We start from the raw sequence: 72,089 nt of genomic DNA, 5'->3' as shown, positions 1-72,089 counted from the left end.
AGCTAGCCAAATTGTTGAACTGTAGATTCAGTAAGAGATCCTGTCTCCATATATAAAGCAGAGAATGATTGAGGGAGATATCCTATATCAATCTCTGGTCTCCACATCTACTCCTCAAGAAGACATATGCAAGTACACATACAAGTACATGTGTCTACATGCATTCATATACCACACACACATACACACACAAGCAAAAAATGAAAAATAATAATACAAAAAGGCACTTTTAACCCAGAGGTAGGCCTTTTTTGTTTGCTTTTAATTATTAGTTATCATATATATATATATATATATATATATATATATATATATATATATATATATATATTCTTCCTGGCGAACATTTCTCTTGGGCTTCTAATGACATTTAAGCAATAGCCTGGGGTCTTAATTAATTCTCTTAATATGGTTCCTTTTATAATGTTTCCTCTGCTGCCATTGTCCCAGTTTGCTGCAGTGGGCTGAGTTATAGTCCTTTTTAAAAGTTGAGTAAGTGTATAACAGTGTTTTCTTTTCATTTTTGCCAGAATGTGGAACTAGATTGTGTTGAAACCACTATTGCCTAGTGGTTTCTCTGAAAATGTTTTCTACATAAATTGTTATCAGACAATAGATGCCAAATCCATGACCTCTGCAGGGCTATCCCTTGCACATGAGCCTCTTGCCTGATCAGACAATGCTTTATCTACCACTTGTCTTCCTAGCTTGGTCTGTGATTTGCTTGTTTGTGTTTAAGATCTTCTTGGTCTCCATGAGCTTTGGCTTTTGCCACAGACCCCCAACTTAACAGTGATATTTTCATAGGAAAAATAGCACTGTACTTTGGTGGCCCTGCCAGAATTGTCTGGAGTCCTGTGGCTTCTGTTCTTCCCCATGGATACCTTCTCTGGTCAGAGTCCTCTTCTCTCCCACTTCTGTAACCAGACAGCTCTCTACTCATTGTTGATAAGTGATTGCTTGTCCAACCCTCACTATCCCTCCCCCAGGACTGGAACCCCTGTTTTCTAGTTTGCACATCTAAGCAGTACTAGGTATGGCGGCTTCTCTTTGCCCAAGCCCTATTCTGAGAGTTGTCTAATTATTTTTCTTACCATTACGCTAAAGCTCACATGCATTCACACTGATCACACCTACCCTGATGCTTATTTGAAGACAATTTGCTCCTTTCATCATAGGAATCCCCTACCCTCTGAGTTTAGGTCAAGTCTTCCCTATCTCCAGGAGTTCTATCTTTCCCAAAGAGAACATCATCCATTATGTAATTGTCAGGGACTTCTGTCAAAGATCCTACTTTTTGGTAAGTACCATCTCTGATGATATCCCAACAGGGATTCTTCCTTTGCCTTTTTATTTTAAGACTTATTTATTTATTTATTTATTTATTTATTTATTTATTTATTTATTTATTTTGGAGGCAGAGTCTTATGTAGCCCAAGCTATCCTCTAATTTACTGTGCAGCCAAGGGTGATCTTAGACTTTTAATCTTCCTGCCTCCAGTGGTTAAAGTGCTTAAGATTGTAGGCATTTGCTACCATGCCCAATTTATGCTCTACTGGGGATCAAACCCATGGCTTCATGAATGCTAGACAGACCCTTTGTCAGTTGAACTGAATTCCCAACTCCTTGTTCTGTTGTTGTTTGTTTGCTGGCTTGAGACAAGTTCTACACACACACACACACACACACACACACACACACACATGTATATGTGTATTAGGCTGGCTTTATATTCATGATCTTCCTGCTTCCACCTCCCGAGTGCCAGGGCAGCAGGCGTGTGTCACCAGTCTGGGTAACATGAGGCCTTTCGTAATCTTAGATGGCAGTTTCTGCAATCGCATGCATGCTTCCATGAGCAGGAGGGGAGGACACTAACAAACATCCCTGAAATTGCACATTTCACTTACTGACCACTGACCAAAACACCATTGTAGCTACACCTCCATTGCGAAGAAGGCTCAGGAGTGCAGCCCCGGATTTCAGTAGGCAGAAATAGTGCAGCCCACTATCATCTGAAGCATCTGCTGTGGAGAAAACAGAGAAGACGGAACCCCGGAGAAGAAGCAGCCACCTCCTACTTACACCTCAGTTTCAAAGGACTCCCTGGCTCTCTCCTTCTATGGCTGTGTCTGTGCACCCACAACTGGTGAATGGTTTAGTTCTAAAGGCTTGGCTTTGGGAATATGATGGCAGAGATCCTGAAAGTAATTCTTTCAAACAGGATCTTACCCGTGTCCCCGTGAGCTCTGTTCTTCCTCTACAACACCTGTCATCTTGTTCTGGCGGCAACTTTTTTTTTTCTCTTCAGAAAGCTGGATGCTCTGGCAAGAGAGAAATGACATTTGATGGAGCAAAGGCTGAAGCCTCACTGCCAGGCAAACGCTTTGTTTCTATCTGCTGCCAATGGCCCACCTCCAATCTGGGGTCTCCAGATCACTTTGAAAGGCTACAGCTCTTCCTCCTGTGCTCTCAGTCACGGGTGGGGCACCCCCTCTCACCTTTCCCTGTTCTTCCTGGCAGATATTCAAGTCTATACTTACTGCACATCCAGACATTTCTCCTAAATTCTGCATGCTTTGCTTTTTGTGAAATTTCTAAAGACATCTTCCCTGGTACAGTGGGAGGAGGGTCTACATTTCTTTGCAATCTTGGCATTCACTGAAGCTTTCTTACTTGCTAAGGAAGTTACTGTAAGCTCCCCACCCCCAACATACACACACACTCCAAAAAAGGAAAGCAAACACAAAGAAAAAGCCTCAGGTGAAAGGTTCACACAGTACCTCAAAAATCAGTTAGCTGCCTTGCATAAGCTGCGGTTATTCGGAAATCATTTTAAGCTTAAGTGCTGATCGCCTTCCCTAGCACAGTATGTTTTGATTGCATAGAGCCCTGTTCTGCAACTCTGTTTAAGATGAAGACATGACCTGGCAACTATATAACATTTTGATGTGTGTGCTCCACCCCCTCGACCTTGTAAATTTCAAAGTTATATGAAACGAAAGCCAACAAGAATATGAACCCTAATTTTAACCATGTGTCTTAGAACTAGAAATTAAAGAGGAATATTCCACATATGACTAACCCAGTAATAAATTCCACAAAAATCAAATATGAAAAAGTGCACCATGAGCTTCGTGGATTTCCCCTGTCTATCTTCAGTGCCACCGCTGCCGCTCTCCTGGTCCCCAACGTCCCTTTCAGCCCGCGCTTGTGCTTTCTTCTCTATTCATAAGCATTGTTCCTTTCTCTGTGGTCTCTTGGATTTGCCCCCCGGGTCTCAGCTTCAGCTGTCACTTCCCAGAGCCAAGTCCCTGTAGTATCTTATAAATTACTGCAGTGGCCTCTCTACCGGACTCCTCACTTTCCATCTACTCCCACCCCTGACTCCTGCCAGACTCATCTTGGCTTTCATTGTCCCTTTCCTCATCTGCATTTATGATTACCTTGAATCTGGGCTTCTTATCCTGTGCAATAGTTTGCATGTGTCCCCACAAGTTCTCGTATTGGGCTCTTGATTGCTGCTGTGATGAGAAGTAGAACGCTACCCAGAATGTTTGGGTTGTGGGGATACTCGTCCATGCAGGACTGGCTAGGTGACATTATCGTTGATTCATTATGGTCTCACTCACTTTCCTTCTGCCACTTTCACCATGAAGAGAAGCAGAACAAAGCCAGAACTGGATTTCACACACTGCAGCTCAGACTCTGGAACTGTGAGCCGATATATTGCAGTTTGTTATAAATGCTCTCATCTGTGATATTCTGTTACAGCAGCATCAATAGAGAAAATGCCCCAATAACAGGCTTTTCTTGTTAGATCCGATTCCTCAATTCTCTTTTGTGGAGTGCTCCACTACTCACTATCTATCTATCTATCTATCTATCTATCTATCTATCTATCTATCTATCATCTATCTAACAACATTTACTGTATTGAAACTCATAGTGTAAAGAACAGAAAGAAATCAGGCTGTGTCCTGGTTTCTTTCTGTTCTTTACACCATGACTTTCAAAACAGTAAATGTATATTTATCATGTATTACCATTTTCACAGCATGCCCTCCTTGAAAAGAATCCTTTCCTCTTCCCCTACTCCAGGGGATTTTTACCTGGTCCTTTCTTCCAGTCCACACTGCAGTCATGCCATCAGATGTAATATTTCTCACTATGATCCACTTACAAAACAACTTGAAGTGAACTGGACAATATTTTGAGGCTGTCATATACATATTCTACTTGTGCACACTGTCTCTCCTCAAGTGTTTTATCTGTTTTCTGTTTTTCAGTGTTTAAATCTGGATGTTAGTTATTTGGTTACTTATTTAATCTTTGTGGGTGGGGGCCAGGATGTATAAGCAGCCAGCAATGATGGCGCGCGCCTTTGATCCCAGTATTCAGAAGGTAGAGGCAGGTGGATCTCTGAGTTCAAGGTCAGCCTGGTCTACATATAGAGTTCCAGGACAGCCAGGGCTACACAGAGAAATAAACAAGGGAAAAGAAGCAATGAAATAAAAATTATAGGATACACAATTCATTTTTTCATGTGTTTTGTTTAACAAGTCTCCTCTCCTTCCTCAGACAGTCTCTTGTAGTGAAGACTGGGTGCAAATGCCAGTCTTCTAAGATTATAGGCTGTGCCATCATGTCTGGCAACTTCCCTCATTATTTTTTTATTAGAATGAGACTGGAATTTAGTTTTTTTCATTTATTTGTGTGTGTGTGTGTGTGTGTGTGTTTAGTCAGTTTCAAAGTCAGTTCCATATTGTTGAATCTGGGAATTAAACTCAGGTTATCTAAATTAGTAGCAAACACTTTAATACCCACCAAACCATTTTACAGGCCAGATTTTTTTTATTTTATTCACATATTCCATATTACTCTTAAATAAACCCTTTTTTTTCTCATCTTGTGACTTTGTAACATCCACTGATAGAGACCAGAGAGTCAACCCAAGGTGAATGTAACTAAGGTAAAGTAAGAGACAATAATTACCCTTGAGAGATTTAATTCTCAGTAAGTCTGAAAATGAGCAGACCCATTCACTCCTTTAAGACCAACATAAGGTATATTTAACTATGTTCCAACTTTGAATTATTCATAAGTAATTCATATGGATTGTTTCCTAAGCGACTGGACAAGACCATTTACTATCAACCCCCAAAGGGGTAAGTCTGAGGACAGAGTTGGTTTTAAACACAGGAGCCACCAACAGGAGCTTAATCTGCCACCTGGAAGGCTCATGTAGAGACATGGAATTCAGAAGCGCCGGCAGTCGCTAGAGGTAATGAGTACTATGCTCATGTTATTAATAGAATAACTGCTGAAAGGTGAGATGGCTCATGAGGGACCTCAGGGTGATTCTGTGGAGGTTTCAGGCTCACAGGCTCTGACAGGGCCTTCCCTGTCTGCTAAGTTTGGTCCATCTACCTTGTTAAGTCTCAAATACCTGAAAGGAGGTGGTCTGACTTGTTCAGATGGCAACCACCTGGTGCGAGCTGTGGATCATAAAATGGGGTAGCAGAGACTTGGAAGATGGTCTGCAGCCCCACCCCCACCTCTCTACCTCCACCCACTTTGTACTTTAGTTGGAGTCACGTGACTAATTCTTTCTGGTCTGGGTGGAGACAGAGATATCTTCCACTTCTGGGACTGCTAGCAAAATCTCCATGAATCCACTCCTTTGACTGTGTAAAAAGTCTCAGTGGACAGCCTGAAGGCCGGCTGTTATAGCCACAGATGGAAAGGCAATGGGTCCCCATTACTGAGAGACTGGGATTCCAATCCCAGCACCAGAAAGTGAAACCAATTATAACATAGTTCCACGATTTAGGCCTCTGCATTTTGCGTTAGATTTGCTACCAGTTATCCTGGCTAAGAAAAACAGTTGGTGTCTTTAATTCTTCCTAAGGTTTACAATAATTTTACTAGAAATAAAGAAATTTAGTTTTTCTCATTAATTCATCTATTTATTCACTTTGTATTCCAATATCCGACCCCCCTCTTCTCCCAGTCCCTCCCCCTCACAGCTTCTACCCACATTCTTCCCTCTCCTTTACCTCTGGGAAGGAGAATGCTCCCCCTGGGTATCCCCCCACCCTGGCACATCAAGTCTCTGCAGGACCAGGCACATCCTTTCCCACTGAGGCCAGGCAAGGCCACTGATGCCAGACAAGGGATCCACAGACAGGAAACAGATTCAGGGACAGCCCCTCCCCCTTCCTCCCCCTCCAGTTGTTGGGGGATCAAATGAAGACCAGCCTACACATCTGCTGCACATGTATGAGGGGCCTAAGTATAGCCTATGATAGCTCTCTGGTTGGTGGTTCAGTCTTTGGGATCCCCCAAGGGTCCAGGTTAGTTGACTAGGTTGGTCTAGAGATATTGTTTTTAAAGCTACTGCTTTTAAACATTTATTTATTTATTTATTTATTTATTTATTTATTTATTTACCTTTTCACCTTCATCCCACTCACGCCCCCCCTTCTGGTCACCCCTCCCACAATCCTTCCCTCATCTTTCCCTCCCCTTCTCCTCTGAGCATGTGGGGTGGGGGCTGGGTATTCCTTCTACCCTGGCACCTCAAGTCCCTGTGAGGCTAGGTGCTTCTTCCCCCACTGAGGCCAGACAAGGCAGTCTACCTGGAAGAACATATTCCACATACAGGCAACATCTTTGAGGACAGCCCTCACTTCAGTTGTTTGGGACCTACATGCTCTCATACCTGTCAGGTATGTGAGAGGCCTAGGTCTAGCCTGTGTATGTTTTTGGTTGGTGGTTCAGACTCTGAGGGCCTGGAGAGTGCTGGTTAGTTGACTCCTTTGGGCTTCCTGTTGAGTTCCCATTCCCTTCCAGCTGCAAGCCTTCCTCCTCTTCTTCAGTAAGAGTCCCTGAGCTCCACCCACCGTTTGGCTGTGGGTGTCTGCGTCTGTCTGAGTCAGCTGCTAGGTGGAGCCTCTCAGAGGACAGCATTAAAGCTACCAAATTTAATTCAGTTTAATAAATAATTGAAATATGTTCACCAATGTTTAAGCAGTCTTATTAATGAATACCATGCCAATATTCAAATAGTGTAATTGAATTATGGTTTAAATTAGATCAAAGCTGTATGGGTTTGGGTCTAAGTGAAAAGACTTTTCAGATGAATTGAGTACAAGGAGCATGGAAAAGAATAAAGACGCATTTGCTAATTACACAATATTGATTTAATACCTGTTATGCACCAGGCACTCTGCTGGTTACTGGAGATAGAACAGTAATAAAGCAGTTCAAGTCCTTGCTTCTAAGCCCATCTCCTCTAAAGGGAGATGGATGGTAAATAAACAATGTATCAATCAAGTGGCCATAGAGCTTTGAAGTAAAGAGAAATGGGAGGGAGTAAAGAAGGGTATGGACGGCTAGACGAAGATGAAACAACCAAGGAGTCCCCTTTGATGGGGTGGTGTCTGAACAAGAAGAAGAGGAAGTGAGTAACCCTGAAGTGGGGACCAGGGCACTCCTGGAAGAGGAAATAGTGAGTACGGAGGCAGGAACTGGAAGCGCGTGTGCCTGGTGTGTTGAAGATGCAGGATGGTTTTGAAGAAGGGTGGAGGCATGTTTGGGAGTGGAGGGGTAAGAGAGGAAGTGGGAGGGGATGCGGTCAGGAAGGGGTTGGTGGGAGTCAAGTACAGACTGACAGCAAGATTTGGATTTCATTTCAAGGTAGGGAGCTTTGGGGAAAGTTTGAGTAAAGCCAGAAAACTAGTGTGTTAGGTACTTTTCTATTGCTGTGATAAAACACCACATACAGGGCATGATAGAAGATAGAGTTGATTTGGGTTAATATTTCCATTAGGGTTAGAGAACAGCCTGCAGCAGGTAGCAGTCATGATGGCTAGAGCTGCAAACTGAGAGGAGTTGAGAGCTCATATCTTGAACCACAGCATGAATGGGGAGTGATCTGGGAATGGCATGGGGTTTGAAACCCCAAATTCTGCTCCAGACTTTCAAGACCACACCCCCTAAACCCACCCAACTAGTACCACCAACCAGGGACCAAGTTTTTGGACCTGTGAGTCCATGGGAAATATTTTCATTCTAATCATCACAATCAGCAAGAAAGTGACCTTTTTGATAAGACAGGATGTTTCGGAATTACTAAGAAACAAGAGACAAAAGAAGACTCAGGAGGAGAAACCTGGATTTTGTTGCGGGCACATCAGAGCAGAGAGTAGACATTTGATACTGGAACTGGGGAAAGCAGTTACTTGAAAATTGTAAATGAGTTAATTTGTAAATTGTAATGAGTAAATGTGTAAATTTGAAGTTGTGACTTATTAAGTGGCTTATTAAGCAGATGGCTTAGGCAGCAAGACAATAGACAGATAAGGGAAAGGAACCGAGGCCACCTAGAGTCCTGTACTGTGACAAGGAGCCTGGAGAGAAAGGAGATTGAGAAAGAATGGCTCCCAGGACAGGGGAATGTCAGACAAAGTACAGGTGACAGCAGTTAAGGCAAGAAAGTATCAAGTCAGAGAAGAGTCGCATCTGTGCTACCAAGAACCCAGAGGAACAGGGATGTAGACATGACTGTGGATTTGACACAACAGTTACTGGTAAGTGTGACAAGGCAGGCATGTGTGGCACTCTGAGTGAGTGTGGGAGATGAAGAAATAACACGGGACCAGAAGAATTCTATCAGGGCAGACTTGGTCTGGCACATGGTCATGCAAGGTTGAACAGTAATTATTTACTGTTGTGCTTTTATTTATTTGTTTGTTTGTTTGTTTATGTAGCACTGGGGGATTGAATCCATAGCTCCAGGTATATGAAACAAGTGAATGACTTACACCCCAGACTGTACCCCCAAAGGAGGCTCTTTGTAATGCTTTATAAGGAGAATGCATTTTTCATGCAGTTTTCTGGTTTATGTTGAGTACATAGAACAGTTATTCAGCTAAGCTTAGCTCTGGGGGAGAGACAGACAGAGACAGACAGATACACAGAGACACAAAGACAGAGTGAGAGACAGATGCACAGAACCATACAGATAGATAGATAGATAATAGATAGAGAACAGAGAGAGACACAGAGATAGACAGAAAGACACATAAACAGAGGAAGAGTAGGAGATAGATGATAGATAGGTAATAGATGGAGGGAGGGATGAAAGGAGAGAGAGAGAGAGAGAGAGAGAGAGAGAGAGAGAGAGAGAGAGAGAGAGAGAGAATGCATCTGACTTCAGGGGAGTTTGTGGTGCCTTGTCTTCAGACCCAGCAGGCTAGAGAGCTGGCTGACAATCTGTTAGGCATCAGGGATTTTTATCTCCAGATGGGTGCCCCATTTTTCTTCTCGATAACCTCTTCCTAATGAAGAGCCGGGGATGGAAGATCCATTTACAAATGGTGAATCATTAGAAACAGATTGGAGGCCAGGAAGGCTCTCCCAGCAGCACAGCCTCACTTCTGAGGTATGCACTCACTTTTCTGCACAAATGGGCCAGGGAGCAGATCTGTCGGCAGGAAGGCCACTCATTACACGCATCCACTCCCACACCGTGGCCTCTCACTGCAAGTTGGGAAGCCTGAGGGCAAAAGGACAAACACTCCTTAAAGACCAGCGCCTGAGCCGGGGCCACCCCTCTGCTCTGTTCCTCCCACTTCCCAGTGACTGGAGACTGAAAGTGGCCTTGATTGCAGCCTGCAGCTGCTAAGCTGTACTGCATCTGCCCTCACAGCTGTCTCACCCACCTCTCGGCCTCTTCCTGACTGTCCTCAGTAAAGACAGACCTCATAGTCTTCTCAGTTCTCCCAGTTCTTGCAGTTTCTTCTCAGGCCGTTTGGAAGTGAATCTATGACATACAGACCTATAACTGACTGCACAGAGGCAGGCTGTTTTCTTAGTTACAGGGAAGGCAGAGCAGGCAGGAACTTCCAATGGGAAGGTGGGCTCAGGACTGAGCTGAAATGGAGGATTTATTGTCAGACATGCCTTCTGCCTTCCGAGTACCAGCTTTTCATCTCTCTGATGTTTCCGCTCTGTACCCAATTCCATCCCAGTCTCTTCCTTCACCTGCTCTTTTTATATGACACATGACCTTCTGTTTCCCTTCTCCTCCATGGAGTTGATTTCTGCTGTAATAACACAATGCCAGACTGGAGGAGTCATAGAGAAGGGGGTTTATTTTGACCCATGGTTCTGAGGGGCAAGGTCTGTGAGCTGCATCTGGTGACAGCCTTGCCATTGGCAGTGCCCCTAATGGGTTACGAAGAACACACGTGTAGATCTTCTTCCCATTTGTGCTGGCTGGTTTTGTGTGTCAACTTGACACAGGCTGGAGTTATTACAGAGAAAGGAGCTTCAGTTGGGGAAGTGCCTCCATGAGATCCAGCTCTGGGGCATTTTCTCAATTAGTGATCAAGGGGGGAGGGACCCTCGTGGATGGTACCATCTCTGGGCTGGTATTCTTGGGTTCTATAAGAGAGAGAGCAGGGGAAGCAAGCCAATAAGAAATATCCCTCCATGGCCTCTGCATCAGCTCCTTCTTCCTGACCTGCTTGAGTTCCAGTCCTGACTCCTTCTGGTGATCAATAGCAATGTGGAAGTGTAAGCTGAATAAACCCTTTCCTCCCCAGCTTGCTTCTTGGTCATGATGTTTGTGCAGGAATAGAAACCCTAACTAAGACACCATCCCACCAGGATTCAATTATGGAGCTATAGGCTAGAGATTGTGTTTAGGGTGTGGGGGGGTTGTTACTTAATGTGTAAAATACTTGCCATGTAGATATGAGAACCTGAATTCAAATGCCCAGGATTCACATAGTCAGTCATGCCAGCAGCATGTATCTGTAACCCTCCTACAGTGAGATGAGGGGCTGGTGGGAAGTGGGAGCCAGGAAACTCCCTGGAATCTAATGGACTGAATAATATGACATATATAATGGTCAACAACAAAGAGTTTGTCTCAGACAAGGTAGAAGTTGAGGACCAACACCCAGGGCTGTCCTCTGACCTCCACATATGTAACATGACATGTGAACACCCATGCACATGCATGACAACACCTGACAACCTAACTTTGGTCTCTAAGATTCCAACATGGTAGGAGAGAGCACAATCCAGCAATTTGGTCTGTGACCTTCACATGTAGACTACATAAACACATATATACCACATAAACACACATTCACCACACACACAGATACACAGATATCACACACACAAACATGCTCACACCACATATCACACACAAATCCCACACAGACATATACACACCACACATCACATACACACAAACACCACACACACCATACACATATACCACACAGACATATGCACACCACATACCACATACATACCACATACACCACACACACACCACACACATATACCACACAGACATACACATCCACACACACAGACACACATACCATACATACCACATACCATACATACCACACACATCACACACATACACCACACACACCATATACACCACACACATCACACACACATTGTACATACATCATACATACATCACACACACCATACACACATCACATACACAACACACACATACATCACACACACCACACACACATACTACATGACACAGCACACACACCATACATTCCACACCCCCATCACACACACATATACACACACCACACACACATCATACATACATCACACACACAACACACACATAACATACACAAAACACACATATATCACACACACCATACACACATACTTTAAGACACACACCACAAACACACACCATACATACAACAACCCCATCACACACACACATCATACATACATCATACATACACCATACATACACACACACACATCTCCTGCACAGTATCTCAGTTAGAATCATGCTTCCCTCCTTACTACCTTGTCTTTAGGCTTGGCTCCAGCATGAATTTCAGAGAGGACAAACATGATTTAAGTCATAGAAGCCAAGCATGATAGTATACTTATATAATCTCAGCACTTTGGAGGCTGAGGCAGGAGAATTACAAGTCTGAGGTCAGTGTCTCAGATAAAGAAAAAAAGCAAAGAAATCCCAAGGAGTAGTTCCCCAACATCCACATCTGAGGGACAGTCCTTGACTGTGGCTATCTCATACCCCTCTTTCTCTGTATTCAGCTGTCTCTACACCACTATTAAACAATATCTACTGAAAAAATGAACACATTTGTCATTTAACTCATAGATTTACTTGTGGTTCGAATAAAATATAAATGCAAAAGAGGAGAAAATTTCAACCAAAGCAAAGCATGAATAGTGTCAAATTCTATTGTATACTTATTTATCAGAGGGTATAAACACATCTTCATTATTAAAAAATACTTTAAGATGTTAGAGATTTATTGAAGTTATGAAGATATCACATTATCATACAGAGAAGGATTTAGAGGATCGTGTTGTCTAGCAGTGGCCACAGTACTGTACATTTGACAGCAGTCAAAATGATGCTTTATATGCTGCGTGAATTGTATTTTGAGTCTATGTTAATAGTATTATTACGATATAATATGGTGTAGCTTGCCATGTTCTCTTTCTTGTTTTGAAGAACTTACACAAATAAAATGACATCATATTTATAATGCTAAGGCCCTCAGGGTTCTGTCCCAGAGACCTATCCCTGGCACAAGATGGCAGCTACCATGGTTTGGATATGACCTATCTCCCAGTGAGTCATACATTAGAATGAGGCCTGGTCCTTTCCATGAGGTATGGCAGTATCCAAGTCTAGGCATCATCGCTAAGGCAGGGGGCCTGCTGGGGGGATTCTTAGGTTGATTAAATCATGTCATAGGAAGGGACTGTGGGACCCCTGGCTCTCTGGTTCCTGTTTGACCATGCCATCTGTTGTCATCATCCACACTAGGACCCTCACTGGAGCTGGCACAAGTCCTTTGCACCTTCAGCCTTCAAAACTGCAAGTCAAATAACCTCCCTTTATATTGTGGGTGTGCCCCTACTATTTTGCTATAATAGAGAAATGTAGACTAGTGTCCTATTGGTGGTCTAAGACAGAGTTTAAGTGTAACTTTGGTCATCTGAGTTTCCAACAGTAAGAAATAGGGTCCACAGAGCACAGTCACCCTCCCAGCACTGCCTATCCTCCTTCACACTTCCCACCAATTATAATATACTTGGATTTAAATAATCTACTTTGGTTTACAGAGTCAGTTCCTAGTATTGTTGTGAGAATTACATGGATCAGCCAGAGAAGCTCTTAGACGATATACACATTCCCTTTCTTCCCCCAACGTTTCTAACCCGCTGAACTCCACTGAATATCAAGGAGGGGAACTCATATTAATGCCTGCTGAGTGATTTGAATCTAATATGATGATTTACTAGACAGTCTTACAATCCAGAAATGAAATAATATAAAGATTCTGGAAAGTTGTTATTATTGTGCCAATGTCATAAATAAATTGTGAAGAAAGAAGGAGAAGGGGGAAGAGGAGGAGGAGAGAGAGGAAGAAGACAAAGAGGAAGAAGAGGAGGAAAAGGAAGAGGAAGAGGAAGAGGAAGAAGAAGAGGAAGAGGAAGGAGAGGAGGGAGAGGGGGAGGAGGAGAGGAGAAGGAGGAGGAGGAGGAAGAAGAAGAGGAGGAAGAGGAGGAAGAGGAGGAAGAGGAGGAAGAGGAGGAGGAGTAGGAGGAGGAGGAGGATTCTCCCAAACATCATTTCAAAATTACTGGTGGTTGAAACTTGACTTGCAATTTGCATCAGGACACATCAGGAATTGTTTACAGCCCTGTTGGCTCCCACTGGATTCTCCTCTACTAACTTCTGTGTGCTGGGGTTTGGCCAACTTGGTTTAATTAATTAATCTTCTAGTGAAACCAAAGCCTATTTAGAACATTTCCTTCTGAAACATCATCACTTCAGGTCCACTAGCATGTCACTGTTTTTGGTCATCATTATTCGTTTTGTTGTGCTTGGCGGTAATCCTGGAAATACAATTTACTTTATGCTAAAAGCAAGTCTAAGAAAAACCTGCAATTCCACTGCCGAGTGAAATATGGCACCCACCCCTCACACTGTGTTCTCAGGTTTGGAGATACATCAAGCCAGAAATGATGTAGTCTTTCAAACTTGAGGGCTCAAGTGTGGGAGGTACAGAACTTTCATCACTGAAAATTTGTCTCTAAAAGTTTTTCAGAATCAACCTTTCTGAGAAGAGAGAAGTGTGACTAGATTCTCTGGGACACACAAAAAGCATTTATTTATTGTTAATTAATTTATTTAAGACAGGGTCTTCTTACTGTGTAGCCCCAGCTAGCCTAGAACCCAGAGAAATTCGTCTGCCTCTGCCTTCTAGTACTGGGATTGAAGTCATGTACCACCAAGCTCTTGTTTTGTTTTTGGAGTGCCCAAACTGGGTACTGCCTAACTGGCTTCCTGACACAGAGAAAAGCCAAATTGTGTCTAACTGTAACCTGGAGGCACTGTTTGGTTAGTTTGTAACTGAAGTCCTATGAAGTGTCTTTTACAATGAGTTTCAGAGTTCATTAAACAATTGCTTATAACTGGGCTTACTGACACATGGATTTAGGAGATTGAGGCAGGAGGATTGCTATAAGTTCTAGGCCAGCCTTAGCTACATAGATAGTTTAAGAATATTCTGAGATAATGAGACTCTGTTTCAAAAGATAAAGACAAAAAGCCACACAAAAGGGAAAATGCTAAAGCGGCAACAGGTGAGTCTTCAACATTAGTTCCTGATTCTAGTTCCTCATCCAAAGGAATTAGAATGCTTTAGATTAAGAATGAGATGTTTAATAGATCTAAGAGAGTTGTGGCTTCCCTGCCTAGGCCTTTCCTTCAAGATTTTAGCAAGCAAAATTGCTTGGAGAACATCATTAGAAAATCTTTTCCTGGGCTGACAAGATGATTGGTAAAGGTGATTGCCGCCAAGCCTAGTGACCTAAATTCCATCTCCAGGAGCTACAGGGTGGAAGGAAATCATTGACTTCCACAAATTGTCTTCTAACCTCTGATCACGCATGTGGCACCCCAATATATAAATAAATGTAATGAAAAGATTTAAAAAAAATCTTCTATTCATATTCCTTGAGCTTATCTTATTTCTAAATAGAACTATGTATGCATCTACGATTTAAAGTGGAACTGACTATGTGTGTGTGGCGAGTGGGGAGTAATGTGAAATGTCTTCAACTGCTATTGAGCAGCTTCTCAAGCTCTGTCTCTGTGCCTGAGCCACCTCCGATTGTGTGGGCCCATCATACACTGCCTGTGCTGCCTTCAAGTCTGATTAATCTGGACTCCTTGAACAGGCATGGCCCTGGATGACTAATTTCAGAAATAACGAATGATCCATTCTAGGAGGTCGTAAAGACTGTAAAAGCAGTGAACCAATTCTACTGAGTTCTCTTTTGGCCTCCCTGCCCTCCTGCGCTCTCACAGCTCCCAAGCTGGAAACACAACAAGTGGAGGGGTTGGGGGTGGGAGTTTGTGAAATCCCTGTGTTACATAAACAATCATCTTGTTAGGCTTGAGGTTACTGCTGCTAGGCCTGTCACAGTAGCTGAGTCCTGAGGAGGTCCTGGGTCAGGGCCTCCTTCTTCTCAGCCTACAAGACCACATTTTCTTCAGCAAACACCTTTCACCTCTGGTAACAGAAATCCTGCCTGAAGGTTCTATATTAGAAAGTAAAACAAAACCATCATCCAAAGACTCTCCTTTCTTTGGCTCCCACAGGTAAGCACCCCTCCAAGGTACTGTTGTTGCTAGTGAGACTGTCTCTTCTGAAAGGATGCAGAACACACCAGAGTCTATCACAAGCACACACACACACACACACACACACACAGCTTTTTTCCTTAGGTCCAAAGGCTCAGTCGAACCATGACCCTATACGAGGCATTTGCCTGGAAACTTCCTTGGACCCCTGTGATCCTGAAGCGTAAGCTCCAATCCTTTATCTCCTCAGGCATCTGAGTCTCTCCTCCAAAGAAGCTCAGTTCATTTGTCCTTGATGGATTCTGTTTTCCTTCTCTGGGCTTCTGTGGCTGTCCATAACTTTCTCTTTGTCTTCAAACATTTTGGGGTTACCCCGTGGTCAAGGTCTTGGCAAACACATTCACACTGACATGTAAACTGCTGTTAAAAGTCGTTTCTCTCCTGAAGAGTAATTTGGTTTGGCCAGGACTTTCACGTTTTCTAAGGTGAGATTTCAGGTCAGTGAGCCAGGTGCCACCCAGCCCCTTCAAGGGTAGCAAACTTGGTAATGGGAGCTCCTGCTGCTGGCTGTAGGAGGGCTGGTCCCAAGGTTGAATCTTTGTCTTTCTTCCATAATTAAAGCAGAAATTCCCAGGGACTCCTCTGGAAAGCTTTCAGAACAAGCAATAGCCTTGCTTGTCCCTAGGAATGTTTGGAAAGGGTGAGAATATCATGTCTGTGCTAAGCGGTTCCTTATTTTACTATCTCCTCCAGCTTATGTGATTGGCACCTCTTAGGTTTGAAGGATTCTTGAGTTTGCCCTGCCAAGACCTCAGCAAAACATCCAGCTTCCCACATATAGGTTAGTTCCTGCTGACAGAACCCTTTTAGTCTCGTCAGCCCTCAGCTTGTCTAAATCCGAAGTGTTTTCAGATATTCAGGCGCTGACCTCCGGGTAAACGGAGAATTGTTACCACGCGGTGGAATTCCTCCAGCTTGGAGCGCACTACCACGAACACATCACTACGAAATGAGATCACTGGGGCTGATGTCAGGGTAGGCAGCACCATCTCCCAACCAAAGGCTTCCCTTCCCTGGTCTTGCTAACTGGACTTACAAGGGAGGTACTACACCTCTCAGAACAAGCCCCACCCTGCCGGAAACAGTAGGCAAGCAAGCTCTGCATTCTCATCTCCCTACCCCTGCCCTGCCCTGCCAGAAAAGTCAGGGTGAGACTGTACCAGCTTCTCTTATAGTCTCAGTTGAAAATTCACTGTAAATTTTTATGATCTATGGTGTGTGTGTGTGTGTGTGTGTGTGTGTGTGCATGTATGTTTCTGTGTATAAACACAAGTCAGTGTATATTGAGCTGTATATTTGTCTATTTTCTTGACTATACTGAGCAACTTCGGAACAATAGCTTTTTGTCTCCCCAGGGCTGACATTTTGAGGGCCCTCTAAAAAACAAAAAAACAAAACAAAAAACAAGAACAACAAAACAGGCCCACCCAAACAAACCATGAAGTAGAAAAACAAATAAAGACTTATTTCTAACAATTATTTTGACAAATTAAAACCTCTTTTATTTCTGAAATGTTTCTTTCTATAGTTCCTAAAACATTATTTAAAGATAATTTTTCTTGGTATATATTAGTATTTGCCTACATGTGTGTGTGCAGAAGCCAGAAGAGGGATCAGATCACCAGAACTAGAGTCGCTGGCGGTCTGCGAGCCACCACGGTGCTGGGAACCCATCCGAGGCCCTCTGAGAGAACAGCAAGCAAGTCAACAGCTGAGTTATATCTCTGGCCTCTTCTCTAAATGCTCAGAACAATACTGTTTATATTGCAACACTAAGGAACCTCAGAAGCACTTGTGAAGTGAGTGTAGCTACGACAAAGGGTGGAATATTGGATCGGTTTTCATTATACAGTTGCTGACATGGTCAGTTCTCTGATGTGCCAGCTGTCTAATCCTTGCATTCTGGTAAAACCATGACTTGGATCTGAGGTAGTGGACAATGGCAGAAACAGGGTCATGTTACTGTGAGCATATTTTCTTTTTAAAAATTTAAATTTTAATGGGGACCCAGATGAGCCAGCCTCGAGGGAGAGAATGTGGGAGAGGTGGGCCTGTCACTGGTCTGCCGTGAGGTGGTGTCAGTGGAGGTCAATGCCCTTCCCCCTTGTCCCTTATCACCTGCAGGATTCTGTGAGCTGGCCCTGCCCCCCTACTGGCTGTAGTATTCAGACAGCAGGCCCTACACCTTGCCTGGGCAGCACAGTGGAGCTGGCCCTGATATTGAAGGCATGGTTGAGCCAGCCTCTGGAGTGTGAGAGCAGGAGAGATGGTCCAGTCCCTTGCAGGCTGCAGCACATGAGAGAGTGGGCCTTGTGCCTTGACTTAGCAGCACAGTGCCTCTGGAGGTGTGAGTGCAGGTGAGTCAGCCCCAAAGAGACAGCAGAATGCTGAGAGCTGGCCCTGCTTCCTCCGAAGGCAGCATTGGGTAGCCTAACCTGAGCAGGGTGCTCACCCTGGTGGTTCAGATACGAGAAATTTGACTCAGCTACCACCCAGGCCCAGATCCAAGGCTCTGCAGAGTTGGCCCACCCCAAAGTCTATATCATCTTCAAATGACTGGGACCCCTGAAAGAGCCAGTCCTGCTGATCCAGAGCTGCAGGATTTTCTTGATACAGGGAACAACAGGATAACCAGTAGGAGTCTCAGTGAGGATCCAGTATTGATGGTGTCACAGAAGCCAATGACCTGACACTAGACTCTATGTCATGCAGGTCCTGCTTGGATATTCATATGTATTAGTTAGAGGCTAGGATCTGCATATGAGAGGGGAAATACAAATTTTCTTTCTGAGCCTGGGTTACTTTACTTAAAAATGTGTTCCAGTTCTGTTTACCTGCAAATTTCACTTTTCTTTACAGTTGAATAAAATGTGTGTGTGTGTGTGTGTGTATGTGTGTGTGTGCATGTGTGTGAGTGAAAGAGAGATATCTATCTATCTATCTATCTATCTATCTATCTATCTATCTATCTGTCTGTCTGTCTGTCTATCTAGAGCTGCAGATATATTTGATGATATCTGTAGTTATATTTATCTATCTTATGTATATTTATTTATCTATATCACACCCTTATTAATCACCCACCTATGGATGGATATATAACCTGAGGGTCTATTTCTTTAAATTATTCAATGTGCAGTGCAAAGTATGAGTGTGTGAACATCTTTGTCAGAGAACATCTCTTGGGTATCGCCTAGGTGGAATTCCATTTCTTCACACCAAAGACAGAGACTCACCTGCTTCTCACAAAGAAGTCAGTGCTCTGAAGTGAGCTTTATGTTTGCAGAAAGCCACATGGTTGGCCACTGGGGATCTTCTAGGACCTGAGGGTAGCCTCTACCCAACACCCAGCAAGAAGCCAGAAGTCTTGTGGACACAAGAAACTTAAATTTTGCCAAAAATATATGTGCTTGTAAGAAGCTGTTTTTCTTTGGAAAGTATACAGCTCAGAGGATATCATTTGTTCTTTGGGACAGTGTCTCATGTGGCCCAGGCTAGCCTTGAACTCAAAACATTCCTTCTGCAGCAGACTCTCACAAGCAATCATACCTGGTGCATTGTGATCTAGATTGAAGTTCCTTTTCTGTAAACCAGGCATGTAAGAAAGAGATCCTTTCTCTAAGGATACTTGGGAAGATTCGATGAAATGATATGTGTGTCACAGTGCTGTGACCTAGATGTAACTGATGAGTGAGTCTTCATTTCTGGAAGCCCTGGGTCTGCTTCAGAGGACAATCTAGCACACTGTTGCCATCTTGCCTCCCATCCAGCAACTAGGTCTGTAAGATTAGTTGGTACCTGCTACTCTAATTGCATGAAATCAACACAGTCACTCTGCCAGTCTGGGCTCTTTGTAAGGTTCATTTTATATATGCAAAGACTTAGGTTTCCGGGGAGCAGCTGGGCTGACAACAGAGTGGGAACGTGTCTCTGCTCTGATCCTCAGACAGAAAATAAAAGCTACATAAGCAACCTGCTGACAAGAAGGGAAAGAGACCACAAGCTGTGTAACTTTCCTGGAAAACAAGCCCACAACAGACAAAAGATCTATTTAATTCTTCTTCTGTAGTTTACAAGCAATTGTGATCTTTGTAGTGAACGGTGACACTGAGTCAGCTGCTCTCATTTTCTTTACTGGGTTGGAATGTAAGGACAGCCCAAGACAGCTCTGAATGTCTGATGTCTGTTGGGGCCCCTGAGAGCAGGCAGACATAATTACAAAACTCCAGTCTGGCTGGAGTTGGTAGGGAGGCCAGGATCCTCCAGCCTCTCTCTCTGAGGGAAGGAAGGCGGCAAGTGCACTGGGTGAAGGTGTACCAGGGCCCTGAACTCTGACTGTGTCTCAGCTGGTCTCCTGGCTTGACTCAGGAATTTCACTGCCTTCTAACTGTGTGTCTTACACTTTGTATCACCCCACGCTGGCCTTTGTGGTCCCAGAGCTGCCCAATGAACACAGTTTTGTTTGAGCAACATGGTTACTACTTTAGAGCTGAGCAGCTAGCTCCCTACGGTTTTATAACGGGGTGGATATGGTTGGCATCCTGGGTGATGATGCCAACGGTGGGGAGTGTGGTGATGATTAACACTTGAAGAGGGATTCAAGACCCCGAGACACACTGTGAGGAGTGGCTGTGTGTGTTCTAATACCAACTGGGTCCCCCAAAGCAGTTTGCACAAAAGGATCTGCACATAGCTTCTGGGAACCTGCCCCGTTAATTCCTTTTTTTTTTTTTTTCTTTTTTTCGAGACAGGGTTTCTCTGTATAGCCCTGGCTGTCCTGGAACTCACTCTGTAGACCAGGCTGGCCTCAAACTCAGAAATCTGCCTGCCTCTGCCTCCCAAGTGCTGGGATTAAAGGTATGCGCCACCACTGCCCTGCCCCCAGTTAATTCTTATTGGTAAATAAAGACTCCAGCAGCCAATAGCTAGGGAAGAGAGAGAAGTAGGATTTATGGTTCCAGGGGCTTGCATACCTGAGAAGAGTACAGGATAGAGAGACAGAGCTGTCTCCCTGGAGAGGGACCGGCACAATACAGCCCAGAGGGCTGGTCAATTGGGTCACGAACAGTCAAGATAGAACATAGAAATTAGTAAGTAGTAACTTGGAATTATCAGCAGGAGACGGATTCTAGCAGCTCAGCAGGTAGGCAGTTGCAGTTATTGTAGGTAGGTTGTGCAGCTATTGTGCTGCTTAAGACACATTAAAATAAAAAGGCTGTGTGTGTATGTGTGTGTGTGTGTGTGTGTCTTTCATCTGGGGAACATAAACCACTGAGGAGGGAAGCAACCCTGTGACAGGATTTATCAAAATACTAATACTATGGTGATGAACAGCTGAGCACACAGACTCCTGACTCAAACTGCCTGGGGCTGGATTCTAAATCTGCTGCTTCCTTGTTATGTGATCTGGGGCCAGTCACATAGCACTCCCTGATCTCTTCATCTGTAACACAGAATTAACATGATAGATAAAATATTTAATGTACTATCAGTAGATGCAGCCAAAGTGTCTGTGACATGGACTCCAAAAGGGTGGCTTCATTTCATCTCTAAACAGCCCTAAGGCATCCCATTTCCTGTTTTACACTGGAGAAAACTGTAGCTGGAAGTGAGGCAGGTCAATGCAGATGGAGCCAGGGTTTAAACCCTGGGGTGTCAGACATGAAAGCTGATATTTATCATGATGTGTAGGCAAAGACTAGATATACCACCTTCCCATAGACTGAAGGAAAAGAGAATACCCATAGAATCCTTAACATATATACCAGGTGATTTACCCAACTTCTACCAAAAGTTCTACTACTTAGGAAGTATACAAAATTTGTTTGTCTTGACTTTTAACATTTATTCATCTATTTTAACACATTATAAAGTATCTCAGGCTGACCTCAAATTCATTATGTAGCCAAGGATGACCTGGAACTTCTGATCTTCCTCCCTTCTACCTCCTGACTGTACTACCATGCCCAGTTTATGTTTTGCTGGAAATTAAAGGCTTTCATGCATGCCAGATAAGCATGCGACCCACTGAGCTATATGCCCAGGTGTTGCCCAGGTTTGAACATGTACTGAATTATGGCTACTCGAGGAGAAATTAGAATGTTACATGTGATGCCTAGATGTATGGCACTGGATATGTGGATTTTATTACCTGCAGAGAAAGTAGGTGCTGGAGAGGAACCCTGCCTCGAAATGTGGATTCTCTTTTCTCTTCAAGAGTTCACACTGATGGTGTTAGTTACTGATACCAAATCTCTGACAGAAGCAAACCTTAGAGAGGGGAGATTTATCTTGGCTCACTGTTGTAGAGGGTTCACTCTGGCATATGATTGCTCTTAAGTATGGTTGGGGGAAATGTTTTCATTATAGATATGAGGGAGGGAGAAAACAGCCAGAGGCATCTGAAAGGGCTCAGACTGAATATGGTCAGCAGAATAGATTGGGCTGTGAGAGGAGAGGATAGAGGGAGGAGAGCGAGAGAGGAAGAGAAGAGAGGGGGTCAGGAGAGAGGACAAGGAGAGGCAGAAGAGCCAGGAGAAACCAAGAAAACATGTGGCCAAATGGATGGGTTACATAGGAGAGAAAGAAACTCGGGGAAGGGCACCTGAGTTCAGTGGCCGGAGTGGTTTAGTGGGCAGGAGTGATACACGGTACTGAGTGGAGCCAGGACTCTGTAATAGGGATCTTAGATGTTAGGAAATCCTGGCAGGTAGCCTTGGTTAGTTAGCCATTTGTGGAGGGTTTCTTTAGAACCTAACAGTAGCTTGGCCTCGTGTGACACTTGGGCAGACACTGAGGCAGCAGGGGTATACTTGAGGGGTCAGTATGCAGAGAATACACAGAGACCATTGGGGAGAATAATAAAAAGGGTGGGGACACAACTGGGGTCTTGGGATAATTTCTAAAGGCCCTCTGTGATCTACTGCCTCCAGCAAGGTCTCACACTATAGTGTCCACAGCTTCAGAACACAGGATACGGCTGCAGACCAAGCACTCAAACGGGAAACTTGTGGCACACAGCAGATCCAAATCACAGCATCGGGGCTGACCAGGCAGGGGACACTAGAAAGGCAGCTGTGAAGGACTGACTATATTTGACTAGGTGTGGCAATCTGAGGGGCTGTGTGCTAGAAACAGCAGGAAGTGTGGTGTGGCTGGAGTGAAGGGTGGAGGAAGAGAAGATTCGGGTGGCCATGAGGGTGACTAACAAAGCCACTGGGTCAGACTGGGAAGGGCCTCATGTTTTCATGTGGACTGCAGCTCCAGGAAGGAGGGGGCTCTGTCAAGATGGAAAAGGGAAGGTCAGAGGGGAAGACTAACCAGGAAGGAGGCTGATGACAGAAAAAACAAGAGATGTTGGGAGGCAAGACTGGGTGCGGGGCAGGGTGGGATTGGTTTAGACAGAAGGATGTATCTGAGGTCAGATAGAAAAGTCAAGGGGGAAACTGTGAAGAAGAGCTTGGGATTCTACTGTGGGCAGCTAGATACAAGACTCAGTGGGAAGAAGAGAAGGCACATGGGTAGAAATAAAAGGCAAAACTGCTTGGAAGGGATGAAGGGCCGTGCATAGAGTGGGCATCCTCCTCATTTTGATTCCACAGTCAATCAAAGAAAGTGCTTGGGTTTGTTGGTTTACAGTGGGAGCAACAGTGGAGACATGGCAAAGGGGTGCTGGCATCCAGGAGAGAACTGGGCACTCATTGGAGACTCAGACTTGGGGTCTACTTTTATAGGGACTGCAGCTAGAAACCCAGAGGCAGCCATTTGCCATGAGTGGAAGAGGCTGTGAATGTGCTGAGAATGAGGAGACTGTGAGGGATATGGAGGATGGCACAAACCCAGGAGAGACAGAATGGCACCCAGTTCCAGAAGTCAACAAGATACGTCCTAAAAGACACATGGAGAACTAACAGCTGATTTTTCCTAGTAGGGATCCAAGTGAATCCAGTAGAGTCACCTAACATCACGGGCTTATCACACAAGATAGGGACATGGAGAAGAAGTTGTTGGGAGCACAGGAAGTGATTTATAACAGTTTAAAGAGTGGGCCCAAGGCTGGGAGTTGAGTATTATAACATTCACGTCATGGGTGACTTTACAACATCCTGTCACATAATTCTGGAAGCTAGGGAGAGATTGTGATTATGCCAGAGTTGTTCCTGGTATTGATGTGCATGGGGGTGGTGATGGATGGGGAGGACGCTGTGGAAGGCACATGAGAAAGTACTTGGTGCACAGGGAGGGAGCTCCGAGCTCCGAGCTCTGAGCAACAGTATGTGAATGCGCTGGGTTGCAGTGGTGAACAAGATGGGAAGGAGGGGTGGTGTGTGTCTGTCTGGGGTGGGTGGAGGCATTGCTTGTCTGAAGTGAGAGTCTGGTGTGGGCACCTTTGCAGGGCAAGTCCATTGCTAAAGGCTGGCATGTGATTCCCAGAGGGAGCCCAGGTAGATATCGGAGAAATAGTCATCCAAATAGCACATATGGAGCCAGGGCACAAGGTCAGGATGTTAAGAATGACCAGACAAAGAAGGACTGTTCAGGTCCTAAGACATTCCAGAAAACGCCTTGGTACATATATGGCTGACACTATGCTCAATGGTACATGCAAATGCAGTCATTGTTCCTGAAAACCTGGGAGGCACTTGGGGGACAGCTGATGACGTGTCTTTCTGCTTCCAGATTTTGAAATAGCAGATTAGAGACAATTTGTTATCCTCCACAGTTGTGTGCCTTTGCCAGAGCTGCACTGCACGGTTTCCATCCTTTTAAAGAGAACCCCCCCCCCCCACACACACACACACAGTGGCTACCCGGAGTGTGCATGCCCTGAGGCCCACTGCGCTCCTTTAACTTTTGGCCTCCTGTGCACTGTTGCAAGGCCCATTTGGATTCACTGCTATGAAAGAGAATGCCAGTCATCTACAATGCCACTCTGTGCGTGGCCAGGCCCTTGAGAGACCCACTTTGAGAGGAGAGGCTATCAGAGACCCTGAATCTAATATGGCACAACAATTTTAAATAGTCCAGACAGGAAAAGTTTTTTGTCAAAGGCTTTGACAGTTTAAACTTAGAGCTTCAGCAAAACTTTTAAACTTTTAAACTTTGAACTTATTTGAACCTCTGGTGATTTATGAATTATTAAATGTACTGCAAAGCCACGGACTTTCTCTTTCTACTTAAAAGCAACTGAGAAGAGATGGCTGTGGAGGACACAGAAGGAGACTGGAATGGGGGTTATCAGAGACCCGCTCCTCCTGCTTGACTAAAACCCAACTGTGGAAAACTGTTCAGAGACAAAAGACCCGAGTGGAGATGCACGGTGTGGAGGAGAAGGTGGATTTGAGAAAGGCAATAGTCTGAAATCAGACAAGGGAGCTATGACAAGACTTGAGTTTATGATATAATCACAATATATGTTAGAGGTAAAATATGCATCACATAAAATTTGCCATCTTAACCATTTTAAGTGGACAATTAAGGGACACTAAAGGCATTCATACGATTGGATGAGCATCACCATTTATAATCTTTAGAGTCTGCTTTCTTAAACACTAGACCCCTGCTCCTCTCTTCCCAGCTCTCCTAACCACAACTCTTTTCTTGGGGTGTGTAGGGTGAGGTGTGTGGGCTGGGGTGTGTGTGGTGTGTGGTGTGTGGTGTGTGGGGTGTGATGTGTGGGGTGTGATGTGTGGGGTGTGATGTGTGATGTGTGGGGTGTGGTGTGTGGTGTGTGATGTGTGGTGTGTGGTGTGTTGTGTGTGTTGTGTGGGGTGTGGGGTGTGGTGTGTGGGGTGTGGGGTGTGGGGTGTGGTGTGTGGGATGTGGGGTGTGGGGTATGGTGTATGTGGTGCATGTGTGGTGTATGGAGTGTGGGATGTGAGGTGGAGTGTGTGTGGTAGGGTGTGTGGTATTTGTGTGTGTGTGTGTGTGTGTGTGTGTGTGTGTGTGTGTGTATGTGTGTGGTATATATGCGCTCAGAGATGAGAGCAGGAAGTCACTGCTTCACAGAGCTCTCGGGATCCACCTGTCTCTGTGCCCCTCCCTCATTGCTGGGCCACAGGCATGTACATCCATGTCCAGTTTTTCCTGGAAGATGTGAATCCTCCAGAATTGGGTGCTGTGGTTTGAATCCCCATCTTTGGGCTTGTAGAAAAAGTGCTCGTACCCACTGACCCATCTCTTTAGGCCCTGTTATTCCTTTCCTTTGTGTGGATTTGACTCTTCAAGTTTCTTCATATAAGCAGAGTTGTACCTATGTGCGCATGCTCACAAACACATGTGTGTAGATGGGTGGTGTGAGTGCACATATGAAAACATTGTGTGATTGCACTTATGTAAAATACTTCACAAAGTCAATATATGTCAATTCCATTGTTAACTAAATTTATGTCAATAAGCACAAAATGGAAGATATTAGGTACACACACACACACACAGAGCAACTGGAGTCTTTTATGGACTTCATACAGATTTAACAGAATAGTGACAAAATATATACCTAATCAAATTCACAGTATAACAACAAAGAGTATTGTTGAGGGTATTGGGCAAATATAACATACATTTCTTTTCAAGTTCTATTTTATTTTCTATTTGAGACAGGGTCTCACTTTAGCCCAGCCTGAGCTCAAAACTGCTATGTTTTGAACTCCTGATTCTCTTGTCTCTATATCCAGCACTGAGATTAAAGGCATGTGCTGCCACACCAGGCTTTATGAGATACTGAGGATTAAACTCCAGTACCTTGAATGCTGAGTGGGCACTCTTCAATGAGTTACATTCCTGCACCCCAAATATTATATCATTTCTTTTTGTGAGTCTGGTTCTAGACCCTGAGCTTTATACATACCAAACAAATGTTCTTTCTTTAAGCAATTTTCCCAGGTCAAATTTATAATACAGCAATGGGCACACAGGGGTATTAGTAAGGAAAAATACGAGGTTTCCCATGCACTCACTTCAGACAAAATCAAAAGGTTGGCAATGTGATTGCAGGTAAGGAAGACCCAGTTTATCATGAGGTTTCCAGAGAGTGTAGTTCATTTGAAACTTCAGGAGCCCAGAAGTTAGTCTGAAATGTGTCTAGTCTAGTGGCCACCACAAATCTTTTAGAACAAGGGACTCAAATCCCAGTTCCTGCCTGGAGCTGGGGCATGGGTCTGACCCATGGAAGATTTTACTGCTCCCTGTTAGTGGTTCTCAAGGACTGAGTTCACTGACAACCCCCTCACAGCACAGTGGGAAGTGTAAATGCCCCCATAAATCTTCACAGCCTGCAGAGGAGCAGCCAGCCATGCAGGAATCAGAAAGATTCCACCAGCTGATCTCACGCACATTTTTCTTATACATATTTTACAATAAGACATCATGGTTCCTGGGAGATTCAGCCTAATAGCTGGTTAATTCGGCAGGGGTTTGCTTCTTGAGTAATTTTTATTGTTAGCCAAATGTGACCAAGTCCCTGGAAAGCATGGTGCCCAGGCAAAAATTAGCCAGGGCTGTTCAAGGGAGTGTGTGTGTGTGTGGGGGGGGGTGCAGGGGGAGTACAAGGTTAGCCCTAAGGGGAAAGGGGAGCCGCCCAGACAGCTTGCTTCACAACCTGAAGTATGGTCTGTCCAGTACTTTACCTCTTGGAGGACGCCTGCCTTCCTGCCATTGGTGTGCAGAGAGTGAATAGACTCGCCCAAGAGTTGCATAAGTTATTGTTGGATTTCCCCAGTTCTTCCTGTCCTGGGTATATGTGCACGCCCTCTAAGTGACTGAATGTCTTGGACAGCTTCCACATCTGTGCTGGGACATTGGCAGTAGCCAGCAGAGCAGGAGGAGAGCTGGGGGGAAGGCGGGGACGGGGGTGGGGGGTGGGGAGTGGGGCTCCTCTCTTCCTGTTGTGAAGATGGTGGCACTAGGACATAGGCTGAGCCAGTCACAAGTGCAGTACTTTCCACTCAGGGTAGGGCTGGGTAGGAAAGGTGTGGAACCCACTATGGAGGCTCACAAGTGAGGGGTCTCACCATCACAGCCAGCTTCTTCAATTGGGCAGGAATTGCCTTCCTCCCTCAGGGAGGTGGCATGTCTAAAACAGAGCCTGACTAATTCATTCTGCAATAATGCATGATCTGTGTGTCACATCCATTTCACAAGTCCCTTGGCTTAGTGAATGGATGTCCCTGAGATTTGACACCAGTCTGTGGCTGAACTCTGTCCCCATCCCAGGAAAGAATCCCATGGGGAAGAGATCACTTTCCCTGTCACCCTTTCAGCCACCGAAACTTGAAGTTATAAATTATCTCTGTGTACTTGGTTGAATAATGTCTCTCCAAAATTCATGTTCACCTAGAATTTCAAAATGTGACTTTTTTTTAGAAACTGAATCTTTGTGAACAGAATGATCATCATCTTGCGGTTTGCAGGTTGAGTGCATGCCACACACTGTGTCCTGTTGGGAAATAAAACAGTACCAACTAGGAAAAGAACCTGGCTAGACCTTGGAAGATCATTTTCATTCAAGCAGACAGAACTTACAACATTTGCTCTAAAGGCAAGCATTATAGATGATGATTTTGAAGTAATTAACATTTTAGACCCAGGCAGATGGTTTTCTATCTCTCCAGTTCACCGAACCAGACTAGTGCTCATTCTTGGTTCATGACATGTTTTCATCTCTGATTCATGTGTAGCCTGTATTATAAAACCATGTTATAAAATTCAGAGTCACCAGCCAACCCTAGAGCCTGGGTACTGATAATAAGCCACAGCAACCCATTGTCTTTCCCTGCCCATCCTTGTATATAAGCACCCAGGAAGCTCTGTTCTCAGTTCTTAAAGCAGTGCTTTTGTGGTACCTGCATCTGTGTGGTCACACCTAAGTGGTCTGGCATTCTGGCCATTTCTTCAGCATGACCAAATGCTATGCTCTCTTGTCTGCTGCAAATAGATACACTGAGCCACCTTTGCTCTTCCTCAGAATGCCAAGCACAGCTCTACCTGCTGTGTGACAAGCACCCTGCTGTCTGCCATCCCCATTCTTGGAGTGCTCTTTTTCAATGGGATGGAGCCATCTAGGTTCACAGTCTCTGAGCCTACTGTCCAAAATAGTTCCTGGAATTTTCTATGGGATAATTAGGCATAGTTATTGTTGTTGGGTCCTCCTACTGTACTGTAAGCTTTGGAAGAGTGGGGATCTTTACATTTTTTAAATGATTTTACGTGCATGGGTGTTTTGTATGCATGTATGTCTGAGCATCACATGTGTGCCCAGGGCCCATGGAGGTCAGAAGAGGCTGTTAAATCCCTTAGGACTAGAGTCACAGACAGTTGTGAACTGCCTTATGGGTTCTGGAAATTGAACCTTGGTCTTTAAAAATAGCAGCCAGTGGTTTTAACTGCTGAGCCATCTCTCCAGAGCCAAGATGCCCTTTCTATTTTCTTCCCTTCCCTTCCCTTCCCTTCCCTTCCCTTCCCTTCCCTTCCCTTCCCTTCCCTTCCCTTCCCTTCCCTTCCCTTCCCTTCCCTTCCCTTCCCTTCCCTTCCCTTCCTTTCTTCTTTCCTTCCTTTTTCCCCCTCTAAGAAATGGTTTCACACTGTAGCTCAGACTGGCCTGGAACTCACCATGTAGCCCAACCTTGCCTCAAATTTGTGGGTCTCCTTCTACCTCACCCTCTGTCTGCTGAGATTAGAGGCATGAACCTCCATGCCAGGCAAGTCTTGTCTATTACTACTCAAAGCCCCGGTACTCAGTACATAGTTGGTACTAATAAATTAACTCGCACATTTTCTCCTAATGAACCATCATCTTTTATATATGCACCTTCTACCTGCCGTAACAGGCTGGATAGGAAGCTGAAGAGAGGCTTATTTTCCTTCTGGAGTTTAGTTTTTTAAAACCCTGGAACAAAAACACCCCATTCATTAACATGGCCTGGGTGTGCACATGTTGTCACAGTTCTGTGGGAGCAAAGGAGAATTTTCCTGGTGGAGAGGACACTGGCTTAAATCTTGATGGGTGATCAGACTTCAGCCAGCAGCAATTATAGGTACAGCCATGCCGGAGAAGGAGTAGAAGAACAAAGCAGAGGCAGGGACAGAACCATGTGTAGCATCTCTCTGGACTGCAGACAGTGTATGGAATGAAATGAGAATGAAACTGCACACAGAGGGAGAAAACAGGTCATGAAAGTCCAGGGGTGACCATTCCCTGCTAAGACCTGGGGGAGCACTTACCCAGCAGGAGAGCAGTCGTCTGGAGTCTGTGTTGGGCTGCAGGGTAGAGGCTAGGATAGAAGAAGGGAGAGTAGTCTAAGGTACTTTAGGAGCTGAGTCTGATTCTCACGATGCAGCGAAAGAGCTGCCAATCAGAGCCTGATGGATTCTGAGGGGATGTAAACAAGTTTTGTTGCAAACACAAGCTGAGTTATGGGTCTCTGTGTGATGTGTGGATGACCCAGAGTCGCTCAGTGGGCTAATGGTACCTATCTGTTTCACATCACATCTGCATGCATGGACATTTATGAATGTAGTTTGATAATGAGGACTTAACGATGGTCTTCAGTGTCCATGAGGATCCATTTTAGGACTCCTTGTAGGTCCCGACGTCTGTGGATGCTCAAGCATAATATGCACATGTGACTTACGTACATCCTTCTATATCCTTTAAATCATCTCCAGATGACTTGTAACAGCTGATACAATGTAAATACTATGTAAATGGTTGTTATGCTAAATTGCTTTTGGAATAGTGACAATAAAAATCTGTACATGTTCAATATAGGAACAATTATTTATGAATATCTTCAATTCATGGTTGGGTGGCTCCTCAGATGGGGAATGGGGGGCTGGGTAGGAAACCTTTCAGAAAGTCCTTCTTAGAGCTCACCTGTGAGTGAGGGAGAGTCCGACGAGAACTTAGACTTTAGCCCATTGGGAACAGAGTGGTATAACAGCTGGGCACTCTCCCTTTGTGCCTAGCTCATGTGTCTTGGGCAGGGGAGGACTTTAAACTGCTCAGTTCCTCGTGGAGCTTATGCAGAGTGGCAGTGCTGGGCAAGGTTCAGTGCCAATCAGGCTCTTCAGGATAAAGGTTTGCAAGAATCCTGGGGCTGACTTCATCCCCAGTTCCTCCATTATGGCTTCATCAATGGGGGCCTATGGTCTCATTAAGAAAATTGGCTCATTCAGTAATTTATTTGTGCCAGGCACTCTGTCTGCCCTTCTATCTCCATCCTCAAATCATTTCGCACTCTTGCTCATATCCTGCCAACCAGTAGGCCCTGGAAACAGAAACCCAGTGGAGACGGAGGTAGCCCTCAGAGGGACAGGAGAGACAGTATCGAAGTAGAATCCACTCATGGCTGGTGGGCACGTAGGTAAGGAAGAGGAAGTGAAGTCCTGGGAAGCCACAGAGGGTGTGTAGAATGGGGGTAACCCAGGCTACAGCCCTGTAAAGGCCAGGTGTGAGGAGGATTTCTTGCTTGACCTGGCTCTTCAGCAGTTTGCCAGGTCGTTGGCTAGCTCACTTAGCTCTAATGGCCCACACTATTGTGTGCCACACTATTGTGTGCGTGCACTTCTTTTTTTTAGAAGGGACCCAGACAAAGGCATAATCCCAGAGCACTTATATAATCAAACACACGGACTTTTGTCTCAAGGTCATCTGTATGCAAATAATAAATTTGGAGCAGTTAAACAAATCCCTTGTAACCCCTCAGGACCTGAGTCTGTCTTTGTAATTGCCAGGGTTGTGAGAAGGTAAACCTAAAGGATCCGCCTTCTTGGGGATGGGGGTAGGGATTCCACTCAGGCACTTCTTCCCAGGTGGGCAACACCTGGCTTTGACTGCTCTCAACTCGCTAAGAGGGGGTTCTGCTGGGGTGAGGAGGGGCTGCTGGAGAGCAGTAGGAAGGGAAACAGAGGAGCAGGCACATGGCATCCTTGGGTGACTTGCAGGTACTTTCCTTCACAAAGGGCACAAGTACCTGACATCCCTGACCCACAGATGTGAGTAAACACAGAGAGGAAACAACAGAGGAAAGAATCATTCTAAGTAATTCCAGGGAGCTGTTTCCCTGGCCAGCTGCTATAGCAGAGCCAGCACACTTCAAAGACTCTCCAGTCGCCTGTCAGCTGCAGAATTGCTCTCAGTTGAGGTAAAATATTGCTGGAATGGTGAATCATAAGTGTTGGAAGGAGGAGGTGATAGTGCTAAGCCAAGGGAGGAAAGGAGATGCAGAGTGATACCCCAGCAGGGAGGCGTGCTTACGGAGCAGTGGGATCATTTTGGCCAGAGCCTAGAAGGTAAAAATGTCCTAAGAGGCAAGCTGATGTCTTCTGGCTGAGAGATGAAAGCTGGTGAGTTTGGAAGGTTGTCACGACCTATTTTAAGAGGCAGCCATCCTCCAAATGGATACGCAGTCACCAGTGAGTGAGGATTGCAATGTGGGTGAAACAGTGGAACCGCACAAGTGCAAGCTTGTCAGTTTCTGCTCTTTCCTCCCAGAGGTTAAAGATGGCCAGGGCAAAGAGAGGCCAATCCAGTACCATCCGAGGACCTGAGGATCGTAGGCGACAGGTCCTTTGGACGTTCACTTGTCCCATTGTATTTTAGATATTTAGAGATCAACACCAGTCTGCACCCATAGAGTCAACTGATGAAAGGATGGACAAGGAGACGTTAGGCGGAAAGGTGGCCCAGAAAATGCTTTAGAAAGCGCAGAGAAAAGAGCCTGAGCAGGAACACATCTAATGCACCGGAAAAATGTTTAAGGTAAAAAAATGACAATACAATGCTCAGCAAGACTCTGGGCATTTTCAACCAAGATGAAGAGAAGGAATAGCAGGGTGATGAACGTGATCACGTGAAATTCCCCCAGATGAGGGACAGTGACCACTAGTCACTTCCACTGGGGAAATTTCATTGTAATTTGTAGGGTGTGGACTATGGAGTCTCTCCCCAGCACTAGGGTGCCGATGGCTTGATAGGACACCTTCACTCTGGAGCAGCAGCACTCCGTGGGAAGGACTTGGTTCCCAAGGATTCATTTCAGCCTCTGACGTATCCCTTCTCTTCTCTATCAGCTCTGGTCTGTTTTTTCTTAAGTCAATTTTCTCTTGAAGTCAAAATGATGGATTTAGTGATGTCACCAAGAGTCAGAGGACTTTAATGATGTCAGTCACTTTTGGTAAGGCTTAGGTCTGAATGATGAATGTAGTGGTACTTGGAACAGAAACATGGGAAGGGTCAGAGGCACTGGAAGTGCAGGGTGTGTAAGACTCTCACCTCAGTGAGGGCCCAGATCCACTGGCCAGCATCACTGAGGTGAAATCTTCTGGGAAGTGTTTTGTGAAGGTACAAAGAAGCTGTGTTCTAGAGGTAGCCAACTTTATACTTCATGCTTCAGCTGGACTTGGTAATGTGTGAGAATTGCTCAGGTGTTACTGGTCTTCAAGGCATGAAGGGGCCAATGAGAGCAGTTGAGGCTTGGACCTGTGAGGAAGGTCCACAGCTGCAGCTGCAGTTGATGGCCCAGGACTAAAGGAGCCATGACAAGAAGTTGAGGCTTGGCACTGTGATGGAAATCTATGAGAGGCTATTGGTGAAGCTAGTTTCAGTAGAAGACTCTAGCAAACTGGAGATGCCAGTACCATGGGATAATCACCAAGAACAGTAGCAAAATGATTGGGTGGTGGTGGCTACACTGTGCTGCAGAAGACCTAGGAAGGAAGTCCTCAGAGCTTCCGGTAAGAGAGGAGATGGATGGTAAGGCTTCTCTGATAAGCATCCCTCCGCACCCCTGTCAGAAAGCAGTACTTTGGGGGGGGGGGTAAGGCAAGCACTCTATACACCTCTAGACCACAGTCTAAGAGGAACATGACTCCTCATTTTGTCCTGTTGTGTTCTTCTGGGGGGAGTGTTTCCCTGGGCCAGGCTCAAATTTCACCTGCTCTCAGGTGGGGGACACAGGAGGTCATTTCAAAAGGGTGAGTCAGATGCCTCAACTCCCTAGGCCAGGCCCTAAAGGCATAAGATGTTTGCACTAGAAGTGACATTCCTACACAAATTGGGAAAAGATCTTTACCAACCCTACATCTGATAAAGTGCTAATGTCCAATGTATACAAAAAACTCAAGAAGTTTGTCTCCAGAGAGTCAAATAACCCAATAAAAAATGGGGGTACAGGGCTAAACAGGGAATTCTCAACTGAGGAAACTGGCTCTAAAGCACCTAAAGAAATGTTCAGCATCCTTAGTTATCAGGGAAATGCAAATCAAAACAACACTCAGATTCCACCTCACATGGGTCAGAATGGCTAAGATGAAAAACTCAGGGGACAGCAGATGCTGGAGAGGATGTGGGAAAAAGGAACACTTCTCTATTGTTGGTGGGATTGCAAGCTGGTAAAACCACTCTGAAAATCAGTTTGGCAATTCCTCAGAAAATTAGACATAGTACTACCTGAGGACCCAGCTATACCTGGGCATATACCCAGAAGATGCTCCTACATGTAATAAGGACACACGCTCCACTATGTTCACAGTAGCCTTATTTATAATATCCAGAAGTTGGAAAGAACCCAGATGTCCTTCAACAGAGGAATGGATACAGAAACTATGGTACATTTACACAATGGAGTACTATCCAGCTATTAAAAACAATGAATTCATGAAATTCTTAGGCAAATGGATGGAACTAGAAAGTGTCATCCTGAGCGAGGTAACCCAGTCACAAAGGAACGCACATGGTATGCACTCACTAATAAGTGGATGTTAGCCCAAAAGCTCAAAATAAACAAGTTACAATTCACCCAATTCACCCAGCACAGGAAACTCAAGAAGGAGGACTTAAGTGAGGGTGCTTTGGTTCCTCTGAGAAAGGGGAATTCACCCTATAAACAGTCACCAAACCCCAACACTACTATGGTCGACAAGAAGTTTATACCAAAAGAAGCATGTCATAGTTGTCTCCAGAACGGCCCTGCCAGAGCCTTACAAATACAGAGGCAGATGCTAGCAGACAACCATTGGACTGGTTGTGGGGTCCCCAATGGAGGAGCTAGAGGGTGGTCCAGAGGAGCAGAAGGGGCTTACAGTCCCATAGGAAGAACAATAATTTTGGCCACCCAGATGCCCCAGGACTCCCAGGGACTAAACCATGAACTAAGAGGTACACAAGGCTCCAGCCAAAAATGTGGCAGAGGAATGCCTTGTTTGGCATCAGTGAGAGGAGAGGTCCTTGGTCAGGTAAAGGCTCAATAGATGCCCCAACAAAGGGAAATCAAGGGGGGGGGAGGGAGGTGGGAATGGGTTGGGTAGAGGGGAATATACATAAAGGCAGGGAGAGGGAGGAGGGATTGGGGTCTTAAGGGAGGGGTGAAATTGGGAAAGGTTTTACCATTGGCAATATAAATGAAGACAATATTCAAGAAAAAAAAAGAAAAAAAAGAAAAACAGTGGGGGAAGGGGAGGGGGAAGGAGAAGGGGAGGGGGAAAGGGAGAGGGAAGAGGGAGGGAGAGGAGTGAGAAGGGGGAGGAGGAAGGGGAGGGAGAGGAGAGGGAAGGGGGATGGAGAGGGGAGGGGAAGGGAGAAGAAGGAGAGGGGAGAGGGGAGGGGAAGGAAGAAGAAGGAGAGGGGGGAGGGGAGGGATAGAGGGAAGGGGAGTGGAGGGGGAGTGGGGAAGAGGGTGGGAGAGGGGAGGAGAAGGGGAGGGAGAAGGAGAGGGGGAAGGGGGAGCAGGGAGGGGGAGAGGGAGGGGGAAGGGGAAGGTGGATGAGGAAGTGGGAGGGAGAGGGAGAGAGGGAGAGGGGAGGGGAAAGAGGGAAGGGGGAGGGGGAAGTTGGGGGGAAGGGAGAGGGGAGGGGGAAGGGGAGGAGAGGGAAAGGGAGAGAGGGAGAGGGGAGGGGGAAGGGGAAGGGGAGGGGGAAGTGGGAGGGGGAAAGGGAGAGGGGAGGCGGAAGGGGGAGGAGAGGGAGAGAGGGAGAGGGGAGGGGGAAGGGGGAAGGGACAGGGGGAGGAAAGGGGGAGGGAAGGGGGAGGGAGAGGGAGAGGGAGAGGACTCAGTGGCTAAGAGCCAGGCTGCTCTTTCAGAGGATCTTGGTTTGAATCCAGCACCCACATGGCAGCTCATAACCACCTATAACTCCAGTTCCAAGGGGTCCAGTGTCCTTTTCAAATCTCTGTGAGCACCAATCATACAGTTATTCTTGCAGGCTAAGATTTTGTTAATAACAGTTTTTAATTGGCTCATTTTTAAAAAATAAGAATTTTAAAAAGAGCATTATAAACATTATTATTGTTCTTTTTTCCAACTTCTTGTTTTGTGTAAATTGTTTTTATTTTTTGTAATTCAGTTATATAAGTATTTTGACATTAGTTTTCCTCTGGGAAAGTCCTTATGGGAATTAGTGTATTTCCTGGATTTTTCCCAATTGATATCTTAAAAATTGACTCAAAGAGTTGTTTATGAAATGTTTTAAAGTCAAGACAGAGCTTCTCTGTACAAGCTCGGAAGCCCAGGGTTCTGTAGATCTGAAGTTGCCATAGCTTTCCATTAGACTCAAGATAGGGCAAGGCTGGGGTAGTTGAAGGAAAATAGACTTCTCTGGACTTTTTCATCTTTTAGAAACGTCTCACTTTCTTTGGTTCATAGCTCCTTCTTCAGTCTTCAAATCAGCAGAGCTGCATTTCTCTGACCTCTCCCCTCTACTGTTCCCTCTGGTCGTGTTGGTGATAGAAGCAACCCTAGAGTTTCTTTGGTGGTGGTGGTGGTGGTGGTGGTTGTTTTCTGTTTGTTTTGAAAATGAGATCTGAAAATGGAACAAGACTGGCTTGTTCCAGATCCTCCAGGGCTGCCTCAGCTTCCAGGAGTGTTGAGGTTAGAAGTATGAGCCATGGTACTAAGGACATATTCAATTAGATTAGATCCACCCAGCTAATTCAGACAGGCCTCTGCAGCTCAAGGCCCTATACCACATCCTCAGAGTCTCTGTGGGGCTTAGGAGGCAGACTGACTAACAGCCTATGTTCACAGCTGTGGCTCAGCAGTGTGAGCCCATGAAGAGTCCAGGAGATGGTGAATGGGAGGAGGGAGTGTGGGAGATGGGTTAGCATCCTTGCCTATAAAGCTCTCTGAAGGGAGATCACAGATATAGACATATACAAGCAAGGTAAAGATGTCTGTTTCCTTATCTGAAGCCCCTCTTCACGTGACCCCTGCACAGCCCCCGTGACCTCTGTCCTTACTCAGGGCTTCTTTGAGAACTGCAGTATCATTTGGTTTCCTGCCTACATTAGTTATGGTTCTTGTCACTGTGACAAAGCACCTGACAGAGGAGACAGGGTTTATTCTGGCTCATGATTTATGGCAGAGAAACTCAGGGACACGGGAACATGTGGCAGAGCCCAAGACAGGAAGAGTCAGCAACTGTACACTCCCAAGGGTCTACCTCAGTCACCCTCTTCCTCCTGCCATGCCCTCCGGACTAAGGCTTCTACAGCCTCAAGTCAGCACCACCACATAGGGGGCAGGGGTTCAAACAATGGCATCTTAGATTCAAGCCTGCAGAGCCATGGTCTGATATGAAGACCCCTTATAAGTTGGTAAGGAACTTTGTACCATCACGTGACTTCTCAGTGACTGGAGACTTTCCTGGGTCATTTCAGGAAATGATCCTTGGTGGCTGGCTCCTCTAGCCTTATCAAACTGAGTCTTTCTTAATTTTCTGCTTAAATTGATGTCTATGTATGTATGGATATGGATACTGATTATCTCTATCATCATTATCAACTACCTTTCTTTCCATCCATCTCCCTATCCATCACCTAGTCACTTATATGTATCTGTCTCTCAGCCATAGCTTCAGACAACGCACTGTTTTACTGATCATATGATCTGGGCTTACTTGCTTCCCAAGAACCTCTAAAAATGTATTTCTGAAGCTTGATCTAATTTTTTCTAAGTTTTTTTCCAAGAGAAGAACCAGAAATTCCCTACTGTAGACAAATCTAGGAAGGGACCATTTCTCTCTGCTCCCCCATTATTGAACACATCTTCCACAGGAGTCTTAGAGAGGTTTGTCACATAGCCTGAATCCCTGCTGGACTGAGGAGCTGAGTCCCTCTGACTCAAACTTGTGTTTCCTCCACATTGCAGTGACTATCACTGCTCCCTAGGGAACACATGCACACATGCACACACAAACACACACACACACACACACACACACACACACACACACACACACACAGATGCATATATACTTACATATCTACTTTTAAAATAGCATAACAGATAGGCATTAAAGCCATACCTAATGAAACACCAATTCTCTGTGCAGACAGAATTGCCAGGAGGATTTCACAGATAAGGCAAAGAAAGGGATGTCAGGATTGGAGCCACTGCATTGTCTGCCTGTACCATGGGGCCACACACATCAACGTTCTTTAGCACAAGCCGAGAACTTCCAAGCATTGCTTCCCATTTGACACACATCTCCAGAGTCTGAGGATGCCTCCCAGGGAGCACAGCTGCCCGTGAGATGGATTCTTCCTCTCAGCTGACTCTGCAGAGCTAAACTCACCGGTGAAGCCTGTTGGAAAGCCCCAACTGGCTGCCAGGTCATCTGAGAATTCCAACTTCTACTCTGCTCTTAGAGCCGCTACCTGGGGTGACATGGATGCAACTCAAGCCTTCCTGAGAGTCCCTTCCTGTTCCTTCATGCTGTTTCTGTTGCCTCCTAGGGTTTGAGCCACACAATGAGCAGGAAGGCCATTGAGAAGCAGACTCTGGGGAGGCAGCTTCTGCATTTTAGTTTAAGAACAGACAGGTTGCTATTTTTAGCTTTGCATGGGAAAGTCCAAGGAAGTAGAGGGAGCATGGGTTACTCAGAAATCCCTTTCTGGGAAGCTGCCATCTTAGCTGATACGGACAAGAGAGGTGGAGATGTCTCTGACATTCTGATGACACCACGAGACCCTACTGCCACCTCAGAGCACCTCATCTGGTAAGTCACCCATTCTTTGCCTGTTTTAGGCAAAGAGAGAGGGTGAGAAAGCAAGGGTGGGAGATTCATTGTTCTTTGAAAACAGAGAGAATGGATATGGTCAACGAGGAGTGTTGAGGCAGAGGCTGAGCATCTTGTCCAGAGGGACAGATGAGTGACGCTGGAGGACCTGCTTATGGGCCTCGAGCAGGAGAAGATGGCTCATCACAAAGGTTGAGCAGCAACCACGGGTAACAGACGGAAGCAAGTGTGGACACGAGAGGCAGAAGTAGGCCTAATGACTGGGTCTTACCGTGGAGCAAGAGGAAGTTTGTTTGGGCAGGGCCCCAAAAGACAGATTATGTAGCCAGCCAGGCACAAGCAGAGAGAGCTTGAGAGGCATTGTGAGGTCAGGGAGCCTGTGGGCAGGAACTGTGTCAGCTGATGAGCTAATGGAGGCCTGAGAGTAACAGAAGAGCCGATGATGAGGAGGGTCTGTCCTTCGAAGAAAGGGTGAGTGTGGGCTTCAGTCCCTCTGTGATATTATTATCCCTGAAGGCGCAGGCTCAGGATCACTGCCCCATCTGTCTGTCTCAGCTTCCCAGCCACATGCTGCAAGGGCAGCTGTGTCCTGTCTGCAGTGAGCATTGCACTCTCTGGAAACCTTGTGATGTCCTGTGTTAGGGGCGATGCTACCTTAAGATAGGGATATATGAAATGTTTCCTTTGGGAAACACCGGGCACACCAAATGAGGGCTGCTGACCTTTCACTGCCCTGTCTGTTTTTCCTTTAGATTAAATAGACACACCCTAAATGCAACCCACTCTCCCTGAGAGCATTTGAAAAGCAGCCACATTCTTGGGGAAGTTGGGATAGTATCACATGTGAAGCTTCCCTGACACTCAGCAGAGAACCCTCATTGGCCCAGGGGAAGTGTGAGGGCTCAAATCACAAATGCTCAGAAGTCTTTGAAATCTCCCTGGGCAGCTGCTCTCTCTCAGATGTGAGATACTGAACATCGTTCAGAAACAAACTAACAAACACATACATACCTTTAGGGGGCTTAGAGAGATGGCCCAGCAGATAGGAGTATGCAAGTTCAGTTCCTAGCACCCACCTATAGGAGTTCCCGTCACCTGTGTCTCCAGTTCCTTCAGAATCAATGCCTCTGGCCTCTACAATGTCTCTGGTCTCATGTGTACAAACCTGTCTGTACACACAATTTAAAAATAATAAAATTCATTCTTTAAACAACCCTTTGGGGGTTGGAAGTTATTCTTAGCATATGTCCTTTACTCTGATGATTATTAAGAGTTTTGGGATAGGATGGGGGATGGGCTTACTTAGTAAGTAGCCCAGGCTGGCCTTGAACTGGTCACCTCGTGATCCTCTTGCTTTGGTTTCCTAAATTCTGCAATTGGGCACTACCACACCCAGCCTCTGATCACAGCTTTAATGAAAACACTAGGTGTGTGACAACTGAGGAAAGGCATGACCAGACGAAGCCTTTGTAGCAAAGTGTTATTGCTTCTGCTATGAACTTTGGGGACACTGCCATAAGCTGGCCTCCTTGGCTAGAAGGACTCGAGATGAGGCTTCTTGGGCAATGCTGGTTCTTTTCCCCATCTTTTCCTTTTTGTATAGGTGTTCCCAGCAAAACAAGCAGGGGTCTGAAGCATGGGATCAGCATGGAAAGCTGTTAGGCAAAGGGGAGACTGGAGCAAAGCCCTGCAGAGGCCTCGAGGGGACATGAAGGGCACATGACTAGGTTGTCCTGCTCAGGGGCTAAGTAATGGAATAGTTTTCTCCTGCATATGAGCCTGCTTCTGGACTGCCCTGCAGCTGCAGATTCTGACAGTTTCTGGGCAGGTGTGGTGGGCCGTGTGACTTCTGAGAGCAACCTCCACAGAGGACACTGACAGCTCAGGGGAGAAAGTGCCAGCCTGTGTCTGGTGCAGCAGACACTCACCAATCCAGCAATGAGACAGCTTGGGCCTCTTTGCGACTCTTATGTCGCTTAATGTCTCCAGAAGTGTCTCCTTTGCTTCAAGATACAAAGAGATGCCAGTTACACGGATAAAGAAATGGCCAACGCAGAGGTGTTGCTAGCTTTGTTTGACATTGCTGTCTCGTTGCTATGCTAGGATGCAAGGTGGTTTGGACTGGCTGGAGTTGTGTGCTTCCTCTTTAAGAGAATTCAGCCGCGTTAGGATACCCAGCCTTCTCCGGTTTTGTGGGAGTGGTTTGAGGCGTTTCTGCAGCTCTTCTCTGTGAGCATTCTCTCTTAGGCCACACCTCTTTGTCTGCTTGCCTTCCTTGCCTCTGTTGTGTCTGCTTTCAAGCACAGCCTCTGAGGCAACTCATCATCCAATCCTGCATACTCTGTCTTAATTAGATTACTGTGGCATGGCCAAAAGCAACTTGGTGAGGAGGATTTATTTTAGCTTATAGTTCCAGGCTACACTCTGTCACTGAGGGAACTCAGAGCAGGAACTCAAGCAGAGCAGGAACCTGGAGGCAGGAGCTGATACAGGGGCCATGAATGGGTGCTGCTTACTGCCTTTCTCTTCATACCTTGCTCAGACTGCTTCCTTATAGGCCCCTGGAACCACGAGCCCAGGAGTAGCACTGCTTGTGCTGAGCTTTACCCTCCCATCCTCCATATTAATCATCCATCAAGAAAATGCACCACAGGCCAGTCTGGTGGTGACATTTCTCAAATGAGGTTCCCACTTCCAAGATGGTTCTGGTTGATGTCCTGCATCTTTCCTCATACCACCATTCCCTAAGCATCATGGATAATCCTGACAGGCAGCCCAAGAGGACTTAGAATCACTTGGAAGACACCCCTAGACATACTAGAGAGAGTATTTCCATAGAGATTTACCTGGGGAAGGAAACTCTGCTAAGTCTGAGTGGTACTATTACATAGGCTGCAATCCTGGGTGTGCTGTGTTAGAGAGCAGAGGCTTGTGGACTGTCAGTACTCATCTACTTCCTGTCTGCAGACTCAGTGTGGCCAGGGGCTCATGTGTGCTGTGCTTCCCTGTCACGATGGACTGTACCCTCCCAAACTATGAGCCAAAACAATTCTCCCTTAGCTGCTTTTATCAGGTGCTTTTATTGTTTTAGCAATGAGAAAAGTAACGATTCCACTGTTTTCTCCAACTTGCTCTCTAGCCAGCCACTTGACACCTATTGTGTATCTATTATTGTTTCCAGTACTAAGGTATAAAGATAAATAAGAAAGGTACCATTCTGCCTCTGTGGAGCCTGTGGTCCCAAGTGGAATGTAAATTAAGCGTGATAACAGTGTTACTAGCCAACGACATGGTGTCAAGTTCTCAGTGCAGGGTACAGTGGGAATGAATAAATGGGATCCCATCAAGACTTGGTAGGCCAAGTATGTGTCCCAGAAGAAAACCATTTAGATGGAAACCCAGAGGCTGACACAGCAGGAGGCTGGTGAGAGGTGGGCATGGTGGGAGGTGTTCCAAATGGCAGATGCCAAGGCCAAAACAGTAAGAAAAACAACATGTAATGATGAACTTGGAAGATGGCAGAGGTGGGACGGAAGGAGTACTGAAGTTTTCAAGGGTGGGTCTGGAGGGGGTACTGAGGCTGGCAGGGGTGGAGCTGGAGGGGTACCGAGACTGGCAGGGGTGGGGCTGGAGAGGTACTTAGGCTGGACAACATGGGGGACTGTAAGCATCTAAGTTTCCACACCATAGCTTCTTTGCTTGGGGTCTTTGCAATGAACTGATATTACAGAGATCTAGATCTAGCACAGGAAGTCACACAGCTTTTCTAGCACATTTGAGGTTTTGATGAGTTCCAGGTGGCTGGCAGAAAGGGGAACCAGGAAAGTGCAAAAGGGGGGCGTGTCAGAGTATTGAGAGATACTGATGATAGGTGAAAAGAACCCCCCAAATCACCCCCAAAACCACAGAGTCCAGAGGAGGAATCCAAACATTTGGGAGCAACCAAGCTGAATGAAGGTAAGAGGCCCTTTGGGGCAGGCTAAGGGTGTGGCCACCTGGATCCTTGCCCATCTGTTAAGAGCCTGGCTGACTCCCCTAAGCAAAGTGGTCAGTGGACACCTCAGAACTGCGGTTTGTATTTATGGTTTTAATTAAATTGAGTTAACTGTAATAATTAGGGCTTCTGTTTGCCTTATTCACCAATCCAGAATGGCCCCTTTGAGCTGTCAGGCACAGCATGTCTGACTGCAGACCAAGGCTGTGTGTACTGGAGCTTGGGTTTCATGTTACCAACAGGGTAGCCTGATCCTCTGAGCTGAATTACAGTAATAGAAACTGAAATGACTTACTCCCAGCAGCCCCAAGACCCTGATATCATTTTGTTGCCTCTGTTATGTACCTCAAAGTCTTGTCCACACTCTGGGGCGAGTCCAGAATGCTTTGGGGCTCCAGATCAGAGAGCAATGAGACATGAGCTTGGAACTCAGGCCTCTCCCTTCCAAGCGTGGAGATCTTGAGCCAAAATTCTCACAAAACAGTCCTTAATCCATACCCTGGGAATGGTAGTGGTAACTTAAAGGTCTCAGATGGGAGTGCCAAAGGGATACTGAAACAGATTGTTGGGGGAAGATGTTTATTAAAAGTTATTGATAACAGATAGACAACGGTACAGCAGGGACTTCAAGGGAGTTCAGTCTTCAGCACTAGGGAAAGACAGCAAAGAGGAGACTCTACAGAGAGCAAGGGAAGCAAGGCCCAAATGGCAGAAGGAAGGGCATCTTCTTATGCTCTCTGAGCACAAACTTGCAAACAGGCGTTCTGATTCCCATGCAGGGTGCAGGGAAGAGATAAGAAGCAGGAGATCTGTCTACCAGTAATGGCACTGATGTAAACTCACTTCATCAGGTAAAGCTCCTGGCATCTAGAAGCCAGATTTCCCTGGCCACGATTGATGATTGGCTGTAGCCAGCTACAGAGAAACGTTGAGTTCCAAGCTGTGGCCAGGATTCACAAGGTCTCAGTAGTGTGTGTGTGTGTGTGTGTGTGTGTGTGTGTATAACTGTATGCTGTGCATGTGTGCCCTTGGGAAGCCAAAAAAGGAGACCAGGTTCTTTATATAACAAGACCACGTTTAAATAAATAAATATATGAATAGATAAATAAGAAAAGCCAAGGTTACCCACTGAACAAATGTGTATCAGTCAAGGCTGGACTACGTACCCTGGCACCCTGAGCCTTTTCTCTTAGCAATGTCTCTGCAACATTTTACATTTCAGTCCAACAAAGACATGGATTTCCTGCTTAAACTGAGCACTGTGGGATTTTACGAAGGTTAGGAACACAAACTCTAGTTATTGAATGTCCAAGTTCAACTCTTACCTCTAATCCTTAGTTACTGTGTGACATTTGGTGAGTTAGCTAATGTCTCTGTGCTTCCTTCTCATCATCTGTAGGATGGGATAGTAGCAGTGTTTGCTGAGGAGAGTGTCAACCATGACTTAATTCAGTTAAAGGCATTAATCAGGCACATGGAAATGATAGCTGAGATCATTACTTTTTATTTCACTAAGGTAGAGTCAACCTAACAGACTATATTAAGTTTTAGGATCAGATCAGGTGCCACAGTTAGTGGGGGGACAACATCTGACCGGGTGACTGTCACACGTGACAGTTGCTCCATGTGTGTATAGAAGTGTGTGCTGGATAGCTTTATGTCAGCTTGACACAGGCTAGAGTTATCTGAAGGAGGGAACCTCAGCTGAAGAGATGCCTCCAGAAGACCCAGCTATAAAGAATTTTCTTAAGCAGTGGTTGATTTGGGTGATTCTACTCCTGGGCTGGTGGTCCTGGATTCTATAAGAAAGTAGGCTGGGCAAGCCAGGGAGAGTTGCCAGTACACAACAACCTCCATGGCCTCTGCATCAACTCCTGCCTCCAGGAGTTGATGTCCAGGTCCTGATATCCTTCAATGATGAACAGTAATATGGAAGTGCAAGTCAAATAAACCCTTTTATCCCCAACTTGTTTTTTTCTTTTTTAAAGATCTATTTATTTACTATATGTAAGTACAGTGTAGCTTTCTTTAGACACACCAGAAGAGGGCATCAGATCTCATTACGGATGGTTGTGAGCCACCATGTTGTTGTTGGGATTTGAACTCAGGACCTTACGTGTCAGTGCTCTTACGCGCTGAGTCGACTTACCAGCCCTCCTCCCCATCTTGTTTTTTGGTCATAATGTTTTATCACAGCAATAGAAACCCTAGCTAAGACATAGTTACATGCAAAAAATGAAGGCACCAATATTCTATTGTGCTAAAAATGAAAAGACATAATTCACACTACTGATCATTTCCAAAGGAAATTCTTTTGACCTCAGATCATTACTAAGGTGCTAAAGAAGAACTATCTTGAAAGGTTAATGCTTTATTTTTAATGCTTTAAATAACTTCTAGATTTGAACCCGTTTGGTGGGAAAGGATGGACATCATGAAAATGGTTGGCTTTGCAACAGAAGAACAGGATCCTCCGTCGCTAGTTTTCCACAAACACCCTCACACTCAGGGGTAACTGGGAACTGGTGTTGACCATAAGCTTGTGGCTCCAAGAGTGGACAACATCTTTGTGTCTGTGCAGACTAGAGCTGCCTTTACCCCGTCACTGACAGCCAGGCCCCATGAATTTTTTTTCCAGGTCCTGTAGAAGACTTTCTATGGGCTCTGCCTGGGGACTCACTCAGAAAGCCCATAGAATGGGCTCGTCTTACATTGCATCTGAGAGAGGAAAGACATCTGGAAAGTGACAGAGGGCCATCCTCTCTCAACGCACAGGCTTCTTCTACCATTCTTAGAAGGGAAAACCACAAGAAAAAACAACAAAGAAAAAATTCTTTTTTCAAAGATTTGAGGGGTAAAAAGCAATGATCTGTGGTTGCTTTTGTTTCTTGTGGAATAGGCTCTTCATAGATCTTTAGTCCTCAGAGTTGGTGTGGGGATGCTGAGCCTGCGGCAGTGGGGCTTTCCTATCCCCAGTAGGCACTTAGGCTAGGGAGCGAGTGTGGTGGATAGACTCATAGGCTAAGAGCAGAGAAGATGTAGTCGGATCCTTGTTCAAAGAGACAAGAAGCTACAGAAAATAGAGCAAACAGCCCGGCCAAGGGAGATAAAGCCAGAGCAAAACCATGAATGGAAGTCCTTAGAAAGCTGCCCACAATACCTTCTAAGCCTTAGGTCAACCCCAGAAACTCTTCAGAGATGTAGCTGTCACCAAACCCATTTTTGCAAGTACCAAAACTGGTCCACAGAGGTGATGCAGAAATGAGTCATCTGACCCTGGGATGTGGGTCAGAGTCCTGGCCTTGGATAGGAACTTCTCAAAGTGAAAGGAGGCAGGAACTTAAGAGCAGAGGTTGGCTGGAGTGCTCCAAATGTCACCTTCAACTCAACAATTTCTTCAAGGAAATCCAAGTCTCATTGTTCTTTGTCACCAAAGCAGCTGCAGTTCCTCGTTGGCCCTGCTCTCAGAATCTTCCTTTTTCACTTCCTCTTCCCCTTCCCAGCTGGTTTTCTTGTGATTACCAACGGACATGGAGAAATGAACTCAGAGAACTCCAGTGAGGGCACAGACTGTCCCTCTCCCTAAATGGCTGGCTCACAAGGTCAGGACAACATCCTACTGCAAGGACAGTCTCTGGGGAGCAGCAGCAGCGGGAGGAGGAGGCTTGAGCTTTCGGATGGGGCCAGCCTGGGGAAGCTACAGATTGTAGAGGGAACACAGGGGAAGGACAGGAGTGCGGTCCAGAGTCGACCTCCATGATGATAGGCACAGTTTGGAAGCTGCATCATCACGATCCTGCAATGTCATCTTTCTACCTTGTTTTGGAATGATTTGGAATCTAGTACCTTTCACTTATTATAAAATGACAAATGTCACAAACACACAGTCCTTCTTGTCAGTCTCTTGAGGGAAGGGGGGTGGGGTGGGGGAAGGAAGCTAGCCACATGTAACATTTCTGTGGTGTGTCCAGAAGAGCTTGTGTTCTTTCTCCCCACTTAGAATTAAGAATCACAATGTTAAGAGTGTGGAGTCCTCAGTTTTGAAATGATCTTTGCATCCAATTTTAGGACAGGAGAGATTACATTTCGGATTAAAAAATCTCAATGTAAAATCTAAGTTTCTTTTTCCAGGCTGCAATAGCAAAGTGGGACACCCCCTCCCCACCCCCCGCACGTGCTTTTAAAGGCTGTCTTCTACTCTAAGGAAAAGGTATACGGTCTGACCAAAGGCTTGAGGAAAATAAGACTGCTCATGCTGAGTCCAACATTCTAGAAAGAAGAAAGGCTTGTTGGAAGAACTGCAGACTGAATTTGGAAATAAAAGCTCAAGTTCTTAGAAACACCAGGAAACACTCACAGACCAGCACTGTCATCAGCTACATTTCTAAAGAAATAAACAATCTCAGAAAGCATAATAAAGGTAAATAAACTTCGCTGGGTTCTGGTGTTAGCTCTCTAGAGTGTCTCTAAGCTGTTTTCTAGTTAAGCGGAGTAATTTTCTTCTTGGACAAATGAGACAGGTTTAGAATTATAAAAAGTGGCTAGACCAGTTGGGGAGATCAAGGCACAAAGGTTTGATCAACCCCAGGCTGCTGGGGTTACCTGCCACCACTGAGAGACGGCCTATGGGGTCCCCCTGTCCCCCTGTCCCTCTTCTTTCATTGATCCAAATGTCTCCTCATTTGGAGACAAAAGTGGGCTTGTGATCCATCCCTGCTTTCCACACCCCCCTTCCCTATGGTGAAACCAAATGTCCAGACTTCTGCGACTTTCACGCGGAGACACTGTCGGGCCTCAGGCCCGTCCAGTCTGTGCAGTCGGCTCTGGCTGGACGGCCAGGTAAGCCATGCCAGGCTTGCAGGGTGGGGGTGGGGGGTCAAGTACAGGTTGCCAGGCGGTAAGGTGGCGGGGCGGGGGGGGGGGGTTGGGGGGAGGGGCAACGGGGGAGGGGCGGTGGGCTGCGCCCAGCACCCGCGGGGGTCGTCTTTGTAGAGCTCCGCTGGGAATGCAGGGCGAGTTCTTCCGTGCTGTATGTCTGTTAGCCTCGGGCAGCACGGCTACTTTGCTAATTGTGCTTCAGTAGGAGCAGCTGGACTGGAGGGAGTCCTTGGCCACCTGGACGTCCCCAGGTTCCCCATCTTAGCGCTGCACCAAGATCTCTTGTGGACCGCGTGCTGGTTTCTTCTTGTCATGTTATCTTTGGCTCAGGAGTAAACTTCACTACTCCTAAAAGTGGCTTCACCTGAAGGTTAACTCATCTCCCTGTGCAGCAACAGAAAGTGGAATCCTGTCCCTTCTTGTTGGGCATCCACAAGCCAGGACAGGTGGGAAGGGCGTGGCCATCCTGTCTGCAGCCAGCTTGGCGAGCACTGGTCTGTGCCCTTAACCTGCTTTCAGGTGTGTCCTAATCCATGAGGCTTTGGTGGGCCAGTGCACCAGGGAGCACTCCTTCACCCTTCATCCCTGGAGCATTTCCTTAGAGCACAAACCTCATGCAGAATCGCCCCAAACTCACAACCCTTAAAGCGTCATTCATCCCCGACATCCTTCAAGTCTAGCATTCCTCACCTGAGAAGAGGGGTGTTGTGTCCCTCGCTTGGAAATAAGTATTTTGAGACTGATTATACAAATGACAAAGATAAAAGCCTCTTGGAGCCATGGCAGTTTTGACTTTAAACATGAGGCAAGTTAACAAGGAAAGCATCAATAAATTCAGCCTAGGGCATGACCCAGCACTAAATTGTCTCTTACAGTGTCCAGATTCCGGCCAAGTTGTCAAACTGATGCCCCTCTTCTCCAGCGCCTCCTCAGTCCTCTCTCAGACTGAGTTGTTTTTCTTGGTTTCCTTTTGTTTGGCTGCCAAGCTGTCACTGTGCTACTTTCCCCCTATTTTCTAACTCTTTTCCAAGTTCCTTAGGCATGACCGAAATAACACAGTCACCACTTTGCTAGTCGCTAAATCGCTCTAGTTGCTTCCCTAGCAACTAAAAACCAGCTCCCTCTCAGAACGTCTCGTTCAGTGCCTGCCCCCTACACAAGCTGGTGAAAGATGGAAGGGCCGGCCTTAACTAAACACAAGGACTTGGAGAAAGCAGTTGGAATGAACACCATGGTGTTCTTTTCAGTCCCCTTCAGCACACAAGGCTGTATGGCATGCTGTGTAAGAACATCCCCAAAGAGCCATTTGACCCTCAGCAGGGAGTAGAGCAGAAGGAGCTAGCCCAGAGGCATGCAGTGTACCTAAGTAAATAATCCAGAGGGATTACACCATGTTGGAATAATGGGTGGATCAGCTGAAGCTGTCCAAGGATGCTTTTGTCTATATGATTACCAGCTACTTTCCTTCAGAGGCCATGGGTAAGCAGTTTGGGAGCTTGGAACCCTTTATGCAGAAGGAGTCTGTGTGAAGCACTGTGCTATCTTCCTGCTCTGACAGAGTTAGAAGGGAATCATGAGATGGCTACAAACACACCCCATGCTACTTTCCCACCGATATCTGGGAAATGAAGGCCATGAGATTGCCCTTTTCACTTAGCACACCGAGTAAGCCCTTTGTGGAATAAGTGATTCTAACGGCTCACTCGACAATGCTGATCACAAGAAGAAGATAATGAGGGTTTTCCCAAGGATGTGAAATTCTCATGGCATGACATCACTCTTTAGTATTTTTGAGAAAAATGTAACTATCAGCACTGTGCATGGTTACAGTGTGCTGAGCCTTTCATTCAATCCTTGCATAGATGATCTCATTTACCTCTTTCAAAGTTTCAGAGAAACTTAAATGGGAAGACTAGTTTCATAGTTGACGAAATAAAGGAGAGGTTCTCAGGGGAGGTTGTATGACTTGACCAGCATCACACAGCTGCAGAACCAGTGATGTTAGAAAACTGCTTTTGAGGCAGATCAATGGAACAGGATTGAAGATCCAGAAATGAACCCACATACCTATGACCACTTGATCCTCAACAAAGGGGCTGAAAACATCCAATGGAAAAAAGATATCCTTTTCAACAAATGGTGCTGGTTCAACTGGAGGTCAGCATGCAGAAGAATGAGAATTGATCCATCCTTGTCTCCTTGTACTAAGCTCAACTCTAAATGGATCAAGGACCTACACATAAAGCCAGACACTCTGAAGCTAATAGAAAAGAAACTGGGGAAGACCCTTGAGGACATCAGTACAGGGGGAAAGTCCCTGAACAGAACACCAATAGCGTATGCTCTAAGATCAAGAATTGACAAGTGGGACCTCATAAAATTACAAAGTTTCTGCATGGCAAAGGACACCATCAAAAGGACAAATCGGCAACCAACAAATTGGGAAAAGATCTTCACCAATCCTACATCAGATAGAGGGCTAATATCCAATATATATAAAGAACTCAAGAAGTTAGACTCCAGAAAACCAAACAACCCTATTAAAAAATGGGGTACAGAGTTAAACAAAGAATTCTCACCTGAAGAACTTCGGATGGCAGAGAAGCATCTTTAAAAATGCTCAATTTCATTAGTCATTAGGGAAGTGCAAATCAAAACAACCCTGAGATTTCACCTTACACCAGTCAGAATGGCTAAGATTAAAAATTCAGGAGACAGCAGGTGTTGGTGAGGATGTGGAAAAGGGGAACACTCCTCCACTGCTGGTGGGGTTGCAAATTGGTACAACCACTCTAGAAATCAGTCTGGCGGTTCCTCAGAAAACTGGGTACCTCACTTCTGGAGGATCCTGCTATACCACTCCTGGGCATATACCCAGAGAATTCCCCAGCATGTAATAAGGATACGTGCTCCACTATGTTCATAGCAGCCCTATTTGTAATAGCCAGAAGCTGGAAAGAATCCAGGTATCCCTCAACAGAAGAATGGATGTAAAAAATGTGGTATGTACACAATGGAGTACTATTCAGCCATTAGAAACAATGAATTCATGAAATTCTTAGGCAAATGGATGGATCTGGAGAACATCATACTAAGTGAGGTAACCCAGTCTCACAAGATCACTCATGGTATGCACTTATATTAACCTAGAAAACTGGAATCCCCAAAACATAATCCACACATCAAATGAGGTACAAGAATGGAGGAGTGACCCCTGGTTCTGGAAAGACTCAGTGTAGAGTATAGGGCAAAACCAGAGCAGGGAAGTGGGAAGGGGTGGGCAGGAAAACGGGGAGGGAAGGGGGCTTATGTGACTTTCGGGGAGTGGGGGGCCAGAAAAGGGGAAATCATTTGAAATGTAAATAAAAAATATATCGAATAAAAAAATAAAGGAAAAAAACTGCTTTTGCCCTCTCTGCCTTCTGTGTGATTTCATACTCGAAAGTCATTAGTGACGTAGATCAAGAAAGGAGTTTAGGGGGTTGAAGACATAGCTCACCAGTTAAGAGCCTTTGCTGCTCTTTCAGTGGACCTAAGTTCCCAGAACCCTCACTGTGCAGCTCCCAAGACCCAGTAACTCAGGACAGCTGATGTCCTCTTCTGGCCTCCAGGGGCACACATACATACTATAGGTGTGCACATACACCTATAAAATTTTCAAATAATTTTTAAGAAAAATGAAATTAGAATAATTATCATTAGCCGTGGCTGTACAAGCTGGGCACTTACCTTGCTTATCATCTTGTAAGACAAATGCATAGTATCACCCCAATCCAGAGCCGGAATAGCAAAGGTCTGAAGATCACATCAGGGCAGACCTGGCATTGAACCTAGCTCTGCTCACTCTTGGCCTGTGCTATTAGCCTGACTGTGGTCCCTAGCCACCATTGGCTGTGTCATTCGTGTCTGTGTACACATGTGTATGCTTAGGAGTATATAACAGAGATATTCACTTGGGTGACTAGCCTGAAATGCAACCTTTTCTCTGATGACAGTCCTTCAAATTTGTCAAGTGGCTAAGGTGCCCCTGAGAGACAATTCTGAGAAACTGTTCCTGAGATATGATGCTAGCCCCCTGAGATTGTTCCCGAATGCAATGACTTTCCCCCTTTACCCTTCCCCACACCTGCTTGCTTGCCTTTATAACGCCTTGTGTGAAAATTAACGTGTGACAGCTTGATCGGAATACTGACTTGCTGTCTGCCTCTTTGTGTTTCTTGCCCCCCTACCCCCTGCCCCCTTCCTAGGTAGCTCCAGGAACCCTGTTGACTGTCCTGTGGGTCAGGACAGGTAAGAGCAGGGTAGGCAGGATTTCTTTGGTTACAGGAGGTTTGGGGATTGTACCTAAAGACAGGTAAGGGTTGGGTGGTGGAAGGCAGGACATGAAGAGACACCAACTTTGCAAATGGAGACATGGATGCCACACAGCACAGAGCAGTGAGTCTGGCTGACCTGAGATTCAGGTTAAGGACTGTAGCTGAGCCTGACATCCTGTCTATTCATCTTTGACCCTGCTTTTACCCTCTGTCTAGCACAAAGTCTGGCAAATAAATGTTTAATAAATGTCAAGGTGAATGTCAGGTTAGTTGATTTCCCTTACTCAGTCTGAGATACGCTCACTTGGTGCCCTCTCTCTCCCATCCCTGCCATGTGCCTTTGCCTTTCCTCCTTCGGTCTACTCTGTTTGTTTGCACTGTATCCACCAGCTTCTTGTCACAGGAAAGAGATGTTTATACATGGAGAAACAGCAAAACTCACGAGCCGTGTCTCCAGTGAGGCTGGCAATGACGATGAGACTTGAGATCAACTGTATAGTGCTTTCTTACTGTGCAAGCCTCTGTTCTGTGCACTTTATTTATGTTCACATATTCATCTCACTGTGAAGACAGCCCGTCCATGGTTCTTGGTCAAGAAACACAGGTCTTGGGTGCTTGAAGTCACTGAGAATTTGGGATCGAGCCCTCTTTTAACCCCAGGCCTATCTTCACTGTACCTTAAACATTATGTAACACAGGTCTTTTTCAAAGAGCTGAACTGCTCCAGACGGAGTCTGGCTCCAACTGCCCCCAGGACACACTGCCACGCCCCTGATGTGTGAGGCTCTGACCTTCACCTCAAATGGTGCAAGGTCAGTACTAAGTCTCAAGTCATTCTGAGGTGTTCACTTTTCTTCTTCTTTCACATCTACCCTGCCTTCTTCTGCTTTTCCCCTTCCTTTCCTCTTTCTCTTTTTCCCCATCTCTTTCAGATTTCTTGGAAGTTTTTATTCTTCCTCTTAATTATTGTGAAAAAGGACCAAGTTTATGCAACAAATCATGCTCTTTTGAAAGTCCCATTTAGACCAGAGTGCAGCTAGAGGTCCTGCACGCCAAGAAACAATCTTTGTTGACATGAATCCTAAGCAAGCTGTCCCTCAGTACATACTGAGAATACACAGTCCTATGGAGCAGTCGCCTACTCTCCCTTTGACTGGCCAGGGTCTTACAGGAGTTTGGGGTGGGAGTGGTGCCCAGCTGTTGACTGGCCAGGGTCTTACAGAAGTCAGGCTGGGAGGTGGTGGCAGGGGACATGTACCCATCTCTACTCTCCAAGTGGCAGAGTCAGCTCAGGCAGCCTGCTGGTAAGGATTGTAGGGATTTGACAGGTCCTTCAAAAATTGAAATGAAGCAGCCATAGATGAAATGCTGGTCTCCCTTGGATTCAAGTTAATACATTAAGCAGCTATATTAAGTGGGACTATGAACTATATGCACTTCACGGCACAGTCAGATTTGAATTTTCTGCCCTTGCCTGCAAGCCTTACTTTCAAACCAGGCTTTCCACTGATATTAAACTGCCAGACAATCTTAGGATTTGAGTTGGTTGTTTTGAAGTAGAGGCAAAGAACATAATAGAGGAGAAGACTGTGGAGCAGCAACTCAGTGACCTAGGGAAAGGGATGTGTCATTCTAATATTGAAAATGTCCCCCAAAAGTGTACAGTGTTTCCTCCCCAGTCACTGAGAACAGGAAACATTTAGCAGAAGCCATATTAACGTGATAGCTTGGTTTTTGTCTGTCTTTGAGAAAGGTCTCACTATATAGCCCAGGCTGGCCTCAAACTCACAATCCTTTTGTCTCATACTTCTAAGTGAGAGGTCATATTGTAATTATCAAGCTTTCCAACCCAGTGTATTGATTAGCAAGGGCTGATCAATGGGCACAGGACTTTATAGAGCCTTTAACATTATGGTCTAGGTTTATATTAACCCCCATGGTGGGATGGAGCATGGGTAGGCTTATTCACGTAGTGAATAGTGCCATAGTATGTGGCACTATTCCTAGAGCCTTCAAAGCCCACATGATTCATGCTGCCTCCTTGGTGCTAGGTAGCCTGCAAGTCTAGAAATAAATACAATAATTTGTGTGTCACCTTAAGCCTCTGATCTCACTTGTCCTTCATTGCAGCTCCAAAAGCTTCCCATGACATCTATTGACAAAAGTCTTCAGAGTGAAGGGGCTGTGTTCCAGATTCAGAATTGTTAGTTCAGAGAGGTAAGTTTGGGATGGGGATGGATCCAACTTTACCACATTCATGCAACAGGGACTTTCCAGTTGGCTTTGCATGCTGAATGTACAATGTGTCAGAGAATGGTGGGGATCCTGCTAACATCTGAATATCGGGGTGAAGAGGTAACAGTGGGCTGGTTGCTCACACCTGGAAATGATATTCTGTTGGCTCCCTGAAGCTCCCGTGAGAGGACAAAGGTTGAACTGTGAGCACTGTGCCTGTGGGAGCTTGTGCACTGACTGAGAGGGAGCTCAGGTCTGTTCCTCCCACCTTCATGCTCATTTAATTTGTCCCCATAGCTGTCTGTAAGTGAGGATAAGAATGTTGATTCATGAGTTGCTAAAGGCTGTGGAGGAACCGTCCCTTATGCAAACAGCACTGATGTGAAAGCGCTGTAGAGATGCAATGATTCAAAGTTGACTTTTATCCTGCTTCCAAACTGAATGTATTGTCACACCACGCTGCTTTTATTTTCCTTCATTTGAATATTTCTTCCCTTCTCTCCTCCACCTTCTTCCTTTCCCCTCTCCCTTGTTCTTTTCCCCTTTACTTGAAGACTCCTGCAAAATCTTAGGTGGAAAGTATTCCTAACCATAAACTCTGGCATCTAAACAGCACAAACTGAAGCCTTCTGAGTACTACAGTGACCAACAGTGGAAATTGCTACATGTGCCCTCAGAAAGAACACAGTAGGAGCACAGGTGCTTAATATTGTTATATATCTTCATGCAAGGAGGGCTATATATAAAAAATAAAACTGATTTTGGCTTAAACTCTAGCACTAGATATCTCATTATGTGTAAGTAACCATCTTAAAATAGTTCTAATGCAAAGCATTTCAGGTAAGGTATACCCAAAATGCTATAGACCCACCATAGCCACAGCCAGCATGGAGATGGAGTCTTGCCGTGTAGCCCTGATTGGACTAGAACTCACTATGTGTGATAGGCTGATCTCAAATTCATAAAGATCCACGTGTTTCTGTAGTGGATTTGGTCTAATGTTGCTTGTATTCTAATGTTCATTTGGGCCCCCAAAATTGTTTGTATGAGAGAGTCCACATGTAAGACACCGAGGGACCCCGCCTTCAGTTGCTTCTGATTGGTAAATGAGGATGCAGGCAGCCAATGGCTGGGCAGGGCAGACAGAGCCGGGACTTTGGGCTTGGGACCTGAGAAGGTGGAAGAAGGGGGATCCTCCATGCCAGGAGAACATGCAGGAGAGAAGAGATGCCTGAGAAGAGCACAGGACAGAGAGGTGTGACCACCACGTGAAGGAGCCGGGAGAGTGCGGCCCAGAGGGCTGCTTAGCTGGGTCCGGGACAGTCAAGGTAGAACATAGAATTCAGTAAGCAATGATTTGGGATTGTTGGCAGAAGGTGGGTTAACCTCATGGAGGTTAGGAAGTAGCCCAGCTATTGTGCTGTTTAAGACATATCAAAATATAAAGGTTGTGTGTGTGTGTGTGTGTGTGTGTGTGTGTGTGTGTCTTTCATTCGGGAACATAAACAATTGGGGTGGGTAGCAAAACCACCCACCACCAGGATTTATGAATTATTTAATTAATTCAACATGCTTCTTTCTCCTGAGTGCTGGGACTAAAGACATGCACCAACCTATCTGGCCTTTGAGTATTTTTTAGAAAGGGTTTTTTTTTTTTTTTTTTAAACTATTAAAAGAGTTTTATTTAAAAATATATAACCCATACCAGGCATGGTGACAGGAGGGTTTGAGGCTGCCTGGTCTACAGAATGAGTTATAGGACAGCCAATAGTATGTAGAGAGACCCTATCTTAAAAAACAACCAACAAATCCCCTCAGTCCCCCAAGAAAACACATGTTTGTTTATATTGAAACACAGGCTTTGTGTACTTGTAGACATGAGACTGTATAAATAAATTAGCACTTATATTTATTTATTTATTTATTTAGCAGTGCAGGAGTTTGAAGTCAGGACCTTGAACATGTTAAGCTATACCCTTGGACCTACTTCTTAAAATTCTGAATAGTATTTTACAGCATGGCAGTGCATTATAAATACAGCAGGTAGATCCACATTCATTTTCATAATTTTCTAAGTCTCCTTTTCTCCAGGTATTTATGTAAGCTTCATTTGTCTGTAAATACTTAATAACATGTATGTTGTGTTGAATTGAATAACTGTAACAGGCATACTTACCCTCTTCCTCTTAGATTTTACACTCCCAACCATAGACATGCACTTACAGTGCGCAAGGTTGCCCATCCACCAAGTCTGTCCAAATTCTTTTCAGAGTTTGTCAGACAGAAATGCGAGTCATTTTAGACCTTTGCTAGTACATATATTAACATTTAAAGTTCCCATTTTTTACCAGTTCTTTTTTTCTTTCTTTTCTCTTCTTCCTCTTCCTCCTCTTCTTCATGAGACAGACTTCTAGGAATGGGAGAGCTGGGAACATATTAAAGAATTATATTTTATAGTAGCAACACCAACATAAAACAAACCCCATAGTTCAACAACAAAAGCTTGGTGAGAGGTGCTTGTCCCATGACACAACATTATTTGCCACCAATGAGAACACAATGGAGTTCTGCCAGGTGAGTGGAAGGGATTTCCATATGGTGGTTAACAGAGACAATCTGCAAGCAATTGTGTGTAATGTATGATACCACTCCGTTTCTGGAAAACAGACAAGACAAAATGAAACAGAAACAAAACCCAACCTCTGCAAGCACAAGCAGCCCAAATGGAAGGGCTAGTGTACTTATGCCCTAGTCAGGACATGTGTTTATTAAGTGAGGTAACCCAATCACAAAAGAATACACATGGAATGCAATCTCTGATAAGTGGATATTAATTAGCCCAGAAGCTCTGAATACCCAAGGCACAAATTACATAACAAATGACTCCCATGAAGAAGTATGGAGAGGGTCCTGATCCTGGAAAGGATTGATCTAGCATGGGAAGGGAATATAAGGACAGAGAAAAAGGAGGGAGGTGATTGGAGAAGGGATAGAGAGAAGAAGGTTTATGGGACATATGGGGAGGGGGGATCCGGGAAAGGGGAAATCATTTGGAATGTAAACAAAGAATATAGAAAATAAAAATTAAAAAAAAACAAAAAAAAAACAAAAAAACAAAACAAAACAAAAAAAAGAAACTGGGATTTCTGGTTGGTTTGTTTGTTTGTTAACTGGCCTGTTTGTTTTCTAAAGAGAGGAAAGGGTGCCTCAGAGTTGGATGGGTGGGAGGTGGGGAGGATCTGGAGGCAATGAAGGAGGGAACCATGATCAGAATATACTGTATGAAAAAAATTATTTTCAATGAAGAAAAGAAAAATTGGGGATCTAAATGATAGTATTCTTAGGAGGAAAAATTGTTTCCCACAGATTATGATAAAAACATTTTAAATAGTAGGAAGACAAGACTGTGACGTTTAAAGGTGACATGGGTACAGAGACAAAGCTGTGCAGAGATCCTATCCTGGATCCCCAGGACTTCAAAGCACTTTCCTCCTCACCTCTGTAGCTTGTGATTGATTTTATAGATAGAAAGATAGATGGACAGACAGACAGACAGATAGACAGATAGTAGATGGATGGATGAGAGAGAGAGAGAGAGAGAGAGAGAGAGAGAGAGAGAGAGAGAGAGAGAGAGAGGAGAGATAATATTTGGAAATATTCTGATCTGTTTGCCAACCTAACACTTTTCTGTCAGGTATCTATCTATTGGACAGCTGTCCTCATTTTCTTTAGGTATCTGCCACAAAGTCACCTTATCCAAAACTACTTTCTGCTGAGTGTGGTGACCTGTGCCTCAATCCTGGCATTTCAGAGGCTGGGGCATGAGTTCAAGACCAGACAGAGCTCCATAGAGAGTTTGAGGCCAGCAAATGTCTCAGAAGAAAAAAATTGTAAAGGCATTCAGAGGATGAAGACAGATTACCTGCAGATGGGTGGGAATTAGAATGAAAACAGTTTTCAATAAGAACACTGTGAAGTGGTGGGATATCACCAAACTGTGGGAAATGACAACAATAAAAATATCCAGTTTAGCATGAGAACCCAGTACACAGAACCCAGGGGTCAAACTAGGGTAAAGACAGTGTAAATGACTGCCAAGCACTTCTGGACAGACAGTCATATATATTGCCTACTTGGGAATGGCTTCCCCCATCAGATGCTCTAAATGCAAACATCCAAGCCTATTACATTCCATGACTGCAAGACTGGGTTTTTTGTTTGTTTGTTTGTTTGTTTTGTTTTTCATTATGTTAAAAGAGGAATCTTTGGAGCTGGTGAGATGACTCAGAAGTTAAGAACACTAGCTGCTCTTCCAGAGCTTCTGAGTTCAATTCCCAGAAACCACATGGTGGCTCATAACCATCGCTAAGGGGGAATCTGATGCACCCTTCTGGCATGAGGATATATATACAACAGAGCACTCATACATTAAATTTTAAAAAAAATTAGGAAAAGGAGTCTGCATTGAGTAATTGTCTTTACTGGGTTGTTCTGTGGCCATGTCTATGAGGGACTGCCTTGGTCATTAATAGGTGTAGGAGGGCCCAGCCCACTGTGAACAGTACCATATCCTAAGCAGATGGTTCTGGCCCGTACAGGAAAGCATGGATGTGCAAACATGGCACCAGCAGCCTTCCTCAGCTATAAGTTCCCTGATCAGAGGTACTGATGTGTAGAAGAGCAAGCAGGCTTGCCTTCAAGGTTCTGCTAGAGTTCCTGCCCTGACTTCCCCCAGTGAAGAACTGTAACCCATAAGCCAGATTAACCCATTTCTGGCCAAAGGTGTTTTAGGTCAGCGTGTTTCATCACAGCAACAGAAAGCAAATGAGGGTGCATAAAAAACAGCAATCGCTTCCTAAAACTCAAGTAAAATATATAAAACAACAAAAAAAAGATGCTTTAGAAGTTCCTTACTGGCCCCAGCAAGGCAGTGGGCATCATGGTCAGCAAACAGCAGTTTATAGTGAGGTGAGTGCATGAAGAGACACCAGACACAAGAGATATTGCGCAGGCTGCACTGTTGCATCTTGTGTTGCCTTCCACTTCCTATTTATGCAACTTGAGGTTGTGGTTATAATTATTTCTGAAAGCTACAAAAAAATTTTCAAGGCTGACACACCCACATTTGTCAGTCTTGTATTGTGTCACGTAAAGAATATGTACAGCTTGGTAACTATTGGAATTAAAACAGCTCCTATCAACACATCCCTGATGCCATCAGGATTAGGGAGGTGTTTGGCTACGTTCTGTCACGTCCGTACTTGAGTTGGCCCAAGCCAGTGTGCCTGCCCGAATCTGGATTTTCATTGGGCTTGGACAGAGTATAGGGACAGTTCTTATTCTGTCCACTGGGAAAACAGAGGCAGGAAACACATCATGCAATGTCCTATTAGCAGAGGACAAGGCCACTTGGTGGCAATTAATCTAATCCTTATGGCTAAGAGGAGGTGTCAGCCAAGTTGTCCGGGCCTGCTTGCTTCTTTTGGAGGAAACCTTATCTGGATTTGGCTTTTTATCATTTTCTATATTAAATCCAGCTTTACATTTTTGTGTGTGACATGCTCTGAGCACATTGCCTCATACTGTGAGTCTAATTCCAAATGATCACAACATCAAGGCCAAGTCTGCAGGACACCACATCTCTGTGCGTTCACAAGTGTCCAGCTCTGACCGAGAGCAGTGTTTGTGGATGTGGGGTTGCTGGATCTCCTAGACACATTATTACTCAAATAACAGCCATTATTTAAAACATCTCCTCAAATGATCCATACAGGTGCCATTCAAACAAACGCCTTCTTAGCTTTTTCTTTTTTGTTTAATTTGGAATAAGTTGTTTGTAGAGAAAAAGAAACTTAAACTGCTTTCCTTCTGCATTCTGTCTTTGAATTCATTGTAGTACTCCTCTCTGGGCTCTGAGTCTAACTCCAGAGACACATAAGCAAGATGGGTACTGCCTCTAGGCTGTGGACCCCTCTACAGGGATGAACACTCCAGCCCTTAGCTTGGTATGGCTAAGACACTTGATAAATACTGGACAAAGCAAACCTGGCCCACAGCTCCTAGTTCTGTTGGCAGAGATATCCCCACAAACAAAGGAAGTGGGTCAGGAGGTCCCCAGGTGATCAACTGTCCCAGTTTACCTGGGGCTGGAGAGCTTCCTAGGACATGGGACTTTAGCACTCAGTCCTTGCTGGGTTCTTGATTCACACCACATGGAGCAGGGTGCTAACCTGAAATGCAGCCACTGTGCTGTGTCCCCTCCTCTCGCATTCCCTTCACCGATGGCAATAGTATTTCTGTGGTGTACTAACCTAGGGCACTTAACCAGACTTTCAAAGTCTGGCTAAGATGTCATTTCTTTGAAATCTCCCTGGACTGCATCCTGGACTGTAGCAGGGAGGCTCTTGGTGGCTAGGACTGCCTGTGGTTCTTTCTCTATACTCCCAAAATCCCAAGGGCTCCCGAAGTTGGAAAGAGCATCTGCCATTTATTTGGCTGTCAAACCTGACCTTTCAGATAGCAAAGCCCCCTATTCTCCGTCTTTCATTCTCTCACCTCTTTTCCTTTTCCCTTTCCTGCCTCCTTCTATCCCTCTCTTCTTCCCTTCCTTCCTGGTGGAGATTGAACTTAGGACTTCGGCCATGCTAGACAAGTATTCATTCCACCACTCTATTACTGAGGTATATCCCTAGTCACCTCCCCTTGAGTGTGCCTTTGTGTATGTGTATGTGCGGGGGCCAGTAAGGGTGGTGGTAGGGGAACAGGGCTTCTCAGTAACAAGCCTGGATTTTTACATGTGGTCTGGGGCTTGAACCTTGGGTCTTGAAGCTTGCATATCAAGCACTTTACCTACTGAGCCATTTCCTCATCCCCTCCCCAGGATCCTTTTAACTTCTAATTCATGTCACGCATTTGTGCTACAGGAAGATGTTCATGCGTTGATGACACCGCTGTGATTATTACTGGTATGTGCATCACCATATGGAGTCTGAACAAGCTTTCAGGGGCTTCTTCTGAGGGAGGCAGAACCATTCTAGCTCAGCAGAGCTAAACTATCATTGTGCCAGTAAGAACCATGTGTATCCCAGCTGCTGTAGTTCTTCTCTGAAATAGGGACAATCATGTCTGTCCTGACACGTGAGCTAAAAAGTGTTACAAACAGAAGTCACCATAGCTAAGGCTTGTCTCATGTATCCCAGCATGATTTCAGTTGTGCGTGAGTTTCTACAAGGATCCCTCTTAATAAATGATGTGAGCTGTGAGTGTGGGTAGTCAGTCAGCATGATGAATTCATGACCAGTTTTCTGGGTCACACCTCAGAGGTCAAAGTGAATGTTAAGTCATGTACAGTGAAATTCCATAAGGAAGACAGAATGTGGCCAGGAAAGTGCTGCTGTTGCTACCATATTGTCATGTGTGGAGCCTGGGTCACAATGTGTGGGCCACCTGCTCATGGGGCATCCTCGAGCAAGCCCTTCAGAGCAGAGCAGAGCATGCACAGGATATCTGGGGATGCTGAAAAGATGCCGCTTGGGAAGTCCACAACGAGAAACAAGTCGAGTCATTCAGAGCAAAACACTGTCTTGACCCAGCCCCACCTCACTGCAATTACAATCTTTGGCAACAAATCAGTAGCATCAGCACAAGGTGAAAAAACTAGGAACAAAATCTGTTTATTTCCAAATATTATCTCTCATTTCTCTCTCTCTCTCTCTCTCTCTCTCTCTCTCTCTCTCTCTCTCTCTCTCTCTCTCCCTCTCTCTCTCATCCATCCATCTACTATCTATCTACTATCTATCTACTATCTATCTACTATCTATCTACTATCTATCTACTATCATCTATCTATCTATCTATCTATCTATCCATCTACTATCTATCTATCTATCTATCTATCTATCTATCTATCTATCTATCTATCTATCTATCTATCTGTCTGTCTATCTTTCTGTCTATAAAATGCTAGAGATCAATGCCAGGACATCAGTCATGTTGTGCAATCACTTTACCTTGAACTATACTCTCAACCAAGATTCCATAGGCTTTTCTTTAGAAGTTCAGACAAATCTTTGGGTATCTGCCACTTTTTTTTGGATCACATGACTAATAGACATCCATATAATTTTCCCTGGTATAAAAGCTTGCAAGTAAAATTAAAGTTGAAAGACATCTTTGAAATTTCTTGACTGGTGCATAAAATCTTTCTTCAATACTCTTCACAGGCCATCAGCCACCTCCTACTTGAATGTGCTTAGAGTCAGGGAGTCTTTAATCACTGAGGTAACTTGCCTTTCCAGCAGTTCCACTTCTTGGGCATGATTTCTGATACTGTCTTTAACTCTCTAACTCTAAGTTTACTCCCAGCTTTTACATTCACCCTCTAGAAAACCACAGATGTGCTGTCTTCTCCATGACGACTATGTGTGCTAGGATTGTGTTTGCTACATTGAGCAAAAGACCTATATTGTAGACTATAGTTACAAACATGAGAGCTTGCCTTTAAAACAAAGCAAAACAAAACAAAACAAAACAAAATAAAAAAAAAAAAGGCAAATGGCTCTCAGGAAGACACAGATCTTAAACATGCCAGTGTCTTTTATCTTTCTGCATTGCCATTTTACTGTCCCCAGTGAAAGTCACCCCTTTGACATGGGTTGGCTACTGTGTGCCAACCAGGAAACAAAAAGGAGAAAGAACCAGGGATTAAAGGATGCACCCATAGACACTTCTCTTGTAAGGAACCAACATTTCCTGAAGTTCTAATTTCTGTTACTTCTCCAGAGCTGGAGTTAGCACTCACCTTGAGGAACAAGATGAGATGCTCTGCCTGAGACTTGGATGGGCCCTTCCTGAAGTCAAAGTGTCTCTGTGGGTGGAGAGCTTGAACAGAGGCAAACCTTGGGGATATAACCCGAACGACCAACACTTAATACTGCTTTTGACCTATCCCTGCCCCTGTAACGTTTCCTCTTTGATGTTGAAGTACACCTGGTTTCCTTGCTCAGTTCTCCCTCTGCCATATCGGGCTCCTGTGCCTGGCCATGATGTGTGCCTGGCACTCATCCCTGTCTTCGGATGAGCCTGGTGCTGGGGTGTAGATCACTGAGACTACTCCCCTACGATCACACCCTCATTTTCCATTTATGCTCCTGTTGCAGTTGTGTCAGGGACAGACTCTCAGACACGTGGTCAGTTCTTCAGTTTCATAGGGAACTACCCACAAGTCATACCTTCTGTCCATTTGTCTGTGTAATTGATTTTTAAAAACCCTCAGTGAAGCCTACAATGTGCCGATTTGGGGAAACCAATGCTTTAGAATACAGTGAGGATTTATTCTGGTTAATCTTAAACAGCTGTTCACTAATGAAATATGTTAGAGACTAAACTGTGGCTTTTATAAAGAACTTTTAAACATTTTCTGTAAAACCCACAGGTAGTATTGATATATTTATCACCAACATGTGGATTTAGAGAAAAACTGTCACCTCTTTATGTTTCTTTTTGGTTTTCCTAAAACACTTTTTTTCCTGGTGCCTTATTGTGTGCTACCATTAGGCCACACCAAATCAACTTGATTTATGTTGTAACAGGTTTGAAAGCAGAAAGTAGACACAATGACTTTAGTATGTTCAATAATAAGCGTGAATGGAAATACACCTTTTCCTGAATTTTAGGAAATATGGAATTCTGGTACTAGGGTACTTTTTGTCCAAAGCATTTTTTTAAACTAGATAGGCTTAGTATGTTCCAGAAAGCTGAAGTGTCAATGGTTTTACTCCGATGATCATAACAGGTTTGAAATGACCTAGTCTGTATCTCGTTACCTCTAAGGTTGTCATAAAGTACTGAGTATCACTATAAATGATTTCAATTCGCTTTGCATATACAGAAATAGATTTAGAAGGACCTAGATTAATAGATAATAGAATGTATGGGAAAGGTGGAATATATTATAAAAGTTCATATGCAGAATAGAGGCCTAGACCCAGAATAGCATGAATCACAATTATTCTATAAAGTGGCTTTGTAAGTATTGTGACCACTCAGTAGCTTAGCAAGGAGAAGGGTTTTAAGGCCTGTCAAGAATACGTTCTGAATATTAGAATTTATTCACAATCTGCAAGACATTACTTTTGTTGAATCTGTAAGAAGCCACAAGATGGTGTCAGGAATATTTATTTCATAAAGTTTGGGAGGAGCACCACATGCACCTCGAAAAGAACGAAGTTGGTTTCCAAGCTGACACACAGACCTGGAAGGATCATGTGTCTGTGGACTTGTAAAAGCTCACTGTCATCCGTGGAATGTGAACATGATGGCATTCCATGAGTCACGCCAAGGTGTCAAAATAGATACAGAAAATAACTATTTAAAGAAAAGCAGAGCTTAAAACAATGCTGTCCATGATGTTTTCCATTATACACAATTGATGTATAGTACTGAAAATGGAAAAACTTAGAGTGATAATGGTTAAGAACCTAAGGCTTTGGGTCCTTTCTGTGTCTCTCAAAAGTAAACTAGTGGCACATTTCTGACTGTGGATAGGTGTGCATATGGCAAGTTCTCTCCTTAAAGGGGATGGGAAAATGAAAAAAAAAAACACCTCAAAAGCCATTCTATACATTAGAAATTGACTAAAGGCATATGACCACTGGAGATACATTTATATTTGAAAAAACTACTAACATTGGTCAAGAGACAGGAGAGAGCAGGGTAACCTAGAGTTATGACTTGTGTATCCAGAAGTGATGGAAGAGACTATTTTGAAGGCAGGCAAGTCAGCTGTTCTTGGTTCCAGTCTGAGGATATAATGGTGATGAAGACAAATATATTCTTGGCTGTCTACATGAATTTGAAGCAAGACAAGAGACTGTTCAAATCAGACAGAATGCTGATGGACCTCAAGCCCATGCATCTACTTAGAAGACACACAAATGGCTTGATGATAGTAATGGCTAGCCACATCTGAAACAGCCCTGAGTTTCAGTTTTCTCTTTTCTATAGAAGTGCAGATCCCTTGGCAGGTTGGAAGACTTTTTGACCCATGGTGGTTGAGCAAACTCTCTCCCCCATTACTGGCTCTATCAGTACATGACACAGTCACAGGGATGACCAGAGAAGCCAGACTTAAAATCACCACCAATGTTATAGAGATACTAGTAGTTAAAACCTCCAGAGAAACCATATTCAAGTTTAATTCAGGTAAAATAATGAACAAACAACAGTAGCTGTAACAACAATAGCACCTTACTTCAGAGCAAACCAACCAGACTCTGGAGTTATTATACAATCTAAAATGTCTAGTTCTTACCAGTTTGGACACTCTCCTCCTGCTCCTCCTGCTCCTCCTGCTCCTCCTGCTCCTCCTCCTCCTGCTCCTCCTCCTCCTTTACCACCACCACCATCGCTGCTGCCGCCGCCGCCGCCGCCGCCGCCGCCGCCGCCGCCGCCGCCGCCGCCGCCGCCGCCGCCGCCGCCACTGCCCACCACCACCACCACCACCACCACCACCACCACCACCACCACCACCACAGTAACAGTCTGGTGTTTTCAGAGAAATGTAAAATTGGACCTTCTTAGAAGGGACAGTGATTAGACACTATCTTTTAGTGTCAAACATTGGATTTAAAAAGCAGAGCCTTTAAGGGACATTTTATGTGTATGCTGAAAGAACTGGAAAATTAAAGTATAACTATAGTATTAGATAGAAAGCTACTGTGAGCCAGAAGTTATAAAAATGCACTAAGTGGTAATTCAGAATTTCAACAACAGAAATTAAGAGTAACTCAATAGCAGGGTTAGTATGGCAGAAGGAAAGGTGAGTCTGTGATTGAAAAACTAGATAAAAAGCAGCATTTGACCATATGGTAACTATAGGAGATTCATCTTGGGCTCAAAGATCTAAACAAGTTGAGAATAGGACAGGAAAGCATGCACTTTGGGAAAATAAGAACTTTCACTTTAGATTTTCTCTCCAGTGACTGAGTAGGCAGGTACTGCCAGGAGCACAGGGAACACAGGAGTGGCAGAGCAGCTGGGACAGGGTCCATCTGGACTCCACCTGTACCCAGGAGCTGGGCAGCACCACAGTCTTCTGTGCACCAATCCTGCCAGGAGAGAACTGGTCTGCAGGGAGTGTTTTGACTCCCAGGTTTAGAGGTGAAACCATCATTTTCTTTCCAGGGACTGAGCAGACAGGTATAGCCAGGAGTACAGGGAACAAGGAGTGGCAGAGCAACTGGGACAGGGTCCCTCTGGGCTCTATATATACCCAGGAGCTGGGTTGAGCCACAGTACTCTGTACCAGGGAAGAGCCGGTCACCTAGGGGTGCTGAGACAGGCTTGCAGGCCCACAAGAGGGACAAGTGCCAGTCAGAGACAGCAGGACCAACTTTCACCAGAGATAACCAGATGGTGAAAGGCAAACACAGAAACGTTACCAACAGAAATCAAGACAACATGGCACCATCTGAACCCAATTCTCCCACAACAGCAAGTCCTAGATACCACAACACTCTGGACAAGCAAGATTTGGATTTAAAATCACAGCTCATGATGCTGATAGAGGGCTTCAAGAAGGACATAAATAACTCCCGTAAAGAAATACAGGGGAACACAAGTAAACAGGTAGAAGTCATTAAAGAATTACAGGAAAGCACAACCAAACAGCTGAAAGAACTGAACAAAGCCATTCAGGATCTAAAAATAGAGGTAGAAACAATAAAGAAATCACAAAAGGAAACAACTCTGGACATAGAAAACCTAGGAAACAAGTCAGGAGTCATAGATGCAAGCATCAACAAAGGAATACAAGAGATAGAAGAGATAATCTCAGGTGCAGAAGATACCATAGAAAGCATTGACTCAATAGTCAAAGAAAATGCAAAATGCAAAAGGATCCTAACCCAAAAACATCCAGAAAATCCAGGATAAAATGAGAAGACCAAACCTAAGGATTATAGGTATAGAAGAGAGTGAAGATTTCCAACTTAAAGGGCCAGTAAATGTCTTGAACCAAATTATAGAAGAAAATTTCCCTAACCTAAGGAAAGAGATGCCCATGAACATACAAGAAGCCTACAGAACTCCAACTAGATTGGACCAGAAAAGAAATTACTTCCATCACATAATAATTAAAACACTAAAAGCACTAAACAAAGAAAGAATATTAAAAGCAGTAAGGGAAAAAGGTCAAGTAACATATAAAGGCAGACCTATTAGAATTACACCAGACTTCTCACCAGAGACTATGAAAGTCAGAAGATTCTGGGCAAACATCATACAGGCCCTAAAGGGACACAAATACCAACCCAGGATACTATACCCAGCAAAACTCTCAATAACCATAGATGGAGAAACCAAGGTATTCCATGACAAAACCAAATTTACACAATATCTTTCCACAAATCCAGCCCTTCAAAGGATAATGAAGACACCAACACAAGGAGGGAAACTACAAACTAGGAAAGGCAAGAAATTAATCTTCTTTTAACAAACCAAAAAGAAGAGAGCCACACAAACATAACTCCACATCCAATAACAAAAATAACAGGAAGCAACAATCACTTCTCCTTAATATCTCTTAATATCAATGGACTCAATTCTCCTATAAAAAACATAAACTAACATGGATACATAAACAAGACCCAACATTTTGCTGCATACAGGAAACTCACCTCAGGCACAAAGACAGATACTACATCAAAGTAAAAGGCTGGAAAACAATTTTCCAAGCAAATGGCCCCAAGAAACAAGCTGGTGTAGCCATTCTAATATCGAATAAAATAAACTTTCAACTTAAATTAATAAAAAAGATAAGGAAGGACACTTCACACTCATCAAAGGAGAAATCTACCAAGATGAAATCTTAATTCTGAACATATATTCTCTAAATACAAGGGCACCCACATTCATAAAAGAAACTGTATTAACGCTCAAAGCACACATTGCACCTTATACAATAATAGTGGGAGACTTCAATACTATGCTCTCATCAATGTACAGATGAGGGAATCACAAACTAAACAGAGAAACAGTGAAACTAACAGAAATTATGAACCAAATGGATTTAATAGATATCTATAGAACATTTTATTCTAAAACAAAAGAATACACCTTCTTCTCAGCACCTCATGGTACCTTTTCCAAAACTGATCATATACTGGGCCACAAAACAGACCTCAGCAGATATAAGAAGATTGAAATAGTTCCATGCACCTTATCAGATCACCATGGACTAAGGATGGTCTTCAATAACAACAAAAATAACAGAAAGCCCACATACACATAGAAACTGAACAACATTCTACTCAATGATAACTTGGTCAAGGAAGAAATGGAGAAATTAAAGACTTTTTAGAATTTAATGATCATGAAGGCACAACATACTCAAACTTATGGGACACAATTAAAGCAGTGCTAAGAGGAAAACTCTTAGCTCTGAGTGCCTCCAAAAATAAACTGGAAAGAGCATACACTAACAGCTGGACAGCACAGCTGAAGGCTCTAAAACAAAAAGGCAAATGCACCCAAGAGGAGTAGATGGCAGGAAATAATCAAACTCATGGCTGGGGTCAACCAATTAGAGAGAGAAAGAACTATGCATGGAATCAACCAAAGCAGGAGCTGGTTCTTTGAAAAAACCAACAAGTTGGATAAACCCTTAGACAGACTAACCAGAGGGCACAAAGACAGTATCCAAATCACCAAAATGAGAAATGAAAAGGGAGACATAACAGATACTGAGGAAATCCAAAAAAATCATCAGATCCTATTACAAAAGTCTATACTCAACAAAACTGGAAAATCTAGACTAAATGGACATTTTTCTAGACAGATACCAGGTACCAAAGTTAAATCAGGATCAGGTAAACTTAACTATCCCATAACCCCTGAAGAAATAGAAGCAGTCATTAATGGTCTCCCAACCAATAAAAGTCCAGGACCAGATGGGTTTAATTCAGAGTTCTATCAGACCTTCAAAGACGACCTAATACCAATACTCCTCAAGCTATTACACAAAATAGAAACAGAAAGAACACTACCCAATTCATTCTATGAAGCCACAATTACTCTGATACCTAAACCACATAAAGACTCAACAAAGAAAGAGAACTTTAGAGCAATTTTTCTTATGAATATTGATGCAAAAACACTCAATAAAATTCTTGCCAACTGAATCCAAGAACACATCAAGACCATCATCCACCATGATCAAGTAGACTTCGTGCCAGGGATGCAGGGATGGATCAGTGTATGGAAATTCTTCCATGCAGTCCACTATATAAACAAACTCAAAGAAAGAGACCACATGATCATTTCATTGGATGCTGAGAAAGCATTTAACAGGATCCAAGACCTCTTCATGATAAAAGTTTTGGAAAGATCAGGAATTCAGGGCTCATACCTAAACACAGTAAAAATAATATACAGCAAACAAGTAGCCAACATCAAACTAAATGGAGAGAAACTTGGAGCAATCCCACTGAAATCAGGGACTAGACAAGGCTGTCCACTTTCTTCCTACCTGCTAATATAGTACTCTAAGTCCTAGCCAGAGCAATTAGACAACAAAAGGAGGTCAAAAGGGATACAAATTGGAAAGGAAGAAGTCAAAGTATCACTATTTGCAAGAAGATATGATAGTATACTTAAGTTAGCCCAAAAATTCCACCTGAGAACTCCTGGACCTGACAAACAACTTCAAGGGGTTTCTAGATGTAGCATTGACTCAAACAAGTCAGTGGCCTTCTGATACTCAAAGGATAGAGAGGCTAAGAAATAAATTGGAGAAACGACACCCTTCACAATAGTCACAGGTAATATAGATACCTTGGTGTGACTCCAACCAAGCAAGTGAAAGATCTGTATGACAAGAACTTCAAGTCTCTGAAGAAAGAAATTGAAGACTATCTCAGAAGATGGAAAGATCGCCCATGCTCATCGATTGGCAGGGTAAATATAGTAAAAATGGTCATCTTGCCTAAAGCAATCTACAGATTCAATGCAATGCCCATCAAAATTGCAATTCAGTTCTTCATAGAGATAGAAAGAGCAATTTCCAAGTTTATCTGGAATAACAAAAAACCCAAGATAGTGAAAACTATTCTCAACAATAAAAGAACTTCTGGAAGAATCACCACCCGTGACCTCAAGCTGTACTACAGAGCAATAGTGATAAAAACTGCATGGTATTGTGCATGGTACAGTGACAGGCAAGTAAATCAATGGAACAGAATTGAAGACCCAGAAACAAACCCACACACCTGTGGTCACTTGAACTTTGAAAAAGGAGCTAAAACCATCCAATGGAAAAAAGACAACATTTTCAACAAATGGTGCTAGGTCAACTGGCAGTCAGTATATTGAAGGATGCAAATTGATCCATTCTTATCTCCCTGTACAAAGCTCAAGTCCAAGTGGATCGAGGACCTCCACATAAATCCAGATACACTGAGTCTAATAGAAGAGAAAGTGGGGAAGAATCTGGAGCACATGGGCACAGGGGAAAATTTCCTGAATAGAACACCATTGAGAATCAACAGATGCAACCTAATAAAATTGCAAAGCAATTGCAAAGGACACTGTCAATAGGACAAAATGGCAACCAACAGATTGGGAAAAAAATCTTTACCATTCCTACATCTGATAGAGGGCTAGTATCCAATATATACAAAGAACTCAAGAAGTTAGAGTCCAGAGAACCAAGTAACCCTATTAAAAATAGGGTACAGAGCTAAACAAAGAATTCTCAACTGAGGAATACTGGATGGCTGAGAAACACCTAAAGAAATGTTCAACATCCTTAATCCTCAGGGAAATGCAAATCTAAACAACCCTGAGATTCCACTTCATACCAGTCAGAATGTCCAAGATCAAAAACTCAGGGGACAGCAAAGACTGGAGAAGATGTGGAGAAAGAGGAACACTCCTCCATTGTTGGTGGGATTGCAAGCTGGTAAAACTACTCTGGAAATCAGTTTGGTGGTTCCTCAGAAAATTAGACATAGCACTACCCGAGGACCCAGCTATATCACTCCTGGGCATATACCCAGAAGATGCTCACTATGTTCATAGCAGCCTTATTTATAATAGCCAGAGGCTAGAAAGAACCCAGATGTCACTCAACAGAGGAATGGATACAGAAAATGTGGTATATTTACACAATGGAGAGCTCAGGTATTAAAAACAATGGATTCATGAAATTCTTAGGTAGATCGATGGAGCTAGAAAATATCATCCTGAGTGAGGTAACCCAATCACAAAAGAACACACACAGTATGCACTCGCTGATAAGTGGATATTAGCCCAAACGTTCAGAATACCCAAGATACAACTCACAAACCATATGAAGCTCAAGAAGGAAGATCAAAGTGTGAATACTTTGATCCTTACTAGAAGGTCGATCAAAATACCCTTTGCTCACAGCCAACCAATAAGAGTGAGCATAGGTTCCCAGTGGAGCAGCTAGAGAGAGGACCCAAGTAGCTGAAGAGGTTTACAGCCCTGAAGGAGGAACAATAATAGGTACCAACAAGTACCTCCAGAGCTCCCAGGGACTAAACCACCAACCAAAGAGTACACATCGAGGGACCCATGGCTCCAGCTATATATGTAGCAGAGGATGGCCATTTCAGACATCAATGAGAAGAGAGGTCCTATGAAGGCTCAATGCCCCAGAGCAGGAGAATGCAAGTCAGGAAAGGGGGAGTGAGCAGGGAGGAGGGATGGGATAGGGGATTTTTGTAGAGGTAATGAGGAAAGGGGATACCATTTGAAATATAAATAAAATAAATGTCTAATTAAAAAAAACTAATAGAGAACCATGGGGAAAAAAGAAAGAAAACAAGGTATGCAAAAAAAAGGGACAGAATGATGTCTCTT

The 72,089-nt window shown here is 44.5% G+C and overlaps 1 long non-coding RNA gene across 1 annotated transcript; it reads left to right on the top strand.

The window, feature by feature from the left end:
• Positions 1-39,196: 39,196 nt before the first annotated feature.
• Positions 39,197-54,977, top strand: LOC127663930 (uncharacterized). Its single transcript, XR_007973068.1, has 3 exons — positions 39,197-39,254; positions 54,102-54,188; positions 54,761-54,977. It is a non-coding gene; the product is annotated as an uncharacterized LOC127663930 (long non-coding RNA).
• The last annotated feature ends 17,112 nt before the right edge of the window (positions 54,978-72,089 follow it).

This window comes from Apodemus sylvaticus, chromosome 13 (assembly GCF_947179515.1).
Source record: "Apodemus sylvaticus chromosome 13, mApoSyl1.1, whole genome shotgun sequence".
Lineage (NCBI taxonomy): Eukaryota > Metazoa > Chordata > Mammalia > Rodentia > Muridae > Apodemus > Apodemus sylvaticus.
The sequence above is the reverse complement of the archived record's forward strand: the minus strand, read 5'-3'. Positions and strand labels throughout refer to the sequence as shown.